Here is a 72,089-nt window from a genome sequence, read left to right as displayed (position 1 = left end):
GCTCTAAATAGATCTTTGTCAATTGATCCACCACGATAGTATTCCTCACAAAGATTAAGAGTTAATCTAGTGAGATTCCATATCTTTGAGCTTAGAGAACGTTTTCTCAACCCTCCTTTCTTTTTAACTTTTCCTTTAGATTGTTTTTCACCATCTAAGTTTTCCAAGGTCTTAGATGAAACAAGATTATTATGAGAAACCAGATGTTTTGTCCATAATAATCTTTGAACAATCTTTAAGGAGCTTTGGCGTGCGTTACAGATGCCAAGAGCAAGTATTCCAAAGAAATTTCCCATATGGAAATTTTTTAAGGATCAATCAAACACAAACTTATTAGGTATATAGTGTTTTCCTGCTCTGATACCAATTGAAAATGCGGGGTTCTAACAATCACACCCAATAATTCATTTGGAAATCTGAGAGGACTTACTTCAATAGACTTTCTAGAGAATCAACTAGACGACTCAATCTAGAATAAAGTATATCAAATAGTTTAATATCTCTAACTCTTAATTCAATCCGCAATCAGCAAATTGAATAAGAGGAGTAACTTGAACGGTACCAAAGACCAATGTTCAAGTGTCAATCAATGTAAATCAACAACCCAAGGTTGGATATTCTAATTGATTGATCTTAACGCACAACCTGTGATATCAATTATATAACAAAATATAATGCGGAAAAGAAATAACACAGACACCAGAATTTTGTTAACAAGGAAACCGCAAATGCAGAAAAACCACGGGACCTAGTCCAGATTGAACACCACACTGTATTACGCCGCTACAGACACTATCCTACTACCAATTAACTTCGGACTAGACTGTAGTTGAACCCTAATCAATCTCACACTGATTCAAGGTACAGTTGCGCTCCTTACGTCTCTGATCCCAAGAGGATACTACACACTTGATTCCCTTAGTTGATCTCACCCACAACCAAGAGTTGCTACGACCCAAAGTCGAAGACTTGATAGACAAATCTGTCTCACACAGAAAAGTCTATAAGATTGAATAGATCTGTCTCCCACAGAAATACCCAAGAGTTTTTGTTTCGCCTTTTGATAAATCAAGGTGAACAGGAACCAATTGATAAACCGGACTTATATTCCCGAAGAACTGCCTAGTATTATCAATCACCTCACAATAATCTTAATCGTATGGTAGCGAAACAAGATATTGCGGAATCACAAACGATGAGACGAAGGTGTTTGTGATTACTTTTCTATCTCGCCTATCGGAGATATATAATCTCGAGCCAATTATTTCAATTTTACTCAACACGATAGAAACAGCAAGATCAGATCACGCAACTACAAAGATAATAGTTGGGTCTAGCATCAAAATCCCAATGAAGTCTTCAAGTCGTTAACCTACAGGGTCTCGAGAAGAAACCTAAGGTTAAAGGAGAATCGACTCTAGTTATGCAACTAGTAACACACAAGAGGTGTGGGAATTAGGTTTCCCAGTTGCTATAGTTCTCCTTTATATAGTTTTCAAATCAGGGTTTGCAATCCAAGTTACCATGGTAACAAAGCATTCAATAATCACCGTTAGATGAAAAACCTGATTCAACCAAGCTAATATCTTTCAACTGTTAGATTGAACTTAGCTTTTTACACACAAATGAAATGTACCCTCATTTAGGTTTATGTAACCGTACCTAAACGTGTACACCATGTTGGTTCACAAATAGTTAACCGAGGTTAGCCATATGATTACTCTCATATCAACCTTATTCATCTCAACCATAACTAGTTCAAATGACTCAAATGAAACTAGTTAAAGAGTTTTTCAATTGCTATAGAATACACAGTTGAAACCAAATCGGTTTGATTCTCTTGAATCAATCATGAACATTATAGCCACGGTTTGCAAAGATTGCATTCCTTATGATTTCTTTAAGTCCATAAACTGACCGATTTGACAAAGTAGCCAGCTTAAGTATGCGTACGGGTATGCGTACTTAAGCAACCGGATTTGAGTTTGTTTAGTTTCCAAACTCAGCAGAAATTTTCGGTTTGAAAACTTCCGCCAGTATGCGTACGGGTACGCATACTTAAGGTGACTAGTTAAGAGTTTGTCAAAACCGAACTCAGCAGAAATTTTCGGTTCGAAAACTTTTGCCAGTATGCGTACAGGTACGCATACTTAACCTGTCTCCTTCACCAATTTCGTATGCACACATATGCATACATTTGGCTCCCGGTTTATGGATTTATACACTAATGTGCGAACACAATATATATGCTTATATCCAAACATGGTTACATTCTCAACTCTTTATTTCAATCATTGAAACATTCTTCTATAATGACAGTAGCCGTTTTCACACACTATTAGCATCAAAGCAATTTTCAAGATATTAAAATAATCATTATCGAAACATTCCAAGCCTACATCAAATGATTGTATCACACAAACCATGTAAGATGTTACTCGGAAATTTTCTTATGATATAAGATGAACTTGGTCAAAGCGAAAGCTTACCAACACATATTTCGAGAAATATGTAAGTGAGATATACTCGGCTCGAAATCTCAAATGTGTATAGAGAAAACTATATCTTAACATGACTTATGTCTCAATATAAGAGATAGTATAAATAGACTTTCCAAGTGATAGATGAGTTCAAGTCTACACATACATTTTGTCGAAGAAGTTCCACAAGCTCCCCTTAGTAGTTCCTCGTCTTCAAATGATGAACTCTATGAAATCTAAGCTCAACTACACTATCTATGTCCTAGTCCGAGACATCTATAAATAGGCTAGAAATCAAGACTTATAATTTTGATCACTAACATTAACAAACATGCTTGAGATAGCAATGCATGCGAGTTCGCCGAACAGTGCTCTAACAATCTTCCCCTTTGTCAATTTAGTGGAAAAACCATCAATACATATGAATTACAAAATAGATAGAAATTGTAGATTCTCATCCAAATGCTTGATCTCCTTGGCATCTTCAACGCGACTCGAAATCTTCGTCACTTCCAAGTACTCCATGATCCTAAAGGTTGTAAGTTCAGCATCATAGTTGTTGAAGATCCGTAACAATAACAATGAGAAAACAAAATGCTCTCAATCATTGTTATACGGTGTCATAGTATTATTACACAGCATCAAAGTCCAAATGTATCACAACTTTGACAAAAATATTATGGTGATATGTATCACTCCCCCTTAGTCAATACTTCATCTCAACATGAAAACCACTCCCCCTTACATAATGATCTGTAAACCATATGTATTTGTAGTATCACACTACACATTAATTCTCCCCATTTTTGTCAATATAAATTGGAAAAGGTACGAAAACTAGTGGGATCCTCATGAAATTTTCACAGAGATACTTCATGACCAAAAGAGAATACCATATCAACTTATTTAGATGCCATCATAAAGCCGAAGCTAAATGCATTCATCAAGGAGTATATAAAGATACAAAATAACCCCTAATATTCCACAGCCGCAGTCCCCACAAAGATTTGGCAATTAAGCACAAGTTCAAAATGAACTCTCCCCCATAAAATGTCATTCCCGAAGCTAAATGCATTCATCTAGGCTGTCAATGGTTTTTCCCTTTTCTGAATAGTTTTCAACATGTTTAAAAAATCTTTCCAACACCTTTCGAAATTCAGAACTTGGGAAGGCTAGTGAATTTAAACTCTGTTCACACTTGGAAATAGGAGATTTTTCACTAGAGATTGATCTCGGATCCAAAACATGTTTCTTGAGTTTCAGATTCATTCTTTTCTGATCAGGAACCTGATTTGTGATCAAGTTATTAGTCATAGAATTTTTCTTTGATTTTCGAAAAGACTTACGAGACCAATTTCCATTGACCTTCCCTGAGATATTATTCTCATTATCTTGACATACGTTAACTGAATCAGACATGAATTCAATTTCTTATAGGTTGGATCGCACCAAACACAGTTTGTTAGATTTTTTCGTGTTTGCCTGGTCTGATTACCAATTGAAAAGACGAGGGTGCCCAAATATACCTCAATCTAAAACTTTTTCACCTATAAGTCCTTTCTCCGAAAGTGATTGTCTATGGAATGAGTCGAGACAATACAACTAATCGGTTCACACTTCGTGTGATCGTCTATGGATACGAGATCGAGACAATACAATGACGAAGTATGTTTACTTGATAAATGGTTCGGAATTAACCAAACACAATAGGATTACTATCAAGTAAATAAGAATTAATGTTTGTGTATTTTTCTTCTAATTATAATAAAAATAATTATAATTGCGTAAATAGAAAAGTAAAAGACACAGCAAGATTTTGTTAACGAGGAAACCGCAAATGGAGAAAAACCCCGGGACCTTGTCCAGAATTGAATACTCTCGGGATTAAGCCGCTATACAAAATCAAACCAACTTCGTATAGTTGAGACCAAGCAACTAAACCTATAGTTCACCTAGTTCCGTCTGTATTCCCACGCCTCCAACTTGTAATAAGTCACGTACTTGGAACAATTCCTTTGGTTTAGTATTCCAAACAGTAAAGGAACAACAAATCTGTTTGGTAGCAACTCTTTTCAACCAAGTGATGTGAGTTCGATAAAAGGCTCTTCGTTTATCTCAATAAACTCCTTTGTCTGGTCCTTAGATCTATCTAATAACAACTACCAAAGTATTTGTCAAGATATTGCAATCAATACTTTGAATCATAAAGAATTGTATTGATGAAGATCTACTCAACTAATCAATCCAATCTACCAAGGATAAACCGATTATAGTTGGATCCTCTTTAACCGAAATAAGTATTGTGCACACCAAAGATTATGAACCCAAATCAGAAATCTTCTTCATTTTCAAATCTTCTTAGATCTTCAATAAATACCTGCACACAATCAACTTGAATCTCTTGTGATAAATCACGCACAGAACGGAGTCTGTTAACAATGGATTATCACAAGACGTCTTTAGATCTACAAACAGTCTAAAGATCCCCGTCGAAACTTTGATATAGTTTGAGTGAATCTTATATCAGAAGAGAAGATTCTCAAGCATAAACAAACTAGGTGCAATCAAAGTTCAACAACTGTTAGTCAATCAAATCAATCGAAAAACTAATAATAAACCGCAATTATCTAGTTTCCACCAACGGTACTAATAGAGCTTTTCAATCCCAAAGAAGTCTTTAAACCGAGCGACCGTAAGAGATTTCGCCTAATTAGGTTACTTTCCTCTCCGAATAGGAGGCTCCACCAGTAACAACACAACTAGGTAGTTTTGCTGGCTCTGAGGATTAGTTTGCTCGAAATGCAAACTTTGATATTTATAGACCAATGAAGTTTGGACACCAAGGAATTTCTAAAACCGAAAATATTCTCAAGATATGCAATATATTTCCAAATTCGGTTTCCATAATTCCTGGAAATGCTTTGTCCAAACGTTGACCGAAATCTCCTATAAAATCTCCAACTAGTAAATGCACATTCTAATTTTCATTTTCCAAAAATAAAATTAAAAAACTTAATTAAAAGATTCTCAACTTATTTTTCGATCCGGGATTTTCCTTTAGCTATTAAGGAATATCTTTGAACAATAAAAGATAAGTGTTACTGCACATGTTCAAAGTATGTCGACATCTTTACTTTGTAAGTCCTCTTTCATACTTACAATCTGGAAACCGATTCGCCACACTTTTAAACAAGTTTAAAATTGGTTCATCTGACTTTGAAGAACTATGTGATTGATTAAGAACACTCAATCACCAAATATGGGTTTCACGGTTCTACCAAAACAAGTTTCGGTTCTACCTCCATGTGAGGACTGGATTTAGTCACACTAGCTTTCCGAAAATTCGGTTGACTAGGTACTAGGATCGGTTCCCACATATATATGGTATCTAACTTGTATATGTTGCACATGTCCATAGGATTGGATCCCAATGTCTAAAAACGTGTTGCACATTTTCATAGGATCGGTTCCTAATATGTAGAAACTTGTTGCACCTCATACAAGGATCGATTCCCCTCTTGTGATCGGTTGCACCTCTTACTAGGACCGGTTCCCATTTTCCTAGAGTTGGTCATACCAATAACACCAAATCAATCATACCATTTCAGGTGATTACTTAAGATCGGTTTCACTAATAAAAGTCATACCAATACAAAAGTCAGGCCTTGTGAATAGTTTTACCAAGAACATAAACAAGTCATGAGCGGTTATACTAATCACACATATTGGTAATTTAAAAAGATATGCAATGAATAACTATACCAATAAGCCTAGCAATTTCCCTTTCGATTCAAAAAACAAGTTCATGAATTTACTTCCTTTAAACGAATGTAAAACATTGTTTCCTAAGATGAAATATTCACCTTATACCCATACATAATCACAATAGCATTCAAACGATTATGTCGATGTCTTATATACAAAGTTTAACAGTTAAGTAATAAACCTCCTATTGTATTCCTTAATACTATGTCTAACTAGAGTATAATTATTCATGCTTCGCAGTTATGTTTTCAATATGCACGACTTGAAAGATATGTTAGGGAATGAAACAGTTCAAGTCAAATATTACTAACCTCAAGTGGAAGGATGATGTTGTCGTTGTAGCTCCTTACTTCTTCACTTCTTCAAGTCTTCGTAATACTTGTAATGTCTCATATCATAATACTTTCAAGCTAACCTATACGAAGTTGACTCTAGTACATAATCAAGCGACTCTTTAAATGAGTTTTGGTTCACTAAAATATGATAACCAAACTTGACATACCAACGCTTGGTGGGTTCAACCAAGCTATGCTCTAACACAATCCATGTGTTGTACCATTAACATTGACCGAGTATGTGAGAGAAGTAACACATGTCATGATGTGCTCCATGAACTGGTGTGGGAAGCATAATTTGGACAAGGTTAATTTAATGAAGCTCCAATCAATAGAATCATCAGCCTTCTGGATGTCTAATTTTAGTGCAATTTTTGGGTGTTTGGATGGAGGTGTGGATCGAATATGATGGAACAATTCCGCCGCTATCGCTATATTATCATGTATAGCTCGGTTGGGGATGAAAGCACTTTGAAACAGGCTTATGACGAATTGTAGCAGTGGCCTAATTCTTTCAACCACAATTTTTGCTATGATTTTGTAAACCACGTTACATAATCCGATAGGTCTGAAGTGTGATGGTTTGATAGGGTTTTAAATTTTTGGGATGAGTGTGATATTGGTGTGATTGATCGGATTTTGTAGGTGGTTATGCTGGAAGAATTTTTTACCATATCGACAATCTGAGGGCCCGCAGTGTCCCACAAAAATTTGAAAAAATTACTTGTATAGCCATCTGGGCCCGGGGCTTTGTATGATCCTATTGATTCCAAAGCATGTTTGATTTCTTTCATAGTGACTGGAGCTAGAAATTTGGTGGCTTGTGCGTCATTGACCCTTAGGCAGATGCAGTCGAAGAGCTCCATCTTGATTGTTGTTGGTTGGGCTTGATATTGCTTGGAAAAATGTTGCGTCAGAAGTTGGAAAATTTCCAATGGTTGGTCTACCGAGTTGCATGATGTGATTTATTCATCGATGGATGGTGGATTGTGTGTGAAACTATGTTGTATTTAAATCACATTCTTTGAGCCGCTGAATTCTCGACCTTTTCTTCCAAAATACCTCCTGGAAATGGGATAAAGCTAGGTGTGTATTTCTTGCTTCTTGTTCCTGGTGTAGCCAGTATAATAATTCCGGGCCTGTTTGTGTTGCACATTGGGGCTGGGCTTGTTGGATTTGGTTCTCTGCTTCTCTTATCAGACCTGGTAGGTGACCAAAAGTGTGTTTGTTCCATTGTTGAAGAGTCTCCACCGTTCTGGTAAGTTTGTTCAGTAGATTTTGCGGTGGAAATGGGTTGTGAGTCAGATTCCAAGAATCGGATGCTACTGCTTTGAGATGTCGATGTAGTAGCCAGAAATGCTCTACTGAATTGTTTTTGATTTGGTAGTTGTATAACTCTTCATTGTAATAGGATCATTACATGATCTGAAGCTATTCTTGGAAGGTGTTTAATCAACGCATGTGGGTGTATTTGTAACCATTGTTGTGCAGAGCCCTCAATCCAATCTCCCAAGTATGAAATTTGCTCCCGTTTGTTTGTTGGACCAGGTGAATGGTTTGCTGTGAAGCCCAAATTGATAAGTCTGTTGTTGTTGATCATGTGTCTGATGAATTTTGCATGGTTATACGTGAAAAGGCGAGGGTACCCAAATATACCACAAGCTAAAACTTTTTCTACCTATAAGTCCTTTCTCCGAAAGTGATTGTCTATGGACTGAGCCAAGACAATACAACTAATCGGTTCACACTTCGTGTGATCGTCTATGGATACGAGATCGAGACAATACAACAACGAAGTATGTTACTTGATAAAAAGGTTCGGACTTAACCAAACACAATAAGATTCACTTATCAAGTAAATAAGAATTAACATTTGTGTAATTTACTTTAATTATAATAAAACAATTAAAACGCGGAAATATAAAGTAAATGACACAACAAGATTTTGTTAACGAGGAAACCGCAAATGCAGAAAAACCCCGGGACCTTTTCCAGAATTGAATACTCTCAGGATTAAGCCGCTACACAAAATTACACCTAACTTCGTATATTTGAGACCAAGCAACTAAACTTATAGTTCACCTAGTTTCGTCTGTATTCCCACGTCTCTGACCTTAGTCACGTACTTGGAACAATTGTTTTGGTTCGTATTCCAAACAGTAAATGAACAACAAATCTGTTTGGTATCAACTCTATTCAACCAAGTGATATGAGTCGGACAAATCCTCTTCCGTTTATCTTAACATAAACTCCTTCGTTAGGTTCTTAGATCTATCTTATATTCAATTACCGAAGTAATTGTCTAAGATTAAGCCAAAAACACTATTAATCCAAAGAATTTTGTTGATGCCGATCTACTCAATTAATCAATCCAATCTATCACAAAGATAAACCGATTATTAATTGGATCCTATTTTACCGAAACAAGTATTATGCACACCAAAGATTATGAACCCACAAATCAGAAATCTTCAATATCTTCTTCGTCTTCAAATCTTCTTAGATCTTCAATAAATACCTGCACACAATCACTTGAATCTCTTGTGATCAATCACGCACAGAACGGAGTCTGTTAATAATGGATTATCACAAGATCGTCTTTAGAACTAACAACAGTCTAAAGATCCCTGTCGAAACTCTGAACTAGTTTGAGTGAATCTTATATCAGAAGAGAAGATTCTCAAGCATAAAAAAACTAGGTGCAATCAAAGTTCAACCACCTTTAGTCAATCAAATCAAAGAAAACAAAAGATAAATTGAAATTATCTAGTTTCCCACCAATGGTACACGCTAGAGCTTCTCAATCTCAAAGAAGACTTTAAACTGAGTGGTCGTAAGAGATTTCGCCTAATTAGGTTACTCTCCTCTCCGAATAGGCGGCTACACCAGTAACAACACAACAAAGAGGAAGTATGTTGTTACGAAGGATTAGTTTGCAAGAAAGGCAAACTTCAAGTATTTATAGATAAGGAAGTTTGGACACCAAGGAATTTCCAAAACCGAAAATATTCTCAAGATATTCATTAAAGCATAAATTCGGTTTCCATAATTCCTGGAAATGCGTTGTCCAAAAATAATGATCGAAATCTCTCGGAAAATCTCTAATTAGTAAATGCATATTACTAATTCTTATTTCCCTACAAAATAAAGTTAAATACCTTAATTAAAAGATTCTTAACTTATTGTTGATGGTGGTTTTTAGTTCAGGGCTAAAATTGTAAAATCCCGTATTGAATGTGATGTCATCCTATAAAGGAGTAAAGAACTTTTAGAAAGTAATGAGTGTTCAAACCTCTTTACTTATATATGTATTGAGCAATTCGACATATTTATGAAATTTATCAGAATGGTGCATCATTCCCAGATATCTTATAAATATCAACTTATTGCAATAATTATTAATGCATGATTCCCCTGGTATTTTCCCGTGCTATATTCCCATCCAAACTCTCATTATTGACATGACATGACTATGAGGTGTTCACTCTCAACAGAGTAACATGAATCTCCCGAAGTGCCAGTATTGAGATCTACATGAAAATACTCACACATCTGCATCACTCTCTGACAAAGAGAATCTCGTATCGGCGCACTTTTAAGTTGGCTCGATCACGCTTGAATTCCTTAAGGAAAATCTAGACTGTTAATATCAGTCTCAGAAAAAATCACGGCCACACAATTTGGTCGCATGTTTTAGCAAACCCAGACCACTCCTGACATAACTAGGTAATCACCGCATCAACCGTCGGTGGGCCTACTAGTGTCCCAACCAATCGGACTTTATTTAAACACATTCCAGCGTTGTCAAACGCCAAACCTATACAGGGTGGTCACGCTGTTAAAAGAATCTTGAACGAGCTAGACTGTCCAAAACAGTCTCAGAAGCATCATGTACGTCCAACTTTGCCAGCCTGGTTGGACGGCTTGGATCCTCCTACGAACGGTTAAGGAAGTGCTAACATGATCATTGGCGGTCCCACTAGTGCCCTAGTCGATCAACTTGCATGCGGCAAACCTATAGAGTGCTCAATCGCTTACCCAAACATGGGCGTTCACGCTGCGTAAAATAGCTCAAACGAATCGAGACCGGCAAAGACGGTATCAAAACGCATCACGTACGTCCAACTTAGCCGGCCTAGTTGGACGGCTTAGATCGCATATTGAGCGATCAAAGAAGCCCGGGCGTGTCCACCGGCGACCCAACTACACCCACGGTTGATCGACTTGCTCACGGCAAGCCGAGAACGTATAGAATCGTTCACCCAAAGTAGGGTGAACGCGTTGCTTTAGAAACCCTAAAATTACGTTTGCGGCAACACACTACTGCCGCAAATCGATCACATCCATCCAACTTCGCCAGCCGAATTGAATGGCTTAGATTTAATTTTAGGTAACCCAGGGGATGTCAGCGTGCTCGCTGGCAACCCACCTTTGTACATAGTCGACCGACCTACTCAAACCCAAACGCAACACCTCGAGTCGCTCGCTCAAAAGAGAGTTGGTCGATCGTCCTCCAAACCCTAAAAAAATCGTATCAACAGCATCGAACAACTGCCACAAATTAATCACGACCATTCAACTTCGCCATCCTAGTTGGACGGTGTAGATTTATTTTCAGAAAATTAACAAAGTGGCGTTATGACCGTCGGCCATCACTCCTCCACAGGAAGTGATCGACCAGGTAGTATTCGCCCATATGGCACTCGAACGATCACCCCAAAATGGTTGATCGCGCTACCCTTTTAAGACGCTTATTCGCGGCTTATTCAATCAGGCTTTAAAACAATGATGCTTCATACACATCGATTAAATTGAGCTGCTTAAATGTGATGCTTCACATGCATCAAATACATACGATATTTCATGTCGGCCTCATAAACAACTTACTTGTTTAACTTAATAGCGCCATATGTTATTCTTCGCAGCAAGTCCCACGACTTGACTCACTTAATCGAGACATCAAACATGTCACAAACTGGGGGATACTTACTGGGTATTGGTCTGGCGGTTTACAGCATGCGGCGTGCAATGCGCCCATTACGAGAACGTGTCAGGAAAGGACGAATGGTTAACAACGATGAAAGAAGTGGGTGAAGGCGTGATCACGTGATGATCACCACCTCTTGCACAATCCCATTACTCCACTACTTAATCTTCTCAACTTCTTACGAGATCAGGGTTGCGCTCAAATGACTTGTATAAATAGGTTTTCAACCTATTTCGATAGGAGGAGGAACACAAGTGTTATCAACACAAGTAGACAGAAACCATTTTCTGATACGCAAGTCATAAATAGCCACTCCTTCAACACTCTGATTTAAAACACCTTCTATGTCTCCCTCCCTAAGATCAACCCTTCTCCTTCACCTTGTGACCGAATTGAATCTGGAACGGCCATTTCTTGGTTTAGGCCAGAGTCTTACAGATTGATTTCTTGAATATAAAAGCATTCCCGTGCAGTGCATTTGTTTAGGGTTTGAACTCATTTCTCATCAACACACCCCAAATTACCAAAAACAACAGAATCAGTTTTTACCCTCAAACAATTGGCGACCACAGTGGGAGGTTAATCTCTCGGTTGGAAGATCAATTTTCGATTTCATTTCAATTTCCTCAAAATTCAAGATGGTGGATCTTAGGTCTGGATCAGCGACAAATAATGATGTTACTGGGCTGACAACACCCCTGGTGTCCACATTCCTGCCGGTAACACCAATGTACTGCCTACCAACACGATCAACGCATCTCGCGGTACCACATCCTCAACCACCAACACCAGCGGCGCAGAAGACACTCCCTTAGGCGTTACATCTCCGACCATCAGAGCCAGAGCCGCTGCCGCCACCCCCATTATTTCTTCAAGTGTGACGCTCCCAGTTGTCACCAGAGCTGCTGTTACTTCACCATCAGGAGGAGAGACCGGAGGGGCCGGAGGAATCCAACCCCCTATTATCATTGTTTATTTGATGGAAGGACAAGAATTTCTTTCTAAGGCTCAGACGTATATGGACACAACTCAAAAGGAGCGAAACTATGAACATCCGAATGATTAGTCAAGGGATTCAGAATTCGGGCGTTAGATTTTCATAAACCAAATGTGACTGAACATCAATTGGTGGAGTTGTGCATTAATGTTTTCTGGGGACTGTGTTGACAAAACCATGTAATCTATGACAGAGCATGTGTGAGATTCTCTATTTCTCCAAGGTGCAGCGCCGAAATATATTTTCAGCCCTCAACCGTGTTGCGTTGGCGCTTCGACCTTTGCTCCAGGAGCCGCTTCAACGTTCTATCTAGAAGCCGCTCCGCTTTAACGTTCTCTCCAGAAGCCGCTCCGCTTCAACTTTTCGCTCCAGAAGCCGCTCTACTTCAATGCTTCGCTCCAGGATCCGCTTCAACGTTTCGCCTCCAGAAGCCGCTCCTCTTAAACGTTTCGCTCCAGAAGCCGCTTCAACGTTCTCTCCATAAGTCGCCGCTCCTTCCTGTCAAGGTTCGTTCCCGTAGTCGCCACTCCTCCCTGTCAAGGATTGTAATCGCAGCTAGCCAAGTCTCTTCTGATCACAGCTTCTTCCAAGAACCGCTGCTGCTCGTTCGTTGATACCAGCCAGAGCTTCACCATAGCAACAAGCACTACAAAGAATACTTCGTCCATGTGATGTTCCAAGCATTCCATCCAGGAAAGTACAATAAGCTTGTATCAAATTACAAAGGCATGGATTCAAGGTGGTACAACCAAAGCAAGCTACACTTGGGGACTGAAGCCTCCTTCGGGTTTAGAAGTTTAAACGGAGTCACCGCCTTACCAGAGAATACAACGGACGCACATCTTCCACGAGAAAATAAGCTCAGGATAATTACACATGGGTACTTTTGTCACACTGCTTACTCACGGGAGAGCCTGATACACCCAAAGCCCAATCATGCGCGAAAGACATGCCTAGCGGAGATAAAGCTAAGTAACTATCCTTAAACTAATTTTTTTTATCTATTAGGCATATCAAATAAATTTTAAATCTCTTAGTGTTGAGACGTTCAAATTCCTCAACACTCACCATTGTGTTGCCAGGCGAACTGCCTCAACACATTTTTCGTCTTAGTGTTGAGACGTTCAAATTCCTCAACACTCACCATTGTGTTGTCAGGCGAACTGCCTCAACACATTTTTCGTCTTAGTTTTGAGACGTGAAAAATCCTCAACACTCCCATTGTGTTGCCAGGAAAACTGCCTCAACACATTTTTCTTCTTAGTGTTGAGACGTTCAAATTCCTCAATACTCACCATTGTGTTGCCAGGAAAACTTCCTCAACACATCCTCCTCTTGGTGTTGAGACATATAAATTCCTCAATACCACTATTGTGTTTCAGGCATACTGCCTCAACACGTTTTCCTCTTAGTGTTGAGACGTAAAAATTCCTCAACACCACTATTGTGTTGTCAGACATACTGCCTCAACATGTTTTCCTCTTAGTGTTGAGACGTGCAAATTCCTAAACACCACAAATGTGTTGCCAGGCATGCTGCCTCAACACATCCTTTCTCTTAGTGTTGAGACGTGTAAATTCCTCAACACTCACTACTGTGTTGTCAGGCATTCTGCTTCAACACATCCTTTCTCTTAGTGTTGAGACGTGCAAATTCCTCAACACCACAAATGTGTTTCCAGGCATGCTGCCTCAACACATCCTTTCTCTTAGTGTTGAGACGTACAAATTCCTCAATACTCACTATTGTGTTGCCAGGCATGCTGTTTCAACACATCCTTTCTCTTAGTGTTGAGACATGCAAATTCCTCAACACTCACTACTGTGTTGCCAGGCATGCTGCCTCAACATACCCTCCTCTTGGTGTTGAGACGTACAAATTTCTCAACACCACTATTGTGTTGTCAGGCATATTTCCTCAACACGTTTTCCTCTTAGTGTTGAGACGTGCAAATTCCTCAACACCACAACTGTGTTGCCAGACATGCTTCCTCAACACATCCTTTCTCTTAGTGTTGAGACGTGCAAATTCCTCAACACACTATTGTGTTGCCAGGCATGCTGCTTCAACACATCCTTTCTCTTAGTGTTGAGACGTGCAAATTCCTCAACACCACAACTGTGTTTCCAGGAATGCTGCCTCAACACATCATTTCTCTTAGTGTTGAGACGTGCAAATTCCTCAACACTCACTCCTGTGTTGCCAGGCATGCTGCTTCAACACATCCTTTCTCTTAGTGTTGAGACGTGCAAATTCCTCAACACTCACTACCGTGTTACCGGGCATGCTGCCTCAACACACCCTCCTCTTGGTGTTGATACGTACAAATTTCTCAACACCACTATTGTGTTGTCAGGCATACTGCCTCAACACGTTTTCCTCTTAGTGTTGAGACGTGCAAATTCCTCAACACCACTACTGTGTTGCCAGGCATGCTGCCTCAACACATCCTTTATCTTAGTGTTGAGACGTGCAAATTCCTCAACCCTCACCATTGTGTTGCCAGGCATGCTGCCTCAACGCATCCTTCCTCTTAGTGTTGAGACGTGCAAATTCCTCAACACTCACTACCGTGTTGTCAGGCATCACTGCCTCAACACATCTTCATCTTAGTGTTGAGATGCGCAATATACTCATCACTCACTCGTGTTGTCAGGTGTCACTGCCTCAACACATCATAGTGCTGACGGCTCCACCACCTCAACACTCATCTTTGTATTCAAGGATCAACTTCCTTAACACTCATCAGTCGAGGTTCCACTACATCGTTTTAGTGTTCTGGGACTCAACGTACCAGAAGGGTGATTGCTATTTGCCTCGACGTTTCATTAAACATGTTCTGCTCAAAGGCCAAGACGACCTCTCTCTACTAGTAACGTCTGTTTACTCTTCTCATGAATTTTATTTCCGTCTAACACCATCTATTGCTTACCCCGCAACAATGTCACCGTTACGTGCTAAGCAGGGGACTTAATGTTGATGGTGGTTTTTAGTTCAGGGCTAAAATTTCAAAATCCCGTATTGAATGTGTTGTCATCCTATAAAGGAGTAAAGGCCTTTTAGAAAGTAATGAGTGTTCAAACCTCTTTACTTATATATGTATTGAGCAATTCGACATATTTATGAAATTTATCAAAATGTGCCTCAATCCCAGATATCCTATAAAGTTCAACCTATTGCATTAATTATTAATGCATGATTCGACTGGTATTTTCCCGTGCTATGTTCCCAGCCAAACTCTCATTATTGACATGACATGAAGAAGAGGTGTTCACTCTCAACAGAGTAACATGAATCTCCCGAAGTGCCAGTATTGAGATCTACATGAAAATACCCACACATCTGCATCACTCTCTGACAAAGAGAATCTCGTACCGGCGCACTTTTAAGTTGGCTCGATCACGCTTGAATTCCGTAAGGAAAATCTAGACTGTTAATATCAGTCTCAGAAACAATTACGGCCACACAATTTGGCCGCATGTTTTAGCAAACCCAGACCACTCCTGGAAGAACTAGGTAATCACCGCATCGACCGCCGGTAGGCCTACTAGTGTCCCAACCAATCGGACTTTATTTAAACACATTCCAGCGTTGTCAAACGCCAACCATGAACAGGGTGGTCACGCTGTTAAAAGAAGCTCAGACGAGCCAGACTGTCCAAAACAGTCTCAGAAGCATCACGAACGTCCAACTTTGCCAGCCTGGTTGGATGGCTTGGATCCTCCTACGAACGGTTAAGGAAGTGCTAATATGATCATTTACGGGCCCACTAGTGCCCTAGTCGATCGACTTGCGGAAAACATATAGAGTGCTCAATCTCTTCCCCAATCATGGGCATTCACGCTGCATAAAATAGCTCAAACGATTGAGACCGGCAAAGACGGTCTCAAAACACATCATGTCCGTCCAACTTAGCTGGCCTAGTTGGACGACTTAGATCGCATCTTGAGAGATCAAAGAAGCTCGGGCGTGTCCACCGGCGACCCAGCTACACCCACGGTTGATCGACTTGCTCACGGCAAGCCGAGAACGTATAGAATCGTTCACCCAAAGTAGGGTGAACGCGCTGCTTTAGAAACCCTAAAATTACGTTTGCGGGCAACACACTACTGCCGCAAATCGATCACAACATCCAACTTCGCCAGTCGAATTGAATGGCTTAGATTTAATTTTAGGTGACCCAGGTGATGTCAGCGTGCTCGCTGGCAACCCACCTTTGTACATAGTCAATCAACCTACTCAAACCCAAACGCAACACCTCGAATCGCTCGCTCAAAAGAGAGTTGGTCGATCAACCTCCAAACCCTAAAAAAATCGCGTCAACGACATCGAACAACTGCCGCAAATCAATCACGACCATCCAACTTTGCCATCCTAGTTGGACGGTGTAGATTTATTTTCAGAAAATTATCAGAGTGGCGTTATGACCGTCGGCCATCACTCCTCCACAGGAAGTGATCGACCAGGTAGTAGTTCGCCCATAGGGCACTCGAACGATCACCCCAAAATGGTCAATCGCGCTACCCTTTTAAGACGCTTATTCGCGGCTTATTCAATCAGGCTTTAAAACAATGATGCTTCATACACATCGATTAAATTGAGCTGCTTAAATGCGATGCTTCACATGTATCAAATACATACGATATTTCATGTCGGCCTCATAAGCAACTTAGTTGTTTAACTTAATAGCACCATATGTTATTCTTTGCGGCAAGTCCCACGACTTGACCCACTTACTCGAGACATCAAACATGTCACAAACTGGGGGATACTTACTGGGTATTGGTATGGCGGTTTACAGCATGCGGCATTCAACGCACCCATTACGAGAACGTGTCAGGAAATGACGAACGGTTAACAACGATGAGAGTAGTGGGTGAAGGCGTGATCACGTGATGATCACCACCTCTTGCACAATCCCACTACTCCACTACTTAATCTTCTCCACTTCCTACGAGATCAGGGTTGCGCTCACATGACTTGTATAAATAGGTTTCAACCTATTTTGACAGGAGGAGGAACACAAGTGTTATCAACACAAGTAGCCAGAAACCATTTTCTGATACGCAAGTCATAAACAGCCACACCTTCAACACTTTGATTTAAAACACCTTCTCTGCTTCCCTCCCTAAGATCAACCCTTCTCCTTCACCTTGTGACCGAATTGAATCTGGAACGGCCATTTCTTGGTTTATGCCAGAGTCTTACAGATTGATTTCTCGAATCTAAAATCATTCCCGTGTTGTGCATATGTTTAGGGTTTGAACTCGTTTCTCATCAACACACCCCAAATTATCAAAAACAGCAGAATCAGTTTTTACCCTCAAACACTTATTTATGTTTCGATCCTGGGATTCTCTTCCTTTAGCTATTAAGGAATAACTTTGAACAATTAAAGAAATAAAAATTCATAGCACGTGTTCAAAGTATGTCGACATCTTAACTTTGTAAGTTCTCTTTCACACTTACAACCTTGAAACCGATTTGCCACACTTCCAAACAAGTTTAGAATTGGTTCATCTAACTTTAAAGAACTATGTGATTGATCAAATAACATTCAATCACAATCATGGGTTTAACGGTTCTACCAAAACAAGTTTCGGTTCTTCCTTCCATGTGAGTAATGTGCATAGTCACACTAACTTTCTGAAATTCGGTTGACTAGGTACTAGGATCGGTTCCCCACATATATATGGTATCTAACTTATATGTGTTGCACATGTCCATAGGATCGGTTCCCCTTTCTGTTATAAACCTTGTTGCACCTCATACAAGGATCGGTTCCCCTTTGTGATGTACTGCACCTCTTACTAGGATCGGTTCCCTTTCCCATATTTGGTCAGACAAAACACAAACCCGATCGTACCATCTCAGGTGATTACTTAAGATCGGTTTCACTAATAAAAGTCATACCAATACATAAGTCAGGCCTTTGTGAATAGTTCTACCAAGAACACAACAAGTCGTGAACGGTTATACTCAATCACACATATTGGTTGTTCATAAGATATGCAATGAATAACAAAACCAATAACGCCTGGCGATTTTCTTTTCGATTCACAAACAAGTTTATGAACTTACTTCCTTAGAACACATGTAAAAAATTGTTCCCTAGGATGAAATCCTCACCTCATACCCATACATAATTACAATAACATTCAAATGATTATGGCGATGTCTTATCTACAAAGTTTAATTGTTAAGCAATAAACCTCGTATTGTATTCCTTAATACTATGTCTATCTAGAGTTCAAATATGCTTTGCAGTTTTGTTTTCAATATGCACGACTTGAAATATACATTAGGGAATGAAACAGTTCAAGTCAAATATCAGTAATCTCAAGTGGAAGGATGATTGTTGTCGTTGTAGCTCCTTGCTTCTTCACATCTTCAAGTCTTCACAATACTTGTAAAGTCTCAGATCCTAATACTTTCAAGCTAACCTATACGAAGTTGACTCTAGTACATAATCAAGCGACTCTTAACATGAGTTTTGATTCACTAAAATATGACAACCAAACTTGACATACCAACGCTTGGTGGGTTCAACCGAGTTATGCTCTAACAATACGTCGTTGGATGGCCTCTTTTTTTTCATCTTTACATATAACTTCTTTGAAATCTACCATCATAATCCATGGGAGTTGGTGCTCTGGTATGAGACTAGTGAAATCTTTTCATAAGTCCCATCTGGCTTGCGGTTGAGGTGGTCCATAAACCCATGTGAATAACCATGGTTGCTATGGTAATGGTGGTTGGATGTAGGCATGAATCATACTTTGATTATCAGTTAGAATTTGGACATTAAGGTGGGCATACCACATTAAAATGACACCCGCTTTATGTCCATTACTAAATATAGCAAAACATTCATTAAAGCCTATTCTAATTTTTAGAGCATACATATGTACATCAGAAGATAAAGTTTCAGACAAGAACAAAAGACTGAGATTATGAGTTCTCTTGAAATCACAGAGTTTTTGAACTATCAAGGGGTTGTGAGCACCTTGACAGTTCCAGGCTAAATAATTCATAACGGATGCGAGTGTTGGTGTGAGCCAGCGCCTCGCTTACCTTTAGCCGATGGCAATGCAACAGTCTCATCATTGTCTAGAGATAGTAGCTAGGCCGGTTTGGTTATTGCAAGGTTGATGCCAACTGTTAGAGTAGTTGCTTCTTCCAAGTTGGTGTCATTCTCATCACTTGAACGTTGGGTAGTTCCTCTAACGGACCTCATGAATAGGTACCTCATGAGGTTACAATATCCTGGTCGATCCATGTTGCAGAGAGGATATTGAAATGAATTTCCGAGTCTTGGGTGGTGGAGATAGTGCTTCATATGCTGGAGTTGGTGGGAGATTAAGATGATTTGGTGTACTTTTCCTTTGATTCCTGGCCTTTCTTTTATATGTTTGTAGTGGTGGTGATGTCATTTCTTGTGGTTGTGGGGCCAGTGGTCCATCAATTTCATTGTGTGTGACCTTGACACGAGGAACTCCTGCCACTTTAGTAAACACCAGACCGACAATTGCATGCTCGTTGTCGAGTAAGGTGTCTAATACCTTAGTATAATGAGTATTAAAATAGTTGTGAAGCTCATTTGAATCTGGGATGGGTGGGGTATACACAGACTGGTAGTGGGCCCGTGCCAAGCTGTCTCGGAAATGTGTGTGTGGGTACTGTTGTGGTGGGGGCGTGCCTTTACCTTTGTTCAGATAGTCGTGTCTGCCCGCATCCGGAATGATGGATGCTGAGATGGGTACCCCAAAGGAGATCGGGCCGCCAAATAGTAAATTTGGTGTCGTGTCTTTACCCGAACCGGAACCCGACCCAGATCCTCATCCAGTTCTTGTATAAGATCCTAATCCAAAAATACGAAACCTTCTTATGTCCTTATCCTCTACTTTTTGTTGTCCTTCTTTCGTCTTGCAGTAGACGCTTTTGTACAATTCCCCTGGCCTGGTGTCTGATTGTTGTCGGTGGCTATTCATTTTGCAGATAGCAAAAATTGCGGTAGCGGGGACCAGCTTAGTCCTTGTTTGGTCATGTTTGGCGCCAACCGAGTTGGAATCGTTTACTGACTATCTGTTTTGGTAGTTGGCTCGGTGATGACTCAGATTGAGTTTGTGAATCTCCTCCGGCCATGTTCTTGTTGTAGTTTGACTGCTGGTTAGATGGAGAATTACCAGAGAATTGATTCGAGGATGAGGAGGTGAAATTCTGGTATCTTGGTTTTGGTTTCGCTGCCATCATCCTGCTATTGAGTCTGCGGTATGGAAAGAGTTGTCGTTTCTCATCCTGCAGTGCATGTTGCTCATTGATGAAGTTTGGACATTCAGCATCAATATGCCCAACAAATCCACAGCGGTAGCACAGAGTTGGTAGGTATTCATAGGCGAATTGAACCCAGTGCAAACTTGCAATGTCAAGCATCACCCCTGACATGAATGGTTCATTCAAATCTATTTCCACTTTGGCACGCATTGGCTTGTATTGCAGGTCGACATCCAGCACCTTTCTTGTGTCGCTCAACAATTCTTTCATTGATGTCGCATCCTCAAAATAGATGGGAAGATTTAGTAGCTGGATCCAGAATATTGTTGTAGTGAAACATGCAAGGGGGTTTTCCTGATATTTGCTCCAGTCTTCTAGCAGGACTATCTGATTTGAGATGATCCAAGTCTTGTTAGCAAGTATTATTGCTTTGTCACTTTGATGTTCCATGATAGCCTGGTACACTTTGTTGTTGGTATTCGTCCATGTGTGGAGATATTTTAGTGCAAGAGGGTTCCAGTGTTTCTTCAATGCTTGTTTGAGACCTGAGTATGTAAAATGTCCTGCTAGGGTTGTGACTGCTATTCAATGGCTGTCGTGGGCTTGCATGAGTGTTTTCATCTTTTCTGTGAGTTGAAAAACTGCAGTTTCTTTCTTTGCAATCTGTGTAAATGGGGAAGTTTGGATCTTTGTTGGGTTTTGGGTATTCTGATGATGATTTGGTTCTTTGTGGGTACTTTTAGGGTTTATATTTTGTGGATGATTCTTATTCCTGTTGTAGGAAAGTTTGTGTTTGGATTGTTTCTTTTGCTTTTTCTTGTTCTTTTCCTTTTTGGGAGGATATGGATTGAGCGGAAAGGTAAGAGGTGGAAGAAGAGGAGTTTGAGGCAGCTGGTTTTGGTTCTGTGAAGATAGGAAATGGTGTATAAGAGGATTGAATATTGGATGTTATGTTTTGTCTCGGGAATTGATGGACTCTGGGTTTTCGGGAGGTGGAAGCATGCGTGGTAGAATAGGTGAGATGTGGTGATAATGGTTTTTCTACGGATGTAGAGGCCATGCATTGGCTCGCGGTGGAGGTGATTGATGGTCCATTGGCCAGAGCAATTTTTAAGATTAAAAAATGAGACAGTGGAGAGTTTGTATAGATAAAATTAGTAGGAGAGATAGACTATTGTTGACAAGATGAGCATGGATAAAAACAAATCCTCACCTTGCAATTTTGGATTGAAACGGACACTATAATGATTCTGGATATCGAATAACTAAGTGATTATTCAGAAGAAAACGAAGAACACACAACCTATATTCTGGTGATATGCAGGATTTGTAATTCCTTGACTAAAGTCAACTAGACGGCCATTTTGACCAAGAGAGAGAGGGGTTTTTTTTTTTTGGGTAACCAGTGTTTTATTTATTTAGAAGGTTTAAGCATTTGTCCTATGTTATTTTACATGTAGAGCTAGAAACTGTTTGATTCACGATCAGGAGTCGAGACATTCCAGTAAAAGAAAAAGTCTTACAGGGTGTTAGTCTTTAAGGGAGTTGGGTGTAGTTGGGTTTTTTCCCGTTAGCCGTGGGAGAGTTTGAAAGAAACTCTTAAACTCCCTGTTAGTGGTAAAAATTAGAATGATATGGAGTTGGGTTTTTTGGGGGAATTTACAATGTATTTTTACCTCACTCTAAATCTCTCAAAAAAGTAGAAATTTTGGGAGAGTTTCTCAAACTCCCTACACTCAAAACACCAAACTCTCTCAAACTCCCTACACTCTCTTACACTCCCTCAAAATCCCCAAAATCCAAAATACATTAAACTCCCTTCAACTCACTCGTGGACTAACCCCTGTTAATCATTTTTTGTTTCTCAAATTTCTTTGGAATTTGGATTTAGATTAAATACATTTTCTTGCGATATACCGCAAATACTAAACTCAATCCCCGAAAACCCTAGTACATAAATCATTGAATTTTATTGAAGTGCTTGTGAAACCCTGCCTCTAGCTTCCATAGTTACGACCTGAATGGCACAGCTCGAAAAGAAGACAAAATTGGGGTCGCAGCTGAAGATACTAATGATGTATATCCCAGAGGAAATTATCATAGAAATTCTCTCACGTCTACCCGTCAAATCTATATTGAAGTTCAGGTGCGTGTGTAAAAGATGGTACGAGTTCCTTAAGCATAATACTGAATTTGTTAAAATGCAACTTGGTAATTCTATTCGAAAGAACAACTTTAGGCTGTTTTTACGAAATATGAAGAAGCTGGTATCTAGTCTGTGGATTACGATCAATCCTCAGCATTAGCAGATGTTGTCCAGATTGATTCCCCATTCATTAAAGAGTGTGAAGCGGTTGAAATTTTTGGTTATTGTAATGGTTTGTTTTTCATTAGAATTGCCCAGGATCATATTATCGGTATGTGGAATCCAGGTACTAAAGAGTACGAAATAGTACCCATGTCGAAAACAACACCAGCAGGATTTGAAACCATATATTCTAAAACCGCTGGTATCGTTAAAAAGTATGGTTTTGGATACGATCACAAGACCGATGATTACAAGTTGGTAACAATTGTAACTCCCTGGAAAGATGTCATCAATCTGAGGTCGAGGTTTATACCTTAAGTTCAAACTCCTGGAGAAGAATTGCATACATACCCTACAGAATTATGCGTGGACCACCTGGTGTGTTCGTCAATGGAGCTTCACACTGGTTAGCTGATACATATCCAGTTAGATCAAACAATAAGTTCTCACAAGTCTTACTTTCTTTTAACATGGCAGAAGAAGTCTTTAGCGAGTTACCACTGCTTGAAATCTTTAATGATAATCATAAGTTTGAACATAAACGCATGGATGTCTTGGATGGGTTTTTATGCATGCTTTGTAGCCACTCTAGAGTTGGTTTTGAGGTATGGATGATGACCCGTTATGGAGTTAGAGACTCTTGGACCAAACACTACGCAATTTCCCAATCGAAAATTGATATGATTCCATCATTTCGGTACTTAAGGCGTTTGCATTCATTAAAAGATGGAGAGATCTTATTAGAGGTTCTTTTAGATACGTGGAAGTATGACCCAAACCGTGAAAGAGCTAGATTACTGAAGATTGATCTCGAAAAATGTAAGCAATGGAGAGACCCATATGCTAGTCATTTAAAACTTTGTTTTCACATGCAGACATACGTGGAGAGCTTAGTTTCACTTCACACGGGCACTTATGTGGGGGGTGGGCAAGAAGAGTCGGATCTAGACAAAGCTATAGATATTGCTTGGCCATCTGACGAGTCTGATTAATACTGAGAAGATCGTTTTAGTGCATAGATATTTAGAGAGTTAGCAAAGTAGACGTGTGAAAGTACTCTGTCTTTGCCATTCTTTGTGATGATTAGCCGAGGAATTGAGGTAAAACTAAACTCGTGCAGAAGTTTTTTCTAATTTTCTATTTTAAGGATTTCATCATTCTAGTTGAATGAATCTTTTGTAAAGAGAAAGTGAATCTGAGCCAATTCCTGTCAACATGTCTTGTTGAAAGACAAAGTTTATGAAATTACAACTTCAAAAGAAACACATTCTCCTTAAGTTAAAACTTAGATTACAATCAGAAATGCAGTACATTGTAGAAAAACAAATACTATAAGAATTGCAAAAGAAATAATACATGAAAACATAGAGATTCTTAATGCATAACCATTATTCAAATGTGACTTGGTTAGAATTAATTCTCCTGCAGGTCTTCCTGATCTCTTCTCTCAAACCCGTCAGCGGAGTAATGTTACCCATCTTAACCATAGATTCAGCAAAGTGCTTGAAAAATAGCTCATTATTTGCGGCATATTTCTTAACCAACTCCATTGATGCTTGGTTCTTGGTTAGAACTTGGTCAGAACTGAACAAACCCTTGGAAGCTAAAAGATTCTTGTAGTAGTAGTTGTCGAATTTTGTTGGCTAACAAAGTCCATGACAAAGAGGTTCTGGTCACCGCCAGATCTTGGGCATCGGGCACGCAACTGATTAGCATAAACTTGATTAGGAGAGAAATCAGGTCGCTTACTGCTGGACTGGCCGTACAATCTCTGCTTGAAACTAGTGCATCTAGCCTGTCCTATTGTGTGGCTTCCTGCATCGCCACAATAGTAGTAGTGTTTATACTCCCACAATATTTATAGGTGAAAATATTTGTACTGTTAGATTGGATGATGTCTGAAAAGTTAAGCGAAACGAAGATTACCAGATAAGGCGACCAGGTCTACTAGATTGAGCCCTTTTAGCTTGAACTAAGTGAGTATCGTTTGGAATGTATTGTTTGGTGCAGGAATGTTTTGGTTGGAGCCACTTAAACTTGCACCTCTCGCATCTCTTCTTCCCAGGGGCACCTCCCAGTTTGGACCACCAGCCTAGACAAACCACACACAATTGTATTAAAATTAGTCTGTGCAATCTTGATTGAAGAGTACTCTACACTGAGAAACAGAACTTGAGAAAGCAGTCATGTACCAAAACAGTTGAATCTCTAGCAGCTAAGGCTAAAATATCAGCACATGAGACGGTTTGTGGGCATTCCTTCTCCAATGCAGATTTTATGTCGTCAATGACATCGAATCCTCTTACTGAGTTCTTGTTTGGGATCGAATTCTTCTCACTGATTATGCTTCCACTGGTGTCTAACAGCAATGATGCATCGCAGCCCTTCAGATTTTAATAAACAAATACAAAAGGTTGAGTACGTATAATGAGAAAATATCATAAGATTTGAAAAGGGTAGACAATGTATATTGGAGGCAGTTTAGCTGACAAGACCACTGTATAAAAACACCCAACATTTGGATACTGAGCAATGAAGCTGTCACATTAGTTACTTTACATGCTACTTGTAATCTGGAACAGAAATATGAAGTTGGTAGAAAATAACCTTGACGAAACAGTCATGGAAATGGAGCCTAAGCAATGGAGCTGCCATGCGAGCTTCTTTAGCCACGGCCTTCGCCACCACTGATTTAACAATTTCCTTAGCTCTGGGGCATGAATGGTCGTAAAATTGAGGGTAGAGGTTATAACTACTACTGCCACCACCGGGGCCGCTGAGCTTATGAGAGAAGCAACAAATTGGAGCAAAAACTACAAGGAAAAGGACCACCTGAAGCAAACTAGTACTAGTAGAGCGGGCCATATTTTCTTAAGTTCGTCGCTAAAAACTAATGAGCTTGAGAAGAAGATAGAAAGGTTTTCTTTTGAGTGATGACACTAATCTTTGGGCTTTATATAGACAAATTTAATAGAACAACTAATAAAAATTATTTTAAAAAAATTGTGAGCGGTTGGAGTTGGTTACTAGCTTTCTCAATGATCATTATTCGAAGACCTTCAGAGCAATTCATGATTGATTCAGAATACCGTTATCTTACCACGTATCAAGTCACTCTCAGTTGGTCTAGCAGACTATATGTGTCTGCTACGGTGTCTGGTACATCTAGCAGACTATGTGTTACCCGGTCAAGCAAAGATACGTTCAAATTTTTGTTACTATTGAGCCGACCGGTGGAATTCTGGAGTGTCATTCATGCTTTCAAGATTGTTGAAGCCTGTATCAAATACATCGTGATCTAAACAAGGAAAATGGAATACCTGATCAGATCTTCTTTTTGCTATCACCATTGGTGAACGTGTTTGGATAAAAAAAAACTTTTCTTTGTCTTCTTCTCTTTTCTCTTATTGTGTTTAAATTTTCTTTCTTTATATTGTTAAACATATCCACCGCAAATTTGGGAATCTGTTAGAGGCCTCCTACTCTTTTTTTTTCTTTTTTTTTTATTCAAAGAGGCCTCCTACCCTTGAGTGGCATTTTTGCAAACCAATCAAGAAAACCAGTCTGATTATACATCTTTGGAGGAGTTGGAGACCAACTTCCCCTACTTTCGTCAACAAAAACTGAACCTATTTTAATCCTTTCCTTGATTCGGTACTTATGTTTTCTTTTTGACCCACTACACAATTAGTTAGTAATGATAAATAAATGGATTCAGCCTCAGAATCTGAAGATACATCTTTTTTTTCATTTACCCAAACAGCTAATACCACACCTCCGGATTACCTATAATGTACTCTTGTTTTTATTCTGGGACTGAACTGTAACATATTCATAACAAACATTCTCAAACTGAAAAGTTAAATACTTAATCCGCTATACACAATAAATACAACAATGCAATTTTAGGGCTACTAAAACATTACTATCTTGCCTACAGAATTAGTTTCTTCGCCAACTTCGCCTGCTATCTATATGATGACCAAAGCTCAAGGTTGACATGTGGCCATAATAAAGTTCTTCTTTTGTATGGGATTTTTACACCTATAAGACTGCATACAAATTGCCGGCAAGGAAAAAATAGAGTCAAACAACAAATGCATAGATCATGGGTCATGGCGAATCTTCAACGTAGAAACGTCTTGCTTAATTAGGCAAACTGAAATTCTGTAGGAACAAAAAAAAGGGGGCGAAAGAAAAGGAAACTGTGCGGCCCACGCAAGGGAAAAAAATAAAAATTTACGCAGATATAAGATAGCTCACATGTAAGTTTTCTATCAAAATTTTACAATGGGAAACTCATTTACCTTTTATTCTAGCCTAGGAAACCTACTATGCAAAACTGATTGGTATGATCTAGGAGGTAATGTTTTCATATAAAAGTGGTTCCAAGAAAAAAAGTGCTGACCATAACTATCACTATATGGCACTATAGCAGTATAAGCTTCAATAGTCCCATTGAAGGGTCACCAATTATACCAATTGTTTGGAGAACGAAGACAAGTGTAATCTACTTACATTTATTGCTGAACTTTGCTACAAGCTTGAAGACCAGCCTGGATTTTCATATTAAAGAAGTTCTCCAATCTATGCATCAAACAAGTAGTAAGTGACAAACAGTGACAAAGTGAGCGAGATAAGAATAAGTAAACACACAAGAACCACAAGTCTCACCTGGTTGCACATTTATAATAAATGGTTTCTGGGGAATTGTATGTGCGCGCGTTAGCACACATTCTTTTCACGTCCGCAATAAACATCTCCAAAGTAAGATAATATTGTTCAGACTCGAGCCTCTTTGACATTGTCCTTAAATCTGGAATTGAAAAAATATATATCGATTCAGATTTAGCAAGCTAACCATAATAAATGTGAAGTAACAAAAATGTATAAAGTACCACATGAAATACTAGTCCCAAGGCTTTGTACATCATTGTACTAGAAAACAGCCAAAGCTTAGTAGGAATCAAATAAGAAGGTTCACAGCAAATTTGTTGTCGATTGGTTGGCTTCACTGAGCAATTTTTTTCCGCAAAGATGCCAAATTGGAGTGTGCGTCAGAAAGAGAACTTAACAATGATTCAATGAACTGCGGGACCTCATATATTCTCAGACTCACATCAATAGTTTAACTCAAGAAGGAAAACTTATCTTGTTCAATTGGCATATGTGCAAGTCTTTATGGAGAAATCAAATATGTTTTTCTATTTGAAGTTGTCTTAACTTTTCTAAATGGAGAGAGAGAGAGAGAGAGAGACGCCATTGGTATGGCTCCTTTATTAAGTTAGTGTTAGTACCCATGGGATCTTTGATGACGTCATAATAGTCAGGCACATCACGTGGATCAACTGGTTCCTTAAAGGGCCAAGCATCCGGATGGTCATGCATCATCTGTCAACATGCAGAAGCAGGTATGTTAGCAAGAATTCTACTCCACACACTTGCTTTGATCTGGTATTCTACATCAGTTGTCAAATATTTCAGGAATTACGGGCTTCAAAGAACCACAGGAATAACATTGAGTGACTGGATAATTAAAGGTGATTGTTGGCAATGATGAAAGATCTGCCTCGGTGATCATTCATGTTTGCTCAACATCTGATAGGCTAAAAGAAACTGGAACTAATCAGAAGCTTACAAGTGTTTGCATATGTGGCAAGTTCAAACCAAAGAAAGACACGATATGTGTAACACAAGAGTCACCTTCAAAAGTGTGCGCATGAAGGTGATCAATGACTGGCGGAAATCAGTACTGTCTGCAGAGGAATTTAGAGTTTTATATCGTGAATGACCCCATTGATCAGGAGTCCAGCCAGCTTCCCCTGTTAATCAAAATCATGAAAGTTTTGAATAAGCATGCAAAACTGCCGGTTACACCTGCTGTCTTTCCGTTCGATAACAGTTGCAATTCGTGAAGATTTTACTTTTAGATCTTGGAACTAAATAGTACTAAGTCTAGACAGAAAAAATCTTCAACTACTAAGTCTAGACAGGAAAAAACTTCAACTACTAAAGAAGTACATGGAACTTCTGAGGTCTAGAGCACCTCATTTGAATGATAAAGATACTATGAGATGCGTGGAAGAAAAAAAAAAGATGAATCAATCCATAGACACTTACTCAAACCAGGAATATCCTCAACTTTGATGATCTTTTTAGGAATACCGGCTTCTTTCTGAAACAAGAAAAAGATACTTAAGAAAGTTAGCCTTAACATTCGAAACACAGATAGGTATGTGATGCAAATAGAATTCCACAGGTTTGTGTTTAGCAATGTTGAACTATACAGGTACGCCTAAACTATATGGAACAACTTAAAGTTTAAACCAAAACCATATTCCTTACTCTGAACATGGCAGTGAATTATGAATTATTTTTAATATAAATAAAAATATGTATCTATAGTACGAATGTTTGTATAAAACGTGCATACAAACATCTTTGTAAACCATTTGCCGCCTCACGAGGAGATAAGCCTATGGTCTTTTGATGAAAAATCTATGTTACTCAGCTCCATTTGAGCCAATTGCATATGCAAAATAATCCAAGGACAATCTTGAAGGTGTCTGTACAAGGGCGTAATTATGACGATTCCCATACACCAGCTTTATCTGAGACAACAGCATATGCGAACAAAAATGACTTAATTTACGAATAACATAACTATACTCTCTCCATATGGTTCCGTAATGTGAATCCTGTAAGAATCTTAAAAGATATTGACCTTCAGCTTACAAGGCAATTTAGCGCAACATTAATATCGCAATATAAAGGAACAGTGTAATACATAACTCAACAGACTTGAAATGACTCCAGTTCAACATCAGGCGAAGGAAAATAGACATAATTATCAGCCAGATAGGGCATTTGCTCCAAATAACACCAAAATACCTTTTGAAAGTCAATTCCTGGGTAGACAATGTGACAGTTAGAGAGTTCTCTAATCTTTTCATCTATTGCCTGAAATTACAAACAACAAATGAGTTTACACATCAGCCAGATATTTACAAAACATAGAAAGATAAAAAGATTCCAGAAATTTGTTTTATTAATACAAGGGATATGTTTTGACTTGTTTTTCACATAAGGGATTAGCTTTACAATCTGCTAATGATATATCTGAACAAGTGTAACATAATAACACACTCATAATTGCAAATATCTGAATTAGGCTGTATGACCTATTATCCTTCCATTATATTTATGGTTACTCTTGTCATCATTTACTATACATCGACGTCTAGTAATTTATCGGTATTGTAGGAGAGATAGAACAATTCAAAATGGTATCACCACTACTTCATGTCAGAAAGTTCATCTGAATAAGGCTGTACGACCTATTATTCTCCCATTATGGATAATTTTGTTATCATTTACTATACATCTACATTCTACATCTAGGAATTTACCGGTATTGTAGGAGAAATAGAAGTGATCAATATAGTTTCACCACTACTTCATATCAGAATGTTCTTAGGTATTTCTAGAGATCACTCACACCAATATTACCCTTTCCACATTGCCTCTCCAGTAAATTAAATTTATTGTCATAACAAACATTCTCATAATTCAACAGTAACATAAACCACTACCTGTCTCTGTTGGCGAATCATAGTTGATAAATCAGTGTACGGAAGCTTCGGATCAATTCTGCATTCCATCAGTATCCCTCCATCATACTCTTTGATATATCTGAATGGATAAAATACTTGTTAGCATAAACATATAATATGATAATCCACACAAATGGCTGCATGAGGAAATGTCAATCCAGATATCAAATATCAATAATTGACAAACATTTGAACTAGTTTTAGTTAACATTTAAGTAATCCAAAATGTTAAATCTTATGCATACCCTTGCCATCTATCCTTGTCCAGGTTGATCTCTTTTGTGAAACCCTGTTCATAGAAAGACAGATAATTCAAGAAAAGGAAATCAAGTTCAATGAAAAAAGGAAAACTCCGCACAAGCTAGAAATGCAACGCAAGGAAAATGCACTATATCAGACCTGCTTAATAAAGTATCCTACGGCATTATTGTCTGCGTAGGTTAAAAAATGAGTGAGGCCATCTACATCACGTGCATGCTGTTTTAAATGATTCATAAGTCTTGTACCATAGCCTTTCACTTGTTCATCTGCTGTAATTGCAAGGAAAGCTATCTCCCCAAATTTCTGACTACAAGAATTTGGAGATCAATTTCAGTAAACGAGATCAATGTTTGCCCAAAAAGACTGACCTGATATGCAATAGATGTGTAATTGGTGAGTATCCCAATCAAGGACACGAGATACAAAAACAGAAAGGAACCAGCAAACTTCAATTAATAATAAGAGAATTTGTTTAAAGTTAACGCCCTCCCACCCTAAAGAAGTTGAATATAAATAGGAAAAATATATATAAAAAAAACAAAAAAAACAAAAAAACTTTATCACTAACTTCACCTGACATATGGACGGAAGGTTATGCCACCAACAACATGATTGTGTCTGATAACCATAACAGATTTGTGACTTCTGCGAAGATTAAAATGATGAAGTGGTGTCAAATAAACTAAGCAGAAACAAGCAATACATTTCCACAAACTAACCAGAAATGTTTTCCACATATCCAAGACACCAAAAGCATATGAAGAACTAAAGAGCCAGGACATAGTTACACGAACTTCTGAATCCATGTACCACTGATACAGAGTAACTTATTTCTCAATGGGCATTAAAGTCTGAACAAAGAACTAACAGAAGTTCCTTTCACAACTGAAACTTGTTCAGCCATCCAATGGATCTGATGGTAACAGGTTACCAAATCTATTGTTTTGCTTGAGTCTGCATAGTTTATTGTGGTGTTTGAAAACTAACAAGATAATACCAAATCATATGTCTGCAGAAGTAAAACAAAAAGATATAAAACAGAACATGTAAGAAATTAAAGATGATTCTTAGCACACAATGTAACCTTTCAAGGAGCTCTAGAAGCACACCTGTCCATAACAAGACGAACAATGTATTCCTTGGGCATGTTAGGAAGTTGTCTAGCAAAGATATTCTTCAACCCTATCAACCTTAAATAAGCAACAAGTATATTAAGTAAATACACAGCCCAGGGTCATCAGAAAACCATCTTTAAAGATATACACAAAATGATGTTCAAGACATAAAATAATACCAAATCATATGCTGATCAATTCCATCATTCGCATAGCACACAAACTTGAGTCTTCCTGTTTCTTCCTGTTAAAATGAAAAACATAATACTTCACATTAGAGACTATCAAGAAAATAAGTAATTTTAAGGTTGAATTTTGAGAAATCAATTACCTCTCTTTTCAAGCTCTCTTCTCTTGCACTGTAAGCTCCGCTTGCTTGTAAATTCTCTGTAAGAATCTCTTTCACTCCAGGTCCTAAACCAACAACTGGTGCTAAAACATTACTTGCCGTCAGTTTTTGAATATCAGAATCAATCTTTAGTAAAGAATTCTCCATCTTTATTTTCGTTTTCCTAGAATTATTCTCTAGCCGTGCATTCGTAAATACCCTCATTGAATCATCATTATCTTCTTCTTCCTCCTCGTCACCAATATCAGCATCAGGATCGTCATCATCTTCAACAACTACATCTTCAGAATCATTTTCAAATTCTGAATCACCACCACCGCCGCGACGAGCACTCATACTTTCAAGTTCGTCATCTTTATTAGTATCTGAATAAGAGTATGGAAAATTACTCGGTAGATGTTCATCTAACTTGCGCTTATTATGCAGAGATGAACTAACTGAAGCTGAAGCTGAATGTGATGATGGTGATGGAGAATGTGACGTAGTTCTCGATCGAACTGACTGACCTTCCATATCTAGGGTTTTCGAATTTGAAAATCCTTACGATCAATTAGTTTAAGAAGAAATTTAGAAGCATGATTAGGGGTTTGATGAAAATATTGGGGAATTAGGATTTGGGATTTGGGAAAGTAGGGGTTCTTCGATGGCAACGAAATACTCCTAATTTTTGCACCTGAGACGTTAGTACCCTCGATCTAACTCCTTTAAAATCCTAAGCTCATAAGACTCCACGTTGAACGGTGACCCTCACCCACTCGTAAAATTGTTCCGTTTCACTTTTCCTCGAATGAGAGAAAAAAAACGATTTTTCTCAAAATATTCTCATCCCGTAAAAATTAAGGAAAAACAAAAGAATAAAACCCTAAAAATATTATTTCTCCATTTTTTCCCTCTCTCCAGCCGTGTTGTAGAGATGCATAAAGAGATTTTCATCTTCCACATCTCCAATTCAACTAATCTAACCTAAACCTTCTTATTATCTCACATCTTTGATCTTCAGGGAAACGATTGTATCTTTGTACCTCAAAAACTAAACCTAACTATCGTGTTTTTTCGTCATTATCCCAGTAAAACTTTCCCCTCCAATCCTAAAAACCATTCTTCTCTGCCGCTCTCCATCTCTCGCCTCTTTTCTTCTCTGTTCTCCTTCGTCTTTTGATTTCTCTAACAGGAACGAAGAAGTAAGGCACATCAGGTATGATTGTTCATCACATGTTCTTATTTTTAATGAACACACTCTGTTTTTAATTTTGTAAGTTAGGGTTTACTTCTTTTTTGAGTCCTTAAGTATGGGTTTGTTTGATTTTTAGCATAATCATGATGTAAACTCATCCCATCTCGCCTCAAACAATCATCATACGTATTGATTTACTAGCCAACTCATTTTATCTTTAAGAACCCTTATCTAATAGAATAACATTTTTTTTTTCCAGAGATTAATGTTGATTCACATAAGAAACAATCTTATCGAGACCAAGCTAATTGGAAGCAATTATTACATATTATTTTTCTTACCTTATTGGTGGAGAAGTTGTTAATTTACTGACTCAAATAGGTTACGTCTGAATTCTATTATTTTCATTACCTAATTGATCGAAATTTGATTGAATTGGTTCATATGATTTCCTTATCAGATGAACCAACAATACTATTGATTTTCAAAAGATTATTAATTAGGGTTTACTATTGATTTCCCCTAATTTGATTGAATTTTTGTGAATTAGATTTAAATTGGTAAAGTCTTTTTAATTTGATTATTTTTTTGATTGAATAAAAAAGGTTCCCACAATTGGGACGTCATTTGATATGAAATTCTTAGATGGTTTTTCAGCAGAGGCTGGGAAGCATGGTGAATCATTTTTATACCCGTTCCCTTTTAGTACCATAGCAAAGAATTTTCGGGAGGTGTGATTTCGTATTATTCAGCATAATACACGCAACAACTTTTGCCTCTAATTTGTATATTCTATGTGTTAAAATTTGTAATAAAGGGGTGTTGTGACTATTTCTTCATTGGAAGCAGATATGATACTTTTGGAGAGGTGGGAAAAGCATCGGCGTGAACAAAGAGAGCTGGAAGGAAATGATCTACTCTGATATAGGTGGGCATCGAAAGCAGATATGAGACTCTTGATGGAGGAATTGTCAGAGAGGACGATTTACTCTCTGATAAATGCGATTGCATTCTACTCTATTCAGGTATATCCACAATCATTCAAATAAAAGAAAAAAAAACAAATTACCATGAATTTGCGCATTGATCTTCAATTGCCTCTGCTCCCATTCATTCAGGTTTGCACATTCTCTCATTATACTCTTTGCTTTCATTTTTTTAAGGTCAGAAAATTTGAGATTAGTTAAACACTGGGTCTTATAATTGTCGTAGTCTGTGGTTTGCGTTGGGAAAAGCATGCAATAACAGTGTTTAGAGAGTGCCTATAGGAGCCATCATCTTGTGTGTAGTGGTGGGGGTTTCCTTATGGGTGCCTGCCTCTTTTGTTGAAATTAAGACTATTAAATGGATGCCCTCCATGTCAAACTGAGACAGACATAGTTTTTATCTGATCCGTAGTCTTCAAGTTTTTTGTTTTAAGATTTATGATGGACATAAATGTTTATGCTCCCAGGTAGCACTGGCATCAGGTCAAGGACATTTCCTTGGAGCTGTGAGGAAATCTCAGCTAGAACTAAACCTACCGAATGGCCGATGTGTTGAGGCATATGGAGTTCCACTGTCAACAGTCTACGTTCACTTTACTACACAAGCTCAAGTTAGAGTAGGAAAATTGTTAGCAAAGGCGTTTTATTCCTTCAACATTGCTTGATTATCAATGCAATAGCTCTCCACTTATGACATATTGATCAACATATTCCTGATTTATGAATATATATATATACATATATATATATATATATATATATATATATATATATATATATATATATATATATGTTATAGTCACTCTTTCTAACCTTTATAACATTACTCTCTTAGATCCTTACATCCTTAATCTGCCGTGTCTAATCTTTATTTACATCAAAAACATTTTGTTATTAAAAACTATTTCGGGTTTGGTTTTGTTTACTAGGATTTATAGTTTTTAATTTGATTTCATCTACTATGGTTTTGTTAGTTTATTGGTATTTTTGTGTACTATTGAAACTGTTCTTTTTGCATCTGTGATTCTAGAGTTTTATTGAACATTTGATTTGCACTTCGGACTTTTCTCTACAGGTCTGCAGAGTTGTGTATGCTTGGAATTACTATTGGAGCAGCACTAGGTACTCATCTAGGGTAAATGTCAAGACCAGCAAGGAGGGGAGGTAAAAAAACTGTATTATCATTTTCTGATGAGGCTGAGCGAGAATACAAGTCCCTTAGTTGTGGAGCATTCTTGGGAATGCTTCAAGTAGTTAGACATAACAATATATGCATATCTAATTAACTATTCATTTTGTTTTCTTCTGCTTGAGGCTTCCTAGAAACGGAGGGAAGTTGTGGCATCACCTTGAAGTCGCTCACAATGGGTAAATTTCTATGGCAACCGACTTCAACTGCACAGTTTATTAAATCCGTGAAAATGAAAGAAGCTATTATTTTGGCTGCCAAGAAGTTGCAGTGGAAACTGGTGAAGACTTTGGAATGAATCCAATATTGTCAAAATTAATATCAAGTTGTAGGCAATTCATTTGTAAAATTTCTCTAATTTTCATGAAAATTGATTTATGTAGTGATTCCCATGGATTTTAGGTAATGCATATTTGTAATGTATTTCATATGGAAAAAATTATAGGTTTCCTTGATAGTGATAGTTGGTCCTGCTCTTGAAGATTTCCTTGCCCAGGTATCTTAGAAAAATTATTTCCTTGCAATCATGGGTCTCATATTTGGGAATGGTTCTCCTACGTGTATGTACATAAATTTGACTGGTGACTATTTCAATTTATTGTTTGGTTCACAGTGTGTGTCAAGACGGAATTCAAGGTGAAGTCCTGCCAAGGCTTTCTATTGAAGGTTTGACAAGTCCCTTTCATGAAACATTTTTTAGTATTCTAAAACATTCTTAACATGAGAATTTGTAAATATGCCCTCTGCTTTTCTGCAAAGGTTAACCAATTTGGTTCTGTGCCTGTGAGCATTGAAGCTGGATAGGATGTATTTAAAAACATTCTTAGCAACAGATGGTTCTTTGCTGAACTTTATGTATTTAAAAATATTCATATATAAGATGTTATACTAACTTCTCATATTTGGGGTGCAGTGGTGAAACCGAAGATACATTTGTTGTTGATCTTTCTTTGGTTTTGGCCATGGTGAGTTTGTTTCTTTTTTCTTTTCTTAGTTATTGTTATTTATCTTTTATATTATCATTTCTGCTTAAAAATTGCTCCTTATTATTTGTGTCTAAATCTGAATGAAATTTGTGAAGCTCACATATATTTGTCACATAGAAATTTCTGTTTTTGTTCCTTGCAGAACGCAATTGGTAGATTGAATGATTGAGTTGCACAACAGCGAATGCTGGTGAATATACTTTTTTTCCCTTCTATTATTACTGCAGGATACAACTAACGACTACCAAAGCCTGCAACTTCTTGGTCCTTTCATAAAATGGATGAATCCATGAGACGTCAACCCATAATACCTATAGTTATAGGGTTTTGGTAGATCTAATCTCATATCTTTAATGTTGATTTTGTATGCAATTTCTTATCCTATAAGAAATTAGAGGAGGAATTATAGTAGATTTAAGAGAGGTGGAGTGAGTGAGAGAACGAAAAGGATCAGAAATACAAATTCAAAAACTTAACGTTTGTTTGTCTAGATGTTTCTTAAGTTTGAAGTACGAAATTCAGAGTCCATATACCATTCTTGAAGAAGCAAAGGTTTCTTAAGTTCTCATTTAATTATGGTGTGATTTTGTAGGAGCAGAAGACATAACTGTGTACTGAGAAATTTTACTTCCCAAGTCAAAGCTTCAAAGAGGTTGTCGTATTCTGCTGCTGGCCCGGGTATTAATGTGAACAGAATCCCAGACATGGACCAGATTATGCAAACTTTCAAACAGAGGGCCTTTGCTAAGTCAGTCAAGGTATACAAACAATTTGTTACCTCTCTCTGTGTACCTTTATCTTCTTTACTCTTTTTTTATTGGTTAGATAAAAACCCAACGCACGAGTTTTACATCCTACACCATCTAAAACATAAGCCCTAATACTCTTCACAAACATTCTCTCCTGACATTCTAACTTCGATCTTCAGTGATTCTTCCATCCAGGTAAGTCTTCTTTTGTTACATGTAAGTTTTCTTTTGAAATTTTGAAAAGAAAACTTAAATAAGGTTCGATTCGAAGATTTATACGGTGGGAAAAGCCTGAAACTTGCATATACATTTGCAGGTCAATTCACAAAATCTCTAACTTGCATATACGGAGGCGCTGGCTAAATTCACAAAATCTTTACCAAATCATACCGGGACTGGGGCGAGGCGAAGCCGAGCTTTACCAAATCATATCGGGACTGGGGAGAGGCGAAGCCGAGATTTACCAAATCATATCGGGACTGGGGCGAGGCGAAGCCGAGCTTTACCAAATCAAATGTGGACTGGGGCGAGGCGAAGTCGAGCTTTACCAAATACAAAATATGGTTCAAAGAAAGAGGCATTTATGCATTGTATTTGTAGTTGTAGATTGAATTGGTGAACCAAGTTTGAGAAGCTGCGCTGGCGTAGCACGGGAACAAAATCTAGTTATTGTAGATTCGTCGAAGAGTTTTTGACCGTTTGGAAGAGTATTTTTGTCTTTTGGTGCACCTACTATAGTCGGTTAGTTGGATCCGACAAGCATATTTCCACATATTGTGCCACTCACGGTTGCGATGTCACGACCTAATCCGACCGGAATGTGAAGGATGGATTTTTTGGGTAGAGGAAATGAAATTACTTTCTAGGATTAGGGGTGAGTATTTGACCCGTAGTCTATAGATTTGACCCAGATTAACCGTATATTTTGCGATGCTCGACCATTTGTCAATGGGTTGGATGCGGATGTAGTTTTCAAAACCCAACGGATTAAGGATTGAGCCTAGATGCAACCTCGAAAATCTGTTTAACATCGAGACCCGTTAGATTAAGGGTATTTATTAAAGAAACTGTCACATTTTAGTTTTCCGAAATAAGAAAGTGCCACCGTTTTTCAGAATTTATTAAATGCCATTACAGTTAGCACTCCCGTCTGGACCCACATGATTGGTCAAATGTCCGCTGACTTGGTCAAGATTACATGCACCTGTTTATATATCGACGAATCAAGATTAGGTTTCGCGAGATTACTACACGTGGTTGTTCAAAAATTAACTGTCTTATCCTTCGTGGGAATGAAAGACTAAGGGTTCACTTTTTCTCATTTCAGTCTCTTCTTTCTCCCAGTTTCTCTCTTTTCCAGTAGAGAAAATTAGGGCTAGAGGGAAGTAGGGTTGTATACAACGGTAACAGTGTTAAGATTTTAGATTGTGATTCTAAGTGAAGGTGTAATTTCAGTGAAGTTCAAGATGATGAACAAAAATGAGAAGAAGAAGTAGTCATGGTATGATCTCAGAAACCCTAACTTATTTTTTCTCCAGATCTGAAAAAACTCATTTTCTTTTCAAATTGTTACTTAAAACGATGTAGTTACATGTTAGGTTTTGTTTCTATTTCAATTTTCATAGTGAATCGAAGCATACAAAAGGATCAGTTGATGGTTTTTTTGAGTATGAATGAGTTTTATGAGTTTTTTTGTTATTTGAAATCTTTTGTATGTTTGTTATTATATAATTAGGGTTTAAAATTATGGTTTTTATGTAATTAGGGTTTAAAATGGTAGATTTTCGGAGATTGGGGTTTAAATTTGGGGGTTTTCTGTGATTAGGGTTTTATTTTGTTGAGTTGTTTCTTTGTTTACTTATGATGCATTGGTTATGTATATTATCTGTATAGAGACATCAACATGTTTGTTGTGGGTAGTAAACTGACTTTGCTACATGATAAAGATGGAACTGACCTCAAGAAATTTGAGCAGATGTTGCGTGTTAAGTTGCATTTGATGAAAAGGAAATTCCTAATTTATGTTGGACGATAGACTCATGTATGCCTAAGAGTTCGGTTACAAATGAGGACTTGTTAAGTTTCGGGAGCAGGTTGTACCTGATGATAAAGGCTTTCATATATTTACAATTGGGGATATTAAATTCTGAATGTAGGAATGATAATGACTTCATTGAGGCTTCAATGGAACAATCAGTGATAATAATTGATGAGACTCCCAACAAGGCACCTAAGAGCTAGAGGCCAGTTTCAAAGGAAAAGTCTGTAAGGAGATCACCAAGGTTGCAAGCTCAATCAAATAATGAAAACTCAAATGGAGTAGTATCTAGGAAATTGTTGTTCATGGATCTGTTAAATGAAATGGAATCTCAGAGTTATTCTTGCCTTGTTCCAGCCAATGTTGTTGGTTCTATGTTAGAGCATTGCTCGGTTGAACCCGCCAAGCGTTGGTTGTCATATTTTAGTATCAAAACTCAAAATTCGCTTGATTAGAATTTCTAGAGTCAACTTCGTTAGGTTAGACTAGGAAGTCTGTAAATGTTGAGAGATACAAGTATTACTTTAAAGACGTGAAGATTCCGAAGACGTATCTACATCAACGAAGATATCATCCTCTTATTTGTGGTTAGTAATACAAGACTTGACTTGTTTTCATTTTTATATCGTTGCTTTCAAGTATTTTAGATTGAAAAAATAACATGCAAAGTTATATACGTGGAACTCTAGTATTAGAGACTTGATCATCTTATTATGATCAAAGTGTCAAGGAAGAATATACAAGTTGTTTTACAATCTTTGCATATTGAATTACAAAGTATAACGCTTATCTTTTGAACTTCGTAATTGCGACATAGACATAATCTTTGTAACTAGTTCACTATTTCCATCCTTTTAGTGCATCTATTGAAGCAAGAGTCGGGTAGTTGGATCCAACAAAGTATATTTCCACATATTATGTTCCTTCACCATTGTGATGTCACGATCTAACCCGACCGAATGACTTGTTTGGTCGGAGAGGGTGGAATTATTTTTCAGGAAATACCATTTCACTCTCATGTTTATAACAAAGTAGTCGAATTCGTTCCTCGGTCCTATTCGGATGGGGATCTTGAAGTGATGAGCAATAAATTCGGACTTGGAAATCGTGAAAACTCGACCACTCGGAACCTATTTATTACAGACTTGTATATTGCTACTCATAAATCATGACTTGTACCTAATTAAATTAAAATCTTAACACTATCATGTAATTTAGTGTGTAACTTTGTTATATAGAACATATTTATCATGTTTTTAGAGGTTTCTACATTTGATAAATCTCTTCTCGCTTGGGTGCATGTAAGGCCTATTCGGAAAAAATCATCAACTCGTTTCGCTCAAAAATCGGTCCAAATCAGTCACCTTAATCGATAAAAATCGGAAATGGCTTAGAATCCAAATCGTATCGGCCATATAGCAAGTAGAGATTACTCGGTGAGTGATCGGCCTTGGAAGGAGATACTGATTACAATTTGTAGTAAAAGATAGGGACGTATCCTGGATTTTCTCTTGGGTAGTGATGGAATGTCAAGGAGGTCGAAGCCCACGCCAATTTTTTTTGAAACGAAGTGTGTAGTTAATGAATAATCTTACCCACCTATAGAATACCATATAAACAGACAACCAATGAATTAAACGAACGAAATTAATAGCAAAATATGATTACAAAAAGAAATTTATAGTTTCGGGGAGCAAAATGGGAAACAATTGTGTCTAGAAATAGAGTTTTAATTTTGTTTAAAAATAAGATTTAAGTTTTAATTATCTCTTAAATGCGCTAAAGACAAAGAAGTTAAAATTTATACTATTAACTAGCTACAACTCTACAATTATGGGTCGGGTAAAAGCAAAATTTTAAAAGATTTACAAAGTAAAAAAATTGAAACAAAAACAGGGACAAGTTATAACATAGGTTATCCCCTTGCCGGTCGTCCCTGGATATGATAGATATTTTAGGCGAAGTTGTCTAACTGGAAGTTTTATTTCACCTCTGGATTTTCCCAATCTTATCTAATTGTAAATAAATAGCTTTTAAACAAGGCCAGAAGGGTGCCCATTTACAACAGTATAGATGTGTCTTCTTCTCAGCCTTCATAAGTTGAAAACACACTCTTGGTTTTATCTTTTAAACCTTAACACACTTGATTAAAATTTATATTAATCCATTTTTATTAAACTAAATAAGGTTTGTTGCTAAACTGTAACAGTTAACATTTCTCACTTGGTCATAAATAAATATTTTTTGTTCTGTTTAAAACATTTAGCAAAATGGTTATTTTTAAATCAACAACAAAATATGATTGTAGGTGCCCACCTACTGGATTCCACAATACAATGACATACTCGATATAGTTTCATTATTAGTGGGACTAAAAAGGTGCACATGACATAAATCCTAGGGCTTAATTTACTAACCGAAAACATGTTTGCCTTACCATATTCACGAGCAAAAAACATTCAACCAAAACAGAACTTATGCGGAACCATCAACTTTAACTTCACCTCTTAATCATTTAGTGTTTATTTTGGCCTTATATGACCCTTCTTCTCAAAAAAACAACCATGAATAATAGATAACTAGTTGAACCTTGATTTGTTTTCCCAAACCATTCTATTTATCTGTTGATGCTTAAAAAAAAATTGCAGAGTCTAAGGTAGCTGATCGATGTATTAAAAATGTGCATACTCCGGTGTTTCATATTGAGCTTATCTTCCTCTTGTACACGATTAGTAATCATTTCATTAACATCCGACTTCCTATCACAAGTGTTATAATTTGTTTTAAACGCTTTAAACTATTTTGGAAGAAAAAATATTAATTGCTTGTTGTATCATATACCATTATGTAAAAACATGTTTAGACCACGAAACTTGCGAGCTCTTTTGTCGTACAAATAATATGTTTTTTTTACATTGCCCGTAGTACTTTATCGAAAAGAAGTGATTCACGTGAGTTTTAACCAAATGCTTTGGGCCCATAAAGTGATTGACATTCATTAGCTTTTTAGTTGTCTTTATATCAGGAATTCCCTTTCAGGTTGCATCAGTAATTGTACCATGAATGTTAGTAAAAGACATTTTATTTTTTCCCATTAGTAATATTCACATTTATCAAAAATTGAAGAAACATTTGTAAGTTCTGGTTATTTAGTTCCCATTTTTATTATTCATTTCCTATCTCAAGAAAATAATGTGTCGGATATTTCAATCTACATATGTATAATCAGTAGATTATCAGAATCGACATATAGTCTCTTGTGTTTTACTTTAGTTAAATGACTATCGAGCATATATAATAAGTTATTAAACTTATGTGATGTGTGAACAAGAAACAAGTCCATTAGGGTTTTCGTTCCTTCTGATTTTGTTGATTTTAATTCAATTCCATTCCATTTCGTTATTTAATTCCATCACTAGGGTTTCGCTTTTAGTCTTTTTCTTGTACTATGTTATATTTGGTTTTTCATTGGGTTTTCTTGTTGCTCATTGGCTTTGTGTCATTGTTGCAGATGTGTGCGGTCCTCCTTGTAGTCCACCTAAACAACTGTCGAAGGAAAAAAAAAATCGGATCCGTCTCATTAAGTGCCAGCCACGAAAATGCTAGCCTTCTTTTTGATGTTGTCCCTCATGTTTTCCCCCATTTTGGTGGTTTTGATATGTCGTGGGTTTCATGATAAAGAAGTTATAGTTGTCATGTCAAGTATACATTGTGGCAACCAATTTGGGGATATTTCTTGTTGTCTACCCATTTGGTAGCAATGGGCGGACATTCTATGACTTAATTTTATTCTAATTTCAGTTAATTTGGGATTTTTCTTGTTGTCCACACATTATTCCGCGAATGAGTGGACGTTCTTTGACCTAATTATTTCTCAATTTTGGTACTTTTCTTTTTCTATACACTTTGTTTTGGAGTGGGAGGAAAATTTCCTGACCCAATTTCAGTAATTTGTCAATATGCACCCAATGTGCAGACAATATCACTGAACAAAAAATAATAATTGGTTTTTTTTGAAAGTTCCTACTTTTTAGAAAGGTTTTGCAAATAATAATAAATTAACTCATTAATCTGTCATAACACTAGTACACAGAGACCCTTTTGCCACGCCAAATTGGCGTGTCCATAGGAGTTTTGTCACGCCACTTCGGTTTGGACTAGGCGTGACTTCTACTTGCATGGTTTTAGGTAACATGGCGTGATTTTAGGTAGTTGATAGCATATTTCAGACTCATATGGTCTTAAGATCATGCAACTGGTTTAAAACACATACCTTCGAAACTTTTTCAGATATTGCGATACGAGATTGGCTTCCGTTGAGTAGATCCGGTGATTTCACAGCCTCAGAATGTTTTGGTTGACTTACCTGCATCAGAAAATTGAAATGAAAGTTGTACCTTGTTTTTGCATTGAAACCATTTAAGAAAAATGCACAACTGACTCACAATCAAATAGCTAACCACATATCTCGTTCTATAAGGTTCTCTAAAATATACACTAACGTCCGTGATTCATATAGCTGATAACATATTCGTCTCTTATATCAAACAAGATATATATATATATAAAACTGGTTTGTGTAAAAACATATCCAATGAGTTAATAAAGCAAACAAGCATAGCAACCAACCTTTTGATCCAAGATGGTTTGATTTGTGGCCAACAAATTTCAGCATCACCAACATCTTTTAAAGTTTTTATCCCAGAAGATGTGCCAAAGGGTAATTTGATGGTTTCATTTAGTACTTCACTAACCATGACGCTATAACATGTAACCTCACCCGTCATTCCTGACTTCATTTTATAAGATACCTTCTTTGAAGAGTAAGCTCTACCAATGGCAACAATGTTGTCCTTTTCTCCAAACCAAAGTTTGCATCATGTGCCCTACAGAAACACAAGGCGCATGAGAGATAGTAAATGGAAGATTCAAAATTTAAACGCGTTGGAAAACCATACATCAATGGTAACTTTTTCATATGGCACATTCTGAGATTCCCCAGTGGATGAAGGAGACGAAGACTTCTTTTTTGATACTAAAGACGGCTGGGATGCAGTAGAAACGGTCGGTGTTTTAATACAAGGAGAGACCCGCTTCGCGGACCCTTTGGTGCTTTCAGATGAATTCTGCGGACCGGATTTCCCATGAATTTTTTTGAAGTTGCTTAACTGATTCTGGACCTATGTTATTCTTAGATCGATTGGAGGCGTTGATAGGTCCTGCATCCTGTGACTGTAGTAGAACACATTGTTTGAAAAAATCAGATATTGCCTGCCAATTTTTTCAAAAAACTACACAATCTAATCAAAACTCGGTTCACTTACCTCTCCTCCAGACTTGTTGATACTGTTGCCCACAATTTTCGCAATGTCGACTCCTTGAGATAACAAGTTATCTGTCAGTCTCTGATACGCATTTTTAGTAGACTCTAATTCTTTCTCCGTAGCTTTCAGCTTTTCACGCAGTTCATCTTTCTCTTTCGAGTGTCTTGGTTTTCTTCCATTTGGAAAGTAAAGGGTTGCCGTCACTCCAAAGCCAGCCCCCTTGACACGTCCACCCTTATCAGGGCCGATCCAACTGTTAGGGCATCCTCGTTATGGCCAACCATTAGAGTTCCCTCTCGAATCATCTTCCGCTTCTCTTCCTGTTCAAATAATGTGTTAAATTCTGATTTAAACCTTGCGCAATTACTGTGCACTTACTTTGGTTAAAAATATGATGTAGATGGGGAAAAACGATTTGTTGTTTTTTAAGGAATTGAGGAGACGACAATACGGAGGAGACTCCTTGAACCGAGAGAAATGTTAAACCTCACACAGATGCACCGCTGCAAAGGGGGTGCTTTAGATTCGAGAGATCAATCTGTAGTACTATGGCCTAAATCAAGACAATGACCGTTCCAGAGTAAATTCGGTAACAAGAGAGGATGGGTTGATCTGTAGGAGGGAAGCTGAGAAATATGTGGAATCAATGGTAATCAAAGATTGTGGGTGTGTGAATTCCGAATACGATAAGCTCTGAGTGATTGAAATTGCTCAATTGAGAGTAGTTACTCAATTGATGAGTTGATGATCTCGTGTTGTCGATGAGACGTGAGATTGATGATACTGATGATGATGATTCAATCATGATTCAGAGACTTATTTATATTGCTGGAATTGTAGACACCATGATTCCATGAAGTGTGACAGTTGATGGAATCAAGGAGTGGGGAAGTGGAGATCGTGTTTGAAACCAGTTGCTCAACGTGTGGAGACTTGGTCGATTTTCCACCCACTACCTCGTGAATTCCTTCAACTGATTGCACGATTTTCTCACATTCCTTCGTGTGTTTGAACACACGTGCCGCAGACCGCCAGACGAAAACCCTAAGTGATATCCCCCCAAGTGACACGATTGACGTCTCGTGGTTTGTTAGTCAATTGATGACTTCGTGGTTTGATGGACGATGAGTCCATGTAGTCGTTGAGTTGAACATGATGTTCTGAAACTCATGAATTGAACATGTCATGAGACAGAGGTATAGTTCTTATGATGGAGTGAGCAAGTATTGCTCATTCGATGGATCGTTGAATATTGATTGTTGAACCAATATTGAGCGAATATTCCTCATCTGAGCAAGTGTTGCTCATGTGATGAATTGTTGAATATTTGATCGTCTGAGCATGTGTTGCTCATCTGATGGATTATTGGCAGCGTACCAAAAATATTAATTAGAATACTGGTCGTTGAACCGAGCATTATTAATAAAATTAATTACCATGAGGTCGTCGTAAAATTATTAAGGTTGGAATCTGGAATGATGATCCTTGGATTCAGAAACCCTAATTCGATGATGATCAATTCATGGTTCGTCAGAAGTTTAACCATGGGACGAAGGAGGGAGCGACTACATGGGACCGTGGATCAACCATGTAGTTTCCATATGCTCACGTAAGCAAATACGAAGAACTCCTGAAGAGTTGATGATTTGTTGGTGTAAGAATGATTAAATGCTGGCTTAATCATTTATTCAAAAATGCTCGTCCGAGCCTTAGGTGAGAAAACCTAATTAATTATGACGAGGCGAGGGACCGACCATGGAGTCATGAAACCGGCCCTGGGTTGTCACGTGACCGCCTGATGATCACTTCATGAAAATCCAAAGTGTTTGGACCTAATACGAGCAATTGAGCAAATTAGGTCAAAACTGTGAAAATTGATGGGACCGGCTTGTGTGAGCCAAAGATCCAATCTTGGTCGGTCAAGATAGTGTGCTCGTGTCCCCAAGGCGTACGCGCCTCAGTCCTGAGAATTTTGATATTTTCTGGCGTGCAATTGAGCATCCATTCGAGAAAATATGCCAAAATTAGGGTTTCGACGAAACTGAGGAAAACACCATGAGATGATGAAAAATAATTATAAAATAAGGAATGAGGAGGCGTGGGACCGTCGTGGTCAAGGCATGGTCGGACAGTCGTGACCACAGTCCCGTGGTGCCTTTTCCTTAATTTTATAATCTTTTGATGATTTTATGAAAAAATCATGAATTTTGAGAAATTTGATGAATTTAGGGAGTTTCCATGAATTGAAGGAGTTTTCATGAGTTCAGGGAAGCAAAAAAATATTAAAATAATAAAAACAAGGGCGTGTGGGACCGTGGAAGGCATGGCCGGCCGGCTAGGGCCCGGTCCCACGAGTTTCCCTATTTTTTAATATTTTTAAGTATTTTGATGATTTGAGGGAATTTTTCCTAATTTGAGAGAAATACCATGAAATCAAGGAATTTGATGAATTCAAAGAAAACTAATAATAATAAAATAATAAAACAAAGGGGCGTGTGGGACCGGCTAGGGCATGGCCGGCCAAGGCCCGGTCTCACAAGTTTTCATAATTTATTTTATTTTATTATTATTTGATGATTTGTGCAAAAATACCATGAAATCAAGGAGTTTTTTCATGAAATTAGAGAAATTATAATAATAATAATAAAATAATAAGGAACCGTGGGGTGTGGGGCCGGTTGGGACCAAGGCATGTCCGGTTGGCCAAAGGTCACGCCCCACACTCCTTTTCTTAATTTTATATTATTTTTTATGGGATTTATGGAAGTACCATGAAACCGATGAGTTTCCTCGAGACGAAGGAAATTTGATAAAATCAGAGAATTTTCATCAAATCATGAAAAATAGTAAAAATGCATTAAAAATATAAAACTGGCGTGGGATTAACCACGACACGGTCGGTTGGTCGTGTGTCCGTGCTCCCAGCACCCTGGTCAATATTTTTAATTATTTATTATTTTCTTCTCTATTTTGCATAGGTTCATCGTTTCGTTGTATTTTTGAAATACTCGTTCGTGTGGTGACTGTTAGTGTATCATCGTTGGATACACCTTCACCATTTGAATCGGGGCTTACTTAGAGGTAGCTTAGACACCCGGTTGTTGATTATTTATTACTAATTGTGGAATCTAGTGGAGAATAATTCACAAACTGAGTAATAAAATGTTTATTATTAATTCATAGGATCAGCTGAGGATTCTATTACGAATTCAGAATAATAATGTGAGCATTACCATTCCATGGGATCGTAGATTCGACCATAGAATCAGAGTAATTAAGATTTATCTATTACCATTTATGAGACCAGTTGTGGATTCGATCATGAAATCGGAGTAATGAGATAATATAGTTATTGCTATTTTATGAGATCAAGTCGTGGATTCGATCATAGAATCAGAACAATTGTTATTTCCATTCCAGGGGACCAGTCGTGGATTCGACCATGGAATAAGAGCAATTGTAATTAGTAATAATTAACTTTGTGGCTCTATACTAGCAGAGAAAGCTGTCTAGGAGCATTAATTAACCCGATATGAGCTTGTTTGTAAGTCATATCCTTTATATAGTCAGGGTAAACTCGTTGTTTGTTCCTGAAGACGTTATCACTCTATACTAGCAGAGCAAGCTGTCTGGGAGCCGTCCATCACGTGATGCTATATAGAAATAATCACTGAAAGTATTCAGTATTCATGAGATATGTCGTTGTCCAGTCGTGAGACTACATATCCACATGTACTCTGAGAGAAGGTACTCTCCGTTGAGAATTCGATAAGAGACCCGTGTCTCGATACTCACGTCTGATTTGCTGAATCAGAGCTTCGTATAATTATGAGTTTACGAATTTAGCCTTTGTCGAAAATCCACCATCTACACATGAGGACTGTAAAGTTTCTATTTTCTCACAACTTCATATGTCTTCTTCCTGACAAACTCGTCTGGAACAATTCCGTCTTTGTTTTCGCGTGCTCTTGCCCACATGAAGCACCGGTCTTCAAGATCTTCTTCGGCAACATTTCCGCTTTGGACCTATTACTTACCAGAAACAAGTAAGGATTTACATCCGCACTGATATTAACTGTGTAAAACAGAAAACCTATTCCAAAGCGTCTAATGTGACAAAATTACAGATTGGTGTAAGAGGACACATCCCTATACCGTTTTAAGTTTCTGCATATATGAGACACGCAACACGACATACAAAACAGAAGTATCTGATATGGCCGGTTTTACTGTGCAGTGTATAATAAATAAGATAACAGATTTACTAATTTTAGTTTTAATCCCGAGTATCCTCCTCGTCCCGTCCGATGTGGGAACTTGGATTGTGATATTGCCTTTTTTCCCCTCTACGAATTTTTATTGCAGAGGAAATAAAAATAATTTCATTAGTATGCTGGGATAGACAATAAGAATGAAACAAAAAATCATAAAAAGCAATGTGTATTCCATACCTTAAATATAGCCGATTTTAGTACATGATTAAGGTAATTGTCCCAGTTCTCTTGGTCCATTACCGTTTCGTACTTTTTGGGGAAAGTTCTTAGTTTGTGCGGCATTTCCAGGAAGGGTTTTACATGATTGTTGTACAATTTCCTTCTGAAGTACCGCAGCTGAACAGGTAGACGCTTCATGACCACTCGCTTCAGCTCATAGGGCCCCTCATAATGAAGCTTCAATAACATCTAATGTATGTTAATCACAAACTCACAGTTAGACAACAAAAACGACGAATTGGTAACCGCATATGTATACCATAATTTTCTCCCACATATTTTCTTTTGTTGTTGAAGGGACTTCCTTCCAACATAAATGTTTTATGCCAACCATATCACAGACCAAATAGCCTAGGTAACTACTGAATTCAATTCTATGGTTACCAATAGGTCGGAACATTTTGTCAAATTCAATATCCCTTTTTTTGGTATCTTTTATCGAGAAGTCTCTATGCAGCTTCAACATTCTTGTCATTCCCCTATCTTTTATGATCACTTCTGTAGAGTCTTCTTGTTGTGGCTGCTTTTCTGCTTCTGGAGCATTTTCCAATTCTTTTTCTTCTAACACCTCCAAATCATCATTTTCAGAATCTTCTGACTTTGGAAATAACCGAGGCAACATATGAAACCATGTGATGTTTAAGTAGAAACAAGTAAGTACAAGGTTTCGCACATTACCTGTTAAGTCTTCAAATCTAGAAGTGTGGAGCATATCTCCACCATCATCGTCATATGATTTTACAATGTCATCATGACTCTCATCTAAATCCACCGTTTCTTCATTAGAATCCCCCTCAACATCTGATTCCATCCATTGATCGTAATCATCATCTTCTGCCATGACAAAAGCTGTGTAGGTACGTGCATCTCAGTTAGGAATTTGAGCTTATTTTGGAAAATATTAACTAAACCTAACAGGATAGGCAACATGTGTTACACCTATTTTCTATTATATGAAAAGAAAACAAACATGAACTTAGTGATGCATGTAACTTGAGGCTAAAACATCACTGCAACACACAAAATCTCCTCATGATTATTGTGTTATCCACAAAGCGAAAGGTACCGGTTAAACGGTCTTATATAACTTTTTGTTACAAAAGCCAAGAGCACTAAAGCACCAGATAATGATTATCCATTTTTAGCTTGAAGATATAGTCAAATTGGCCAACCAGCAACATGGTATTATTAAAAGTGGCAACTTAAAATACAGACGTTACAGGCTCGCCAAGTAACAGAGACTCAAATGATTAAATCTTGAGAAGCCTTGTATATAAATATGATTGACACAACATCGTCGATCAAAGTAGAGTTATTAACTCTCAATCAAAATCCAACCCAAACAATAACAAAAACCCTAGAAAAAAATTAGCATCATTAAGTTTTTTATTTATTTTTATTTTGTAAAACCTAACTAACTAGTAAAGCCTAACTAAGTAACATGAAAGAAAGATCCTTACCTAAATCTTATAATAGTTCATGCATGTAACTTAAGCCTAAAATATTATTGTTGTAACAAAATGAAATCACATCTCATCGTACAACCCGTGATTGTCATTAACTTGTTCTTTGATACAGCCGAATAAAAACCCTAATCATGCTTTAACAAGTAAACCTATAAGATCTAACATCTGATCCCATGAGATCAAACAAAAAATCTAACATAAATTTAATATTCATTCGATAATGGGTTGTAGAAATATTACCAGCAACAAAGATCGAGTTTAAAGAGGTAGATTCCTTGTAAATATTAGAGATAGTAATAGAATAAAAACCCTACTCATGCTTTAACTAGTAAACCTATAAGAAGTGATAGAATAAAAACCCTAATCATGCTTTAACTAGTAAACCTATAAGATCTAACATCTGATTCCATGAGATCGAACAAAAAATCTAACATCAATTTAACATTCATTCGATAATGGGTTGTAAAAATAATACCAACAACAAAGATCGAGTCTGAAGAGGTAGGTTCCTTGTAAAGATTATAGACGATAGTAGTAGAATTATGATTTCATAGAGAGAATGAATCGAGTAATAAAAACTGAAAAAGTAGATCGAACTCATCTTTCTTTTTCTTTTTGGAATTTAACCAAACCATCAGGCGGGAATTGATTTTCCTTTTGAAATCATCCCGCCCAGTAAAATCCATTTTCATCACCCGCCAAACAAAATATTTTTGGTGTTTTTCTTTTTTTATTTCCAAATTTTTGATGTGTAACCAATATGGTTAGTTTTCTTATTTTATGAGAGAATATATCGTAGACAGTTATGATAAGATTGTTTCCCAAAATTTTCGAAATTTTGTTTCCTATCTCTAACCAACTCGAGAAGAGGCTATATAAAAAAAGTAATTTTCTATTTCGAATAATATTTACCTTAATAATTTTAAGCTGGGTTGTCTCCTGTATTATTCTTGGTTTAGGGAGGAAACATATGAATTATTAGTGGCACCTATGTAGGAAACGTATTATTCTAATCATACAGTAATCTAATAAAGATAAATAAACTAAACCCATCCATTTTCATGTTCATCATTTCCAGAAAACATAAAGTTCAACGTGAATCATTCATCACATAAATGTCAACCTATCTATCAGCGTAAAAAGCCTCCATCTAGTGCAGTACTTAAAAAATAAATAAAACCACCACTGAAAACAAAATGGTCATCAAAAACCCTGTTTAAAAAGCAAAGAACTTGTTAGATGAGTCTGGTTCTTTGTCAGATTAGTCTGGTTCCTCATTCTCATCCAATTCCACATTAACATCGTCGTATAGCAGTACTTTACTTTCAATAGCACTTTACTTATTCAAACTCGTATTTTTGTTAAAAGTATTGGCAAGGAGATAATAAGATTAGACCTAAAGTGATAAATTGATTCTTATTGTTTACTGGGGGGGGGGGGAACTGTATTTTTCTACATTTCCTCCCTTCTTTCAGCTAATTATATTTATTTTTCCAAAAGAATGCACACCTCATAAATAAATAAATTTGCAAGAGTATACTGCATTTTGTAAACTCTATGAACTTGTAAATAATTATCTGATTTATTTTATGATTCCAATACCTAAATAATAAAAGAATTCATAAACATCACCTTCTTCTAAATGACAAATTTAGCAAACGAAACAAGAAACGAAAACAACTTTCAAAGAGTCCATGAAATGAAATCGATAAATCAAACCATATCACAAAAAAAAAACATATCAAATGAACCATCCCCCATCTTCAAACAATTCTTCTTGCAATGCTGAGGTGAACCTGATCACTCCAACCAGCAGGCTTGGGCACCTTGTCATCCTCATATTTGTCATTTTCTGCTTCATCAAGCTCCACATGCTTGTTAAGATCATGCTTGTTAACTTTTGGATTATCTGCCATATCCAGAACATCGGGACGATCTTCATCAATAATTTCAATAATAGAAGCAGGAGCATCATCATTTACAGTAGGAACATCAACATCCTCAACGCTACTGATTACAGCGTCCAGAGGAACACCAGGAATAACATCAGCATAAATAGGAACATCATCATTGTCAACACTACTGACAACAGAACTAATTACAGCGTCGAGAGGAACACCAGGAACAGTAGTTATTCCGTCCACAGTAATGATAATCCTCAATTTACGAGGACCAGCCATCAGTCGAGGACATTTTTGGATCCTCTCTTCAGTTTCATCTCTACAGTCCCTCTTAGCAGAACTCATTTTTTCCTCTTAATACTCTATGTTAATTTTTTCTATGCTTGGTGTAATTTATATATATTTCTAAGGAAAACCCTAATTTCTTAGGTTTTCCATCATTATCTTAAATCACCTATTCTTTGGTATTTACATCGAATATTGTAGCAATATAATGAGATATGGAATGAATATTTTCATGTTTATACAATTTCCTTTTTAATCTAATATACATTACGAACATAACAAACTAAAATAAATTATGATCTCATGAGATATATGGAATGAATATTTTCATATTTATCTAATTTCCTTTTTAATTTAATTACCTAGGTCGTTTGGGGTGGCCCGGCCGGGCTGGACCATAGGTGTAACGCAAAAAAAAAAAAAAAAACACAACTGCAAGAAAAAAAGCTACATAGATAAGCCTAGGAATGTGTTAGTGGCATGGACATCATGAGTACACGTTTCCAATTGTCCACCAAAATTCTTCAACGAGACAGCGCTCCTCATGTGAGGAATAATTGCAACCCTTGTTTCCCATGGTAGTGCCCCCCAAATTTCCGTCCAAGTTCTGATGAGTGTATTGTAACGCAATAAACACCTATTCTTCCAAAATAAGAGTTCCTTGTTATTTATAAAGGCTATCGGGTTATGAGTCGGCCATTCATCCTCTTTAAAGAAAATGCTTATCTCATAATTCCAATTCCATTCCCCGCCAGGTGCCCATGTATGAATATTTTCTTTGGAAATGGGAGCCCAAAAATCTATCCGGGGCCGATCAATTCCCTCATGGATGTAGTAAAATAAAATGCGAACTCCGAACATGACCATCCCAAGTGATGGGTAAGTATTTATCCAAAATTCACTCCCAGGAATATGATGCGGGGGTGGAAAATGTTGATGGAACGTCTCGGTGTCCAAATTTAAAGATATTATGCCAATATCTTGCTGACAACAATCTATCCAAAAAATACAACCGTGTGCGTACACACCTGAACTCCGAAAAGTATAAGGAATCTCCCATTCTATGTTCCTCCATCCCCCCTCTTGTCTCCTAAAGTGTGTATTTGGACTTTACCATCCATGTGAATTCGAACTACCTTGTACTCATTGGTACAATGACAGTATCTGAAACCCCCAATTACGTTGTATCGTGGATACCACGAAAGTACTTGATCCGTTGCAATTGGGATGCATAGTTGTGGCAGATGGAGGTGGTCACCAGTTTCTGGATTCATAATATATACAGGATCTTGTATGTCGTGGTGTGAAACATAAAAACAAACCAGACCATTGCAAGATCCAATTATTGGGTGCAACATAGTCCAATCATCATGGGTTCCATCATTCGGGGCATCATGATTGTTGGCTGTTACGATCGGGCTGAAATCTTCCTCTCTATAAAAGAGTTGGGTAACTTTATCTTTCCCCATTCTTGATGTGACACCAAAAAGGAATCCAATTCTTTTGTCCCCAAGGATAGTATTTCATTCTTTGCATACACATTTGCTTGCTAAAACGATTTCTGTAGTTTGGAGGCGCTGAAGTATCTCGGTAGTTAATTCCGGAAACATATCCATCACTATTATACTAATAAAAGATTATAAAAAAAAATAAAAAATTACAAGCTTTTAGGATTTTCTTACTGTGAATGCTACAAGCAAATACGAGTATAAAGCTTATATATATATAGACATCCAATATACCTGTTGGCAAATGGTCGCGTCAGTCTAGGACGTTTTTGGATCCTCTCGTCAATTTCATATCAACAGTCCCTCTTAATACTCTATGTTAGTTTTTTTCTATGCTTGGTGTAATTTGAAAACTCTAATTTTTTAGGTTTTCCATCATTATCTTAAATCACGATTCTTTGGTATTTACACCGGATATTTCAATTTTCATATTACTAAAAAATGAGATATTGTAGCAGTATAATGAGATATGGAATGAATATTTTCATGTTTATCTAATTTCCTTTTTAATCTAATATCTACATTCCGAACATAACAAACTAAAATAAATCATGATCTCTTAGGAAATACCCAAATAATTTTTCTACTTTTCGACTAATTACCTAGGTGGGTTGGGGTGGCCCGGACGGCTGGACCATAGGTGTAACGCAAAAAAAGGAAAAAAACCAAAGGTTGTCTAGTTAAACAATGACCCAAACTAAATTGTACATTTCAACATAGAAAATAATCCAAACACCAAAAAAAAAAACACAACTACAAGAGAAAAAAAAGCTACATACCCAAGGAATAAATTGTACATAGGAAAAAAATCCAAATCCAAATACAAAAAAAAACAAAAAACAACACAACTACAAGAAAGAAAAGCTACATAGATAACCCAAGGAATGTGTTAGTGGCATGGTCATCATGAGTACATGTTTCCGATTGTCCACCAAAATTCTTCAAAGAGACAGCGCTCCTCATATGAGGAATAATTGCAACCTTGCTTGTTTCCCACAGTTGTGTCCCCCAAATTTCCATCCAAGTTCTGGTGAGTGCATTGTAACGCAATAAAATACCATTCTGCCACAATATGAGGTCCTTGTTTTTTTCCAAAAGCTATCGGGTAATAGGCCGGCCACCCTTCATCCTCATCCTTTTCCAAGAAAATGCTTATCTTATGATCCAATTCCATTCCCCGCCAGGTGCCCATGTATAAATATTTTTTTTGGAAATGAGTGCCCAGAAATCTATTCGGGGCTGATTAATCCCCTCATCACAGCAGGCCTCATGGATGTAGTAAAATAAAAGGCGAACTCCGAACATAACCATCCCAACTGATGGGAATTCACTCCTAGGAATATGATGCGGGGGTCGCGAATGTTGATGAAATGTCTCAGTGTCCAAATTGAAAGAAACTATGCCATTATCCCACTGACAACAATCCTTCCAAAAAATACAACCATGTGCGTACACACCTGAACTCCGAAAAATATAAGGAATCTCCCATGCTATGTTCCTCCATCCTTTCTTATCTCTTAGAGTGTGTATTTGAACTTTACCATCCATGTGAATTCGAACTACCTTGTACTCATCGGCACGTTGACAGTATCTGAAACCCCCCATTGCAGGATACCAAGAAAGTACTTGATCTCGTTCAATAATTGGGATGCATAGTTGTGGCAGACGTAGGTGCTCACCAGTTTCTGGATTCATAACATATACATGATCTTGTATGCCGTGGTGTGAAACATAAAAACAGACCAGACCATTGCAAGGTCCAACTATTGGGTGCAACTTAGTCAAATCTTCATGGGTTTCATCATTCGGGGCGTCGTGATTGTTGGCTGTTACGATCGGGATGAAATCTTCCTCTCTATAAAAGAGTTGAGTAACTTCTTTCCCTATTCTTGGTGTGACACCAAAAAGGAGTCCAATTCTTTTGTCCCCGAGGATAGTATTCCACTTTTTGGAAACACATTTGCTTGCTAAAATGCTTTCTGCAGTTTGGAGGTGCTGTAGTATCTCGGTAGTTAATTCCGGCAACATATCCATCACTATTATACTGATGAAAGATTATAATTTTTTTTAAAGCATTTAAGATTTTCTTAATATTGTAGAATGCTACAAGCAGATACGAGTAATGCTTACATAGACATCCAATACACCTGTTGGCGAATGGTTGCGTCCTTGATGAACATGCATTATTTGAAAGGTCGTATATTTAATGAGCAGACAAGTAACGCATATTTGCATGTTTTATCTTTGAAAGGTCGCGTCCTTAATGAGCAGGCAAGTAAAGCATATTTGCCCATTTTATCTTATAAGCGGTTATAGCTTAAACCTATAACTGAATTTTTATTTAAAAGGAAACAAAATCTAAAGGATAACCATTACGTCATGAAGTAGGTATGAAAAGACACCAATTCACTAATGCTGACCTCCTGGAATTAGAATACCCGTCACGACAACATCTTAATATTTACAACGGCATTGGTTGATAATATAAAACAGAAACTATCCATAAAATACAAAACGTGAATTTATCACTACAAATATGGGCTAATGGTACCATAATTTATGTATCTCTCTTTTTGCCCATTTATGTTCTGGTTTTGTGTTTTGGTGTCAAACACCAGTTTCAAATCAATAATTCGTCTACAAAAAGAATCCCGATTAGTCACAAAATCTTTTTCATTCGTGTGCATTTTCAAGAATATCATCATTAATTTGTCTATCAATCACTTATGCCATTTGCATCTCAAATTCTCACTTTTTTTTACATTTTTCTTTTCCCCTCTCGGATTTTATTATAATTGTTGAAGAATAAACCAAGATACTATAAAGAATAAACCAATATGGTTGAGTCAACTGGTACAGTTGACATGAAGAATAAACCAATATGGTTGAGTCAACTGGTATAGTTGACATGAAGTGAATGGATCAACAACTCTTGTTGACATGGTATGGTTTATAGAAGTTTATTTGGGTTGCAAGTATTACTGGTTTTAAGAGTTTATTTACGTGAGAATTGTCTAGAAGTTTCTTTGTTAGAGTTTGATTATGTTTGGAAAGTTATTTTTCTTGAGAGTCAAGTTTGTTACTCATATAAATAGGTTGTTGACCCATGAGTCGAAATACATCAATCCATGAGTCGAAATACATCAATCAAGAGAAGTTTGTTTGAGTTTTAGTACTGTGTTCCTTTCATCAAGTCTTTGATATCAGATTTTCTATAATAATGAACATATAAAAGTATCCCTATAGATTCGCAAAATTTATAACCATAAATACAACTGGAATACAGAAATGCCTCCCTATATACCAAATTGACTACCATAAAAGAAAATCTCCCAATAAATTAGTCGGGAATATGTTTAAAAGCATTAACTCCATTAAATAAAATACCAACCATTATTACCCAAAATAAGACCAACTCTGATTCTTCAGATTTCAAAAACAACTTTTAGTCCAAACAAGATACGAAAAAAAAAATTCAAAGATGAGAAATAGTACTTTTAAAAATATATAGTATATATATTGAACACCAAACTATATTACTCTAATCAAAACAAAAACAAAAACACTACACTCGGAATGTGTTTGTGGCATGGTCATCGTCAGTACATGTTTCTGATTGTCCTCCAAAATTCCTCAACGAGACGACACTCCTCATATGAGGAATAACTCTAACCTTTGCCCACCTTATCTCCGCAATTTCTGTCAAAGTTCTGGTGAGTTCATTATAACACGCTAAACAGCGGTTGTTTTGCAATAGGACGTCGTTGTTCTTTCCCAAAGCTATAAGCTTATAAGGAGGCCACCATAGACTCGAAAGCTCTTCCAAGACAATGCTCCTCTTAAGTTCCCAATTCCATTCTACACCGGGTGCCCATGCATGAATATCATTATCCGAAATGGGTGTCTAAAAATCAATCCGGAGATCATAAATATCGTGAATGTTGTAAAATAAAAGGCGAACTCCAGACAAGACCATTCCAAGTTTTGGAGTACTGAAACCACCATTCTCATAAATATGATGCGGGTGTGGCGAATGTGACTGGAATGTCTCATTGTCCAAATTGAAAGATACTATCTGAATATTGTCATAAAAATAATGATTTATCCAAAAAATACAACCATGTGCGTACACACCTGAATCCCAAAAAGTAAAAGGAAAATATCTGATGTTCCTCCATCCCCTGTTGTCGCCTAGAGTGTGTACGTCCACTTTACCGTCCACTTGAATTCGAACTACTTTGTATTCACCGGTATGTTGACAATAGCCAAACCCCCTACGACGAATCGTGGATCCCAACTAATTTGTGGCATTGGTGTTGGATCGCATATTTGTGGCGGATGGAGGTGCTCACCCGTTGTTGGATTCATAATATAGATAGGATCTTGTATGTCGTGGTGTGAAACATAAAAACATACCAGACCATTACAAGATCCAACGATTGGGTGTAACATGTTTTCATCATAGGATCGGATAATATTCCAGGTACCATTGTTTCCAAATAACATCTGATAGAAATCTTCCATCATCTTGTAGTAATCTTCCTCCTCAATTTGTTCTCTGTAGAAGAGTTGCGTAACTTTTTCTTCTGTCACTTTTTGAGTGAAACCGAAAAGGAGTCCAATTCTTTTGTCTGCAAGGACAGAATTCCACTCTTTGCATACACATTTGCTTGCCAAAATACCTTCTGTACTTGGGAGGAGGTGTAGTATCTCGGGAGTTAAATCCAGCAACATTTCCATTACTATTACTGGTGAAATATTTTTTTTAATGTAAAAGTATTTAGGATTTCGTTTTTGTTGAATACTTATATAGACATCCAATGGATGCAATATGTGTCCCCACACAACACACCTGTTGGAATTTTCACGTCTTTTGGTGTTTCAAAATCTATTCGGTTAATGTGAAGCGTAATACGAAGGGGTGCGAACCGTTACACCGTTTGGCCAATGGTCGCATCCTTAATCAGCATGCCTTATTTAAAAATCCATGATCCAAACAAGAAACAGATATTTTCACGTGTTTGTATGAGATTTATTCCAGTTTATCAACATTCTATTTATGTGTCCATTGCAAATTTAAAAATTAGGGTTATGACCATAGTATATTAATCGTTTGAAGACAAGAAATTAGGGTTATGACCATAGTATATTAATCTTTTGAAGAAAAAAAATGATCCCAATATATATTGCTATTGCCAATCATATATAGCTGTAATTTATGCTGTTGACCAATATACGAAATCCAAAAGAGAATTTGGGCATGGTTATAGCGCTTGGCTGGACGGAATTGCTGCGCATGGATTTGAGTAGGTGTGAATTACCGAGGGAATTACACCAAAAATAGAAATTTGTTCAGAGAAGATTAGACATGGCGAATCATGGAGAGAGATACTTCAGATACCTACAGATTTGGCAAGAGTTTAGCCAAGGCATGCACATTAGCGAAGAGTACATGATTATGATCTACTGTAAGATAAAGCATATATGTACTCAATCAACATGGTTGTGTTTACGCAATTTTTTCGTGCTATTTTTCCATATTTAGATAAATCATACTATATACTAAAATCAATGTGGTGTTGTACACGTATATGAGAATATATTTATCAATATGGAAACTGTTATATTTTGTTTATTTGAGAGTGATATGCGGAATACAACTAAATTAGGTAATTGGAGATAATGCTCCTAACCTAGAAAAAATTAGGTTTTTTTCAATATTTGTATACCACACCAGCATAAAAGATAGATTGATATATTAGAGGAAGAAAATGAGTTCCAATAAGAGGATTAAAACAACTCCAAGGATAGTAATGGCTGTACCTACAAAGCTAAGGATCACCATAACTATTGATGGCGTGTGTAAGGTTCCTGGAATGCCCCTGTTAGCTGAAGTTCAAGCTCACATTGACAATCTTACTCTTCCTGCTTCTGCTTCTGTTGAAATGGATGGTGTCCATGCTCCCATTCCTTCGAATGAGCCTGTTGGTGAAACTGTGTCTGGCGCACCAGAAATACCCAGGGAGACACCTCTAGAGCAAAAGGTACTTGAAGTTCCAGAACAGCCTGCTAATGCTGCAAAACGAGTACCAGATCCAGATGCAATGATTTTAGTTGAGCGGATAATCAAAGAAACTTTTGGATAATGTGTTTTTTTTTAGAAATTTTTTATTTTGATTAATTATTTTTTAAATATTGAGGATGTTGGTATTATTTTGCTTGGTATAGTTTTATAAAAATATTGGTTCTTTAAATTCTTTGCTTGATATTTGTTTGTTAATCAGTCATTTGTAATTAACTCGTTGAGTCAACACAATTCAGTGGTCAGAATACATTATAGATTAGAATTAGATGTGTATATGCCTCCACCAGCACCAAGTAGTTTTGTGGGTCAGTGGAATCATGTAGGTTTCACTGGACTCAATCTTGAGTCAAGTTATTACGGCTTTGACAGATGATCTACTGCTTGTTATACCTTTTGTTAGTAAACTTAGACTCAGTTATAGTGTTTGGGTGTAGGATATTGTTACTATTAGTGAATCAATATTGTAATATATTTTGAGAAGCAGTTTCTGCACTTTAGATGAAAAGCTTCTAGAATTAGGATTAGTACCTTACCTTGTACCAGGATTCTAGTTCTGTATAGAATTCAGATAATGCTTTAGTAAATTCATAGATCATATAATACATTTCAACCACAGTTTAACATACCATTGTTCCTTCCATTAGAAATCACAAAGACATCTCCAGCATATCAAATGTAACCCACTATATTCAAATCAACACAAAAAGAAACCGTAATTGCAATTCCATTAACCAGATTTACAAATACTAGTCAAACCCACCATATTTACAAAAAGACCCTAATTCCTAAGTATTTCCATTACAATCAAACCCATTCACAAGATTCACATCAAAACATGACCCAAAAACCTAGTCTGTAATTCCCTCAAACTTCTGATAGATTAACTATTCATACCAGGAAAAACTAGACTGTTACCCCCCTGCAAACACACACCTTAATTACAAACAAACTAAAACTGTTACCCCCTGCAAAACACCTTAAAACCATTAAACCTTAAAACTTTTAACACCTTAACACCTTAAAACTGTTAGCAGTTACCATCTGCATAACAGTATCAAAAAAAGCCCACATGTTCCAAAAAAAGAAAAATATCCGAATAGCAACATAACCACAAGAAAACATCTGTCAGCAGATTCAACAATATGAAGAAAATCAGCAATGAGCAAAATGATCAGCAAACACCTACAAGATTTCTTTGAATTTTCACGAAGAAGCTCTTAGTCCGATTTCACAAAATCGAAGCTTTCCCATCGAAATATTGTTGATGTTCCAGGGATGATTATTCAGAATCATCACCGTTGTTCTTATTGCTCTGCTGACTGTTATCTTCGTCGTTGTCGATGCCCATCTCATGATCGCTGTAATCACTGCTATACTGACTGTCTGTTTCAGTTGCACTTCCATAACCTTCATCACCTGCATCTTCACTTCCTTCATCATCTTCATTCTCTTCCTCTAAATCTCCAACCTCAACTGGTTCACCATTCTCATCAACACCATCAATTGTTTCTCCATCAGAATCAACATTCTATCTCTCATTCATGGTTCTTGCAAAAAGCCTAGGGATTACTTTTTCTGCTAAGAACCTTTCGTACCATGAATCCTCAATCTTCTTTTCTCTCTTCCTCCTTTTTTTCTCTATCTCAGAATTTCTCTCATGATCATCACTTCTCTCAAAATCATTCTCTTTCTCTTCAGAATCACTTGAGGTTGCACGCTTCAAACAAATCTGCTCCTTATCCCCTTATCTCTATCCTCTCTTTGTCTGGCTTTCCTCACATCTCTTGCAATTCTCTTCCTCTTCCATTGTTCATACAGTGGAGCATTTTCCTGACGAACTCTTTCGAACTCAATCAGACGATTTCTCTCGTCAATCTCTTGCTGCACAAAATCCATCAAATTCTCCAACTCTCTAGTAAAGAGAGTCTTGGAAACTTTCTTGGCGAACTTAAAAGGTGCAGAAGGCTGATTATCTCCGTTAGCATTATTTCCTCCTAGATCACCCATTATCTCTAATCTATGTTTTCTTTTCTTAATTTCTTTGCCTAATTTAGGATGATTTTGTGTGTTTTGGAAATTCTCTGTTTAATTTCCTTTTGTAGAGAAGATGACATTAATAGTCATTTAAGGCATTCGGTGGAACGTCTATTCCCTTAGCAATTCACGCTTATTCAAAGGCATGTGCAACAAGTCCTAAACCCATCATAATAACTCCTGCACACCAACATTGCTAATGGGAGTGTACCAAATTAGCGGGTGGTGGGTCAAGCAAAATCAAATCAGCACTGTGCCACATAATGCCTAAATTTTAAAGAAAAATAAAAAAGGTCTAAAGAGTTTCGAACCTCCAACCTCAAACTTAAAATAACTAAAGTGAACCACTGTGCCTCACTAACGTTTTTGAAATTTGATTTCCCTTCAAGATATTTTCTATTTTTGTTGTTGTTGTTGTTGCTACCGCTTAACATCTAAACTGGAGTACTTATTATTGTACTAGCTAATTCCTTTGTTACTAACTTTACTACTTTAGTCAACTACATTGCACTATTTTACTCCCAATTCACATATTCTTAAAAGCAAACTAATAAATTATTACGGAGTAATATAGTACTAGCTAGTTCCTTGGAAGATCATAAATGCTTTTTTGTGCAATTTTTTTTGATTAAAATCCCAATTCATATTCTTAGAAGCAATTCTAGCTAGCTCTTACAATTAAATTTATATTAAAAGAATTGATCGATATTTATTTTTTAAAATACTGGCCGATAATATAGGATTTTATCATGTTTATGCCTTTATTCTGGATGAAACATGAAATATCAGTGATACATAAATATGAATATCCGATAATATCACATTATTGGTCGTATCGGACGATCAACCGATAATATTGGCAAGGATGTTTGGGGATCTTAGGTTGTCAGGTGTAACTAGTTTATTTGATTGGTTGGCATTATGAATTCCCGGACGACTATGATTGGCTTCGTCGACAAGACTCGATATCCAAGTTTTTTTACCAATGTCACTCTTGGACATGGCTTATTCAGCTAAACCATTTTTTATTGCGATGTCACGATCATAAAGAGTATAGTTCATCCAAAATTAAGTTTCCGAGAGTATTTCCACCAAGATAAATTGATTGATGGTAATTTTCCATTTTTTCCGATGTCACTCTTGAATGAGCTTGTAAAATCTAAGTTTCATCCAAAATCTAAGTTTCCGGAGATCACCGAGATAAATTGAATTAATTTTCCATTTTTACTGATGTCATGGACGAGCTTATAAACCAATTTATATTTCGATGTCACAATCTTAGAAAGTACAATTTATCGCCCAAATCTAAGTTTACCGGGGAATATCTCCACCAAGATAAATTGATTGATGGTAATTTTCAATTTTTACCGATGTTACTCTTGGACAAGCTTATAAACCCCGGATTTTTATTTCGATGTCAAGATATCTTAGCAATTATATTTCATCCAAATCTAAGTTTCCTGAGATCACCGAGATAAATAGATTTAATTTTCTATTTTTACCGATTTCACTCATGGACGAGCTTGTAAACCAATTTATATTTCGATGTCACGATCTATAGTAATTTTCAATTTTTACCGATGTCACTCTTGGACGAGCTTCTAAACCAATTTTTATTTATTTCGATGTCACGACCACCGAGACAAATTGCTTAATGTTAATTTTTCATTTTTACCGATGTCACTCTTGGACGAGCTTGTAAACCAATTTATCTTTCTTCCAAGTTAAATTCCTTGATGTTAATTTTCCACCCAATTTTTTTATTTTATATTATACTGTATTTATTTATTTTCCAAAGCTATACTTGTTCACTAGACAAGTTATCATGCTTGTACGTGGCTAAGCTAGAGTTGAATCGTAATGTGAAAACGTGTGTCACGGTATAAAACACGAGCAAGGGAGACTAGGAGAGTACTACTACTCGCCTTTTTCTTTTCAAAGTCTATATCTAAACTGAATCTAGGGTTTCAGTATCAAAAACTGAAAGTTTTAGTATCAAACCAGAGAAAATGACTTCTATAGTAGTAACTTTCTTCCGATTTCTTCTTCTTGATGATGAAGACAACGAGATTGTTGGTTATTTTGGTTGCAAGGTTGTTCCTTGTTTTGGAGATGAGAGGATGATGATTATGATGTTGTTGACGATGAAGAAGAGGAGGACGATGAAGAGGATGTTGAGTATGATTGTAAGGATGATGATGATGATGATTTAGATGATCCAGAACACTTCTTTTGGTTTGGGCCAGCGCTTGAGGATGAAGATGAAGACGATGATGTTGATGATGATTGGCCATGCAAAGATGTGGTTACGATTGTCGACAGCAGCAGTGAAGAAGAATGGGATTCTAAATGATCTAGTCCTCTGTTTTCATGGTTCTGCTATGCAAGAATGGTATTGAATCACATCTCGATCCATCATCTTTTGTTTAGTTATGTCTTTTTTTTTTATGTGTGTTATTAGTGTATCTTATGTTTTTTTTAGATGTTTAATTAGTCTGTTTGTAAAGCTGCTTGTAAGTTACTTTTTGTGAATGTTTAATATTTAAGGATGCAATATTTTGTTTAGATTCCAAGTGCATATGTTGTTTAATTTCTGTCCATTGTTCATCTGTTGGAGTATCAATCTCTTGATGAAACAGAATGAACTAGTAATGTGTTTAAGGGGGCTTGGCTTAGAGATTTGGATCTGAAGAGTTAGGGTTAACCATGATTTTGTTGTGGCTTTGCTGTTAAAGTGATAGGATCATGAATATGATAGGGACTATATACTGAGTCTTGTATTAGAGTTGAAAAACATAGCCAAATTTTTCATAAAGTGCAATGCCAAATCTGACAAACTTAACCAAAAAAAAAATCAGAATTGAGAGCACAATTGAACAGTAGGCCTTTGACTGCTACATAATTTTGCTTACACAATTAACAAAATTAGCATACTAAAAATAATGTAAAAAACTTGAATTTAGTCTATGCCGAGTGATCAACCATAAATTTGCTGGTCTTGGTGGCTTCCCATGTTCTTATTCATTATAATCATTATCCAAATGTTCACCATAGCTTTTCTCAAATGCATCCCAAGAAGCAAAACCCTAGGGAGGAGGATCATCTTCAACATGGATCATTTTCTTAATTTGAACTAATTCCCATTCTTCATCGACATACTCTTCCAGTATATCACCAATGCTTTCCACAAAGTCATCCCATGAAGAAAAGCCCTTCGGGGGAGGAGGATCATTATTAACAAGACCATTGGAAGGAACAACACATTCTCATTAGAACTCATCCTCTCAATTCCTTCGTTCTTTTACTTATGAAAGAGGTATCTAGGATCCAAATCTAGCTAAATATATTATTTTTTTCTATAAATATCTAGTATGCAAATCTAAATATAGTGGGTGGGTTATGTTTACCATGAATATAACAAACGAAAATCAAGGTGATATATGGAAAGTGCGATTTTGCGGATTTTGCGAGACCCAACAGAAAAATATTGCATTAGGATTCTAGGATTAGACTACTGATCGTCAGTTCTAATTAGACGCCTATATTCTTGCTAAAACCCTAAAGAAATCTCTAAATATCCTGACACGTTAAGCATTCATGTCAATGAGATAGTACACTTGTTAAAATTAAAAGTTTACCTTCCTTATTTAACAAAATAGTCCTTCCTTATTGAATTTCAGACGCAATTTTTCCTACTACATTATTACTACTATCATAATTGATTTTTTGTAAAATTCATAGACCATCACTTATTGATCATACACGGTTTACCAGGGTTTACAGGCATTATGTGACGCTGGTGTATTGCCATATCTTGATTTGTCAAAATACATCATTATTATCCTCTCCTGACCCGTCCCATCTCTTAATTGCACGCAGCGCTATCTTTAAGAGTAAAACGAGGCGGTAGCCTAATTTGAAGGCCATAAACTGTAGCATTATGGTTCACCAAGGTTCGCATGTTTGGCTCATGTATCAAGCCATATAAATACCTGACCACGTGACCAACAATAAGATCTAATTAATAATAAAATAATAATATTTTACATCGACGAAATTAGGGATGGTCATGGGGCGGGTAGTGTCAATCCCAGTCACTGCCCCGTTCGTAAAAAAAATACCCATCCCGTTACCCATATGAATTGGGGCGGGGCAGGTATGGGGAATACCCATATGGGGCGGGTTTCCCATGGGTTACCCGTAACACTGAGTTAATACATAAATTTGATTATAATCAAAACTTAAATATGTTTCAAACAAAAATAATAACGTAAGAACGACGCATTCTGGAATCTTAAATTCAGTAATTTATCTTAAAGTGAACAAAAGAATCTGTTAATGACTTATTAGTTTTTCTGTTTTTTCCTGTCCCGTTCTATCTTCGTCCACGTTAACCATTTCATTATATGCTTCATTTTCTCTATTTTAACTTTTAGAGAATGTGTTTGATCACAAAAAAAAAGAACGAAAGTGATGAATGTACAAGAACGATCGAGAATATGATAAATGAAAGAAAGCTCGACTAAGTGGTGGAAGTATACAAATTATGCACATTGTTGCATAAAAGTCTAAACCCCTAACTTGTGAAAGATACGGGGCGGGTATGGGGCGGGGACCTTAAATCCCATCCCCACCCCATCCCCGTAACTTAGTTTTCGGGTATTACCCATACCCGATCCCATCTCCATTTATGCGGGTAAAATCCTACCCGAACGGGGCGGGTACCCACGGGGATAGGTTTGGGTGGGGCAAATGGCCATCCCTATACGAAATAGGCAAACGCGCAACAAGCTACGCCGCAAGCTCTTTTTGAATTGCAACCTAACCTATGGAAAACAAACTCCCTCGAACCAGGAGTCATGACATTACTGTGCATGACTTTCTGGACTCTTCTGAGGAGTCCAACCGCCTCCGGAGCTAAAAAACCAAAAGTATCAAAAGCAAAAGGAATAAAGGTATGCCCATTATCAAGACACGCTTTCTCATGTTTCTCCCTCAACGCCGCTTTCCCGACTATAAACGTACCATGTCCAATTCCTACTAATGGAGAAACCCTAGTAAGATTAACACATGCATGTTTTCCGTTAGCCCACCCAAAAATTAAAACATCTGCTGGTTTGAGCGTCGATTTCCCTTCGAGTGGATCAGTCAAAAAATTGACAGCCGCTTCTTTCTTTGCAGAAATACCGGCTCTCCATAGTATATCATATAAAATGTCCCTCACATGATCATGTCTATGTTTAAAACCAGGGTCTACCTTACAATGAACTGCATGTTCCCCATAATTGGAATGACAAGTAAGAAATCCTGAACATGCCCGGCTTGCAGACAACCCGTAAACCCTATCCATGTCTTTAACTGCTTACCAACAATTAAAATCAAAAAATGGTCAAACATAAGGTCCCTGCACAAATTGTGTATATTTATTTATTTAATTTAAATTAGTTAACAGGGGCCATATCTTGAACTGTAGCTAGCATGGGAAACTACCAACACTATGTCAACAGTGCCTGAGACATAGTCTATTCTTTCTCCCAAACGATCAGCAGCAGAAATCTCTCTCGAATCCTTTCTTTTTCGTCGAAATCGAAATCCAATTTCATCTTCATCAATTTCACACCCTAAAATCTCCATCAATCTTTACTCAATTTCTACTTAGATTACAGAGTTTGGATTTGGTTGATTGAATATTCAATCTTCTCTAACCTGTAACCCTAAATTCAAAGTTGAGTGAATTGAACGAACCACCACCACCATCACCAAGTTCGTCCTCTGCTTTCTAATCGAAGACTGGGTGAATTCATTGAATTAATTCCACGATGATTATTTTCATGTAATATTCATTTGGGGTTTCTTGGAGATTCATCTGCAGAAAACTTCATCAACAACAATGAATCAATTGATTCTTCTGTGAAAGATCGATTCAGGCCTAGATTTAAGTTTAATCGATCTCTCATAGAAGTATTGCTAGTGATTCATAATTTTGGAAATGCAAATCTTGATCATCTTCATCTAAGGTATTTCTCATTCATTCATTTGGGGGTTTAATGATTTTTCAAATTGGAGGTTACACACTACTGATTTTGAATGGTACAATTTCTGATGGTGATTATGAACATCTCTATCTTTCAGATTTTAGGTGTATTATGTTTGCTGTGAATTGTATCCTGTTTTGAGAATGTTTTGGTGATTATGAACATCTCTATCTTTCAGATTTTATGTTTATTATGTTGATGTGAATTGTATCCTGTTTTGAGAATGTATTGTGATTATGAACATCTCAATTGCATGATTTATGCCTCCACCAAGTAGTTTTATATGTCAGTTGACAGATGATCTTAAACTAAGACATAGTATTTGGTTGTATGATGCCATCATTGGTGAATAAAGCTTGTATTTTTTTTTGAGAAGCAGCATCTCAGGAGTCACTGTGATTTGTATTCACTGTCAGATTGTAGAATTAAATTAGGTGTGCATAAGTCTCCACCAAGTAGTGCTCATGTCAATTATGTGCAAGTCGAATACGACGCAACCAACGCAAGCCAATTATTGTTAGTCACTGTGATTTGATCTTTATATCTAAAGATAAAACATATATGGATGTTCGTAATGTGTCCCTTTGCCAGATTGTCGATTAAGACTAGGTGTGTATATGCCTCTCTATCAAGTGAATTAGTAATATTGACTTGAACTGTTTCATTCCTAACGTATCTTTCAAGTCGTGCTATATTGAAAACATAACTGTGAAGCTGTGAATGAGTATTTTACTCTAGTAGTGAGACATGATCATATGACCATATTATTAAGGAATTAGACTATGTACGAAGTATAACGCTTATCTTTTGAACTTTGTAGATATGACATCGAATTAGACTGGATAGAAAAACACTAAAGTGACTTGTTGTCAATATGCATTTGTTTTCGATACATCTTAGTCTTGTACATGATCCAGTTCTTTGATTGTAGTTTTAGTTTCTAGAATACACCCTGCATCTCCAACATTATCGACGCACAATCATTGGAAAATATAAATAAGCCGACTTCATCATATTGCATTTAAAAAAGTTACAACCGTTCTGTTCATTCAGTGTTGAGAAACATTTACATGTTCATAAATTTAAACATACCCATTTACAAGTATTTCACCATCTTACCCACAAAAAATCTAAATATCAAAAAGAAAAAGAAAAAAGAAAAATAAACATAACATTCCCCTTCATTTTCAGTCTCCATTGCCAGAACCAAAGAAGAAAACATGATTCAGTGACTTACCATTTGCATTAGACCCCTCTCCATTCGAATTCTTCTCTGTACTTTGATAATAGCTATTTCTTAACATTATGTCATTATTTCCATTCGAGCACTTACCCAAAAAACCACCATCTCTCTACAGAAGAATTCAAATGTCGATAAGGCTTACTCATTGTCATACCCATCACTCGGAATCAGAATCATCAGATTCATCTTCCTCCTCATCAGCCGCCTCTTCTTCATCATCAGACCCCTCTTCTTCCTCGCCAGGCCCCTCTTGCTCCTCATCAAACCACTCTTCCTCCTCGTCTTCATCTTCATCGTCCTCTTCAGAATCGGTCTTTTGGGCCAACAATGCATCATTAATCCCAAATCTCTCATCTTGGCGAAAATCCTCAATCATCACTATTAGAGCAGATTCTGTATCACTTCGATACCCAAAAAAAGCAGCAGGCTCTTCATCTTCGGAAGCATCACTGTCATTTTATTTCTTCATTACTGCCCTTTCAGCCAACCTCATATTTTTAGCATGCACTTCCCAGAACTCCTCTTCTTCATCTTTGAAAAGATCAAAACGACGCTTGTTTTGCAAAATCTGTACCGTTTTTTCAACTGGTTTCTCTTCTACTTTGATTACATCCACTGCAGCATACATCTCTTCCCAGAGTGTAGGGACTTTAATATCATATAACAAGTCATTTACTCTCTTGTTTACCTTCTCCAGATCATCCTTGTTCATCTACCCAATCATCTGCATAGTGGTTGATAGCCTTTCACATCTTTCTTTCTCTTCTAACTCTTTCAATATAGGGACTTCAATATCATATAACAAGTCATTTACTCTCTTGTTTACCTTCTCCAGATCATCCTTGTTCATCTGCCCAATCATCTGCATAGTGGCTGATAGCCATGGGGGCTTTACCCTTTGGTCTGTGTTGATCATCATCACCATCCATTTTGATTGATTTGATTTGATTTGATTTGATTGAGAAAAATTCAGAAAACAGTAATCTCCCTCTACAAATTCTCTCTTTTAATTTTTTTGATCTCTGACCCTTTGGTTTCCTTGTTAATCCCTTTGGTTTCCCTGTTTATTCTCTCTCTGGAATAAACTATATTCTTGTAGGGTCACGGCTATTCCCAAGAGAAAGCTTTAATCGAACACGTACCCTAGTCTAATTGGCACCTATTCTAACCCACAATGTTATAATGACGTGATAAACCTAGGTAAAATGGCATTTTGGTTAATCAAAGTAGATTTTTTTTTATTTCCTTCTCTTACTTGCGCGGGAGAAAGACTGGAAGAGGCGAAATAGAGAAACCCTAGGTAAGGGATTCTTTCCTTCTCTTATCAGATTAAATTCAAACTTACTTGTTTAATTTCATGAATGGGGGATGTTTTTATTTTATTAATTTGAAATTACTATTGCTAGGGTTTCAGGTATATACCTTTCCCAAATCTAAAATCGTTTTCTACTGTATTATGTAAACCTAGGGTTCTGTCAATTTTAAGAGTTTTTTATGATCTTGGCTGTGATTCTATATCTTAGTAAGAATTTTAAGATTTTTTTATTGTCAGGGTTTCTTTTGTTTTGTTCAGGTCTTTCATATATTTATGATCATAAACCAATTTAGTCTTGAGGGTTTTGGGTGTACTTTTTGGCCACTTGGCGTGTTTATTTAAATGTTGAGTAGTTCAACCAATCTAGTATTTTCAAAACACTAATCAAAAACATCTAAAGATGGGCATCTTGGTGGATTGGTACGTTATCTAAATCCTTCAAGGTCATGCGTTCGAATATGGGCGAAAGATTTTTATTAATTTTTTCAAAACGAACTTTTTAGCCACGCTATAAAACCGGCGTGTATATAGAATGCACACTATGGACACACATATACTAGCGTGTCCAAAGAAGAACTTTTTGGCCACACTTTCAACTTGGCGTGTTTATTTAAATGTTGAGTAGTTCAACCAATCTAGTATTTTCAAAACACTAATCATAAACATCTAAAGATGGACAACTTGGTGGATTGATACGTTATCTAAATCCTTCGAGGTCATACGTTCGAATATGGGCGAAAGATTTTTATTAATTTTTTCTAAACGAACTTTTTAGCCACGCTATAAAACCAGCG

At 37.0% G+C, this 72,089-nt stretch overlaps 2 protein-coding genes and 1 pseudogene across 2 annotated transcripts; 1 reads left to right on the top strand and 2 right to left on the bottom strand.

Annotated features, from left to right (window-relative positions):
* Positions 1-23,508: 23,508 nt before the first annotated feature.
* LOC113342445 (F-box protein CPR1-like) lies at positions 23,509-24,138 on the top strand. The gene has a single exon (XM_026586996.1). It carries the CDS (start codon positions 23,509-23,511, stop codon positions 24,136-24,138), a length of 630 nt encoding a protein of 209 aa, XP_026442781.1.
* Positions 24,139-24,469: 331 nt separating this feature from the next.
* On the bottom strand, positions 24,470-26,161 carry LOC113342481 (annotated as a pseudogene).
* A 676-nt stretch (positions 26,162-26,837) lies between these two features.
* LOC113342455 (histone acetyltransferase GCN5-like) lies at positions 26,838-33,148 on the bottom strand. Its single transcript, XM_026587003.1, has 14 exons — positions 32,467-33,148; positions 32,315-32,379; positions 32,130-32,210; positions 31,594-31,665; positions 31,159-31,327; positions 31,005-31,048; positions 30,739-30,838; positions 30,038-30,106; positions 29,267-29,321; positions 28,850-28,968; positions 28,444-28,537; positions 27,821-27,962; positions 27,665-27,733; positions 26,838-27,198 (listed from the first exon to the last, which is right to left on the bottom strand). Exons 1-13 carry the CDS (start codon positions 32,995-32,997, stop codon positions 27,667-27,669), a joined length of 1,608 nt encoding a protein of 535 aa, XP_026442788.1. The 5' UTR covers positions 32,998-33,148; the 3' UTR covers positions 26,838-27,198; positions 27,665-27,666.
* Positions 33,149-72,089: the final 38,941 nt, after the last annotated feature.

Source organism: Papaver somniferum, unplaced genomic scaffold (genome assembly GCF_003573695.1).
Source record: "Papaver somniferum cultivar HN1 unplaced genomic scaffold, ASM357369v1 unplaced-scaffold_41, whole genome shotgun sequence".
Lineage (NCBI taxonomy): Eukaryota > Viridiplantae > Streptophyta > Magnoliopsida > Ranunculales > Papaveraceae > Papaver > Papaver somniferum.
Note: the sequence above shows the minus strand (reverse complement) of the source record. Positions and strands in the feature narration are given on the sequence as shown.

What these genes read in the sequence shown, in the direction of transcription:
- LOC113342445 (XM_026586996.1), top strand. Translation starts at nt 23,509, where the DNA reads ATGCGTGGACCACCTGGTGTGTTCGTCAATGGAGCTTCACACTGGTTA.
- LOC113342455 (XM_026587003.1), bottom strand. Translation starts at nt 32,997, where the DNA reads ATGGAAGGTCAGTCAGTTCGATCGAGAACTACGTCACATTCTCCATCA. An exon ending in AAGAGAGCTTGAAAAGAGAG is followed by an intron (nt 32,380 to 32,466) that starts GTAATTGATTTC and finishes TCATTTTAACAG; the next exon opens with GAAGAAACAGGAAGACTCAA. An exon ending in TATTATAAATGTGCAACCAG is followed by an intron (nt 27,734 to 27,820) that starts GTGAGACTTGTG and finishes TTTGATGCATAG; the next exon opens with ATTGGAGAACTTCTTTAATA.